The sequence below is a fragment of the Tachypleus tridentatus genome, chromosome 5 (genome assembly GCF_004210375.1).
Source record: "Tachypleus tridentatus isolate NWPU-2018 chromosome 5, ASM421037v1, whole genome shotgun sequence".
Lineage (NCBI taxonomy): Eukaryota > Metazoa > Arthropoda > Merostomata > Xiphosura > Limulidae > Tachypleus > Tachypleus tridentatus.
In genome coordinates this window covers 50,682,018-50,754,106 of record NC_134829.1, presented here as the reverse complement: position 1 = coordinate 50,754,106, position 72,089 = coordinate 50,682,018, and the positions used below count along the sequence as shown (strand labels likewise).

The 72,089-nt window shown below is 33.7% G+C and overlaps 3 protein-coding genes across 9 annotated transcripts in view; 2 read left to right on the top strand and 1 right to left on the bottom strand.

Moving 5' to 3' along the window:
- The window catches only part of LOC143251156 (uncharacterized), a 122,932-nt gene extending 113,576 nt beyond the window's left edge, over positions 1-9,356 (top strand). For both annotated transcript variants that reach the window (XM_076502549.1, XM_076502550.1), the window contains exons 14-15: positions 2,953-3,039; positions 3,778-9,356. In XM_076502549.1, the coding sequence (XP_076358664.1) occupies positions 2,953-3,039; positions 3,778-3,834 (144 nt within the window). In that variant the 3' untranslated portion in view covers positions 3,835-9,356. The remainder of the gene's footprint in view (positions 1-2,952; positions 3,040-3,777) is intronic.
- A 3,460-nt stretch (positions 9,357-12,816) lies between these two features.
- On the top strand, positions 12,817-62,397 carry LOC143251153 (properdin-like). 3 transcript variants are annotated; one of them, XR_013028522.1, is made up of 15 exons: positions 12,817-13,064; positions 30,540-30,704; positions 31,815-31,964; positions 33,801-33,965; positions 35,017-35,166; positions 35,830-35,994; positions 37,624-37,794; positions 41,605-41,778; positions 43,680-43,850; positions 44,956-45,129; positions 47,560-47,745; positions 49,278-49,436; positions 49,617-49,657; positions 61,230-61,374; positions 61,444-62,397. XR_013028522.1 is itself a non-coding variant. In XM_076502543.1 (14 exons), exons 1-14 carry the CDS (start codon positions 13,007-13,009, stop codon positions 61,284-61,286), a joined length of 1,986 nt encoding a protein of 661 aa, XP_076358658.1. In that variant the 5' UTR covers positions 12,817-13,006; the 3' UTR covers positions 61,287-62,397. The 3 variants fall into 3 exon arrangements, 2 of the variants coding, with proteins under 2 accessions (XP_076358658.1, XP_076358659.1); XM_076502543.1 differs by having other exon boundaries at positions 61,230-62,397; XM_076502544.1 differs by lacking the exon at positions 33,801-33,965 and having other exon boundaries at positions 61,230-62,397.
- Positions 62,398-64,451: 2,054 nt separating this feature from the next.
- Positions 64,452-72,089, bottom strand: part of LOC143251154 (uncharacterized) — a 25,729-nt gene continuing 18,091 nt past the window's right edge. For 2 of the 4 annotated variants that reach the window (XM_076502545.1, XM_076502548.1), the window contains one exon: positions 71,480-71,618. In XM_076502545.1, the coding sequence (XP_076358660.1) occupies positions 71,575-71,618 (44 nt within the window). In that variant the 3' untranslated portion in view covers positions 71,480-71,574. Of the gene's footprint in view, positions 64,615-71,479 lie in introns of those variants that run through there. The other 2 variants (XM_076502547.1, XM_076502546.1) reach the window with 2 other exon arrangements.

Below are 72,089 nucleotides of genomic sequence, written 5' to 3'. Positions count from 1 at the left end.
TTTATTTTGAAATATTTTTCTTTGGCTGTTAGCTATTCTTGCTCATATCATCAGTTACTTAAGATCAATTTGGCAGTCTTCTCCATCTGTGACTTGTCTATGTTACCTTTTTATCCTTTTCCTCGGCTTTCTTTGTAAACTGCCTCTACTTGTTCTTGCCACATTTGTGTTGGTTAACATAAAAACAAACAGGGTGTTTCTACTTGAACTACTTAATGAGCCATCCTAGACCTACCCTCAGTCTGGATGGTGAAACCATATTCTTCTATTACATCACCAATCTTGCATGGAACTGAGCATGTTACCACCATGGGAACATCTTCTATTTTAGCATGATATGTCCATTTTCACTTATTTAATACTTCTTTCAGGGCTACCTGTTATTTGTCAAATTTCTTTTTCTAGGTGGCTCAGTTGTTATACAGTTAATGCTGAAATTCATTCGTTGTTGCCTGTCAGTCTTATTTTTTGTAGTTGTTGTACTTGACGTTCCATATGTCATCTCTCCAGAACAAATTGTTTTCTTTAGCATGCATGTTTAATGATTATGGCTATTCACATTCTTCTGTAGAGGCTATACAGTTACATTATCTGTTACCTTTCCATGCCACAGATGTCACCCTTCTCTCTTGTCTCCATTGTTTACGGATCTGTTACAAGCTTTTTTCTGAATTCCTCTAGAGCTTCTAAACATTGGCTGCACTGTGACTTAGATTCAATCGTACATTCCCTAGCTTCTCCTGCTAAACCCTTAGCAGTTTGTTCACTGTATCATCTTTCTCTCAAAACATAATTCTTACTTTTGCTTTGTAAAGAATATTTTTATCTTACGACAAATAAAGAACCTTTGTAATACCATGGAAACAACATTAACAAATTGGCTGTCACAGCTGGTCTGCTTCGTTTCTTTGGATGTACCAAATCACCCTAAGAGTGCATGAGGCTATGTCTTTGTCATCCTAGTCTGACCAGTAAGTGGCCAAGTTTGACAATATTTTGAAACTTGTATCACATGATTGTCTCACCAGCTTTTGGTATTCTTGTTTCCTCCTGTAGTGATACTAGAAGCCAAATCAAATCCTGAAGAAATAAGTTTAATTATACTGAAAAGTTTTAGAAATATTCATGGTCTTTATTTCTTGTAACATGAAACTACTTGTATAAGTGGTTTCTTTCAGCCATTATATTTTCTTTAAAGTTTTAGGTTGCATTATACAATATGTTTTACCCTCTCTGCTGGGGTATACCCTTTCATGAAATGAAGTAAACAAAGATTGTAGCAGAAGATACATCAGCAGGTACCTCTCCCCCACACACACTTGTGTGTGCCCATAATTAACATTTTGAGACATTGAAATTGTGGGATTTTTTCTCCACTTGAAGTCTCACACATCCAACTTGGATGGAGCACACCATAAAGTTCCATTTTCACTTTCCCTTAATTCCTCATATGATGTTCCTCCTGAAATGCCCTGGAGTTGTTTCGTCTATCCTCAGAACCATTGGACTGTGCTAGTTTTGTGAATCTGCAGGCCTGTTCAGTTTCTTGTGATGGAAATTTTAGTCTCAAAAGTGTCTTTTTTTTCTCTCTCTCTCTTTCACTGTGCTTAATTATAGTTCTTCACTGAAGGGATTCTAACAGGAATAAGGAATAATATAATGCCAACCTTTTAAGCTGTGATCCTGAATATATGTATTGTCACACACCAACTAGGATCACGACTTAGTTTGTGTATGACAACTGAAGTATCTCCATATTGCCCAATCCTCCTCCTCTTTATATTTTAATTAAAGGGCATCTTTGGAACAGAAACATTTTGCTGAGAAAGATACTTTTCCTGGTGTTTATTTTACTCCTTTCTGTCATACAGCTCAACATCTTGTAGTTTGGTTTTATTTTTTTTACTATGACTCTTTTGGACTCACTCCTCTCTCCATTACAGTCTTTTATAGCTAGGTCTCTCTGATTTTAATTTTCAATTTTTCATATTTAAAATTAATTGCAAGGAACTTCTTAACTCTAAAATTGATTTCCACAAATCTCTAAACAATTGGTAGAACTATGTTATCAGATAACATCTGCAAACAAACTAATCTTGTTTGCGGTGAGAAAACATAAGTTATGTAGTTTCTCTAACACTTGTGTCACATGGAGGATGAGAGGTTTCTAATAAGGTGATGTGTATGTGGCAGGGATTGAGAACCAAAAGTTGTGATTTTTGACAGTAAGAACAATTGAAGAAAAGATGGTTTTTTACAGTATTTGTTATCTATTTACTTTAAACTTTAAAAGTGTAAATGTTTCTGCTTAACATTACTACTTCTCTGTTATAAAGTAACATAAAACATAATTACTGGTAGGTTTAAAAAAAATCCAGGTATTTTCTCTTATCACAACATTTATTGAATCCATAAGTTACAGATATTTTTTAAATCCACTAAATTAGTTGTGATGCTTGAATTAGCTTATTCATATCAATTAATAAAGATAGTGATGCAAACCAGAGAAAATGATACAACACTCTTTTAAGGTTATGTTACTGAGATATGGGATATGAGTACACATATTACAATATGGTAAAATTAGGTTTTGTTCAGTGAGTTGAAATTGTAAACTTTCTTCCTAATTAATCTAGACCTTCCAGTTTTTTGAAATAGACCATGAATAATGTTAACTTTTGTGATTGAGAAATATATGAAATTGTTTTAATGTTCATTTATTGAAATTGTAAACAAAGTATTTATTTTATTGTACCCTCATCCAACATGAGCAATGATTGGTCTAACCACAATTATGTGTTTATAGTTTTGGACAAGATGAAGTTAAAAAATGTAATTTCTTTTTATTGGACTTTAAGCAATTTTTTAAATAGTAAGTATGAAAAATATTTTATAATTACAATATGTTGAAGTTAGTTGTTTTTTTTTAATTCCATGATGTCTTTGTTTCAGGATCCTCTTGTAAATCCTGAAACTGTTACAGGAAGACCAACCCCTCGTCAAGATCGAATACTTCAACAGCTTTCATCACTGAGACAGGTAGATGTTTAGTTGATAATTTCAGAAAAGTACAATAACTCACCCATTTGTTAAACAGTTGTTGTCCTCATGTTTGGTTTTTGTAGTGATAAGAATATTCATCATATTTAAACAAAGTTGCACAAAAATTAAACCTGTATAGTTCATCCTTAACAATAATTCTAGTATAACTTACAAAGATTACTTTCTTTGCAGAATTGTTTGTTTACGGTTCTCAGACATTTTATTGTTCATTAATTTTATTCAATAGACTTGTGGCTCAACCTAAGATGGAAAGAGACATAGATTTAAGTTGTAACTTTCAAAATCTAAGTTAACTTTTTAAATTGCAGTTGCAATCTGAAAATTAGTATGCTTGGAATTTAAATCTGAGAGGTCATTGTTCTTTGCTTGTTGCTGCAAAACCATGCTCTGCCCCTCGTATTATTGGTTTTGCTGTAAGAGTGATGGTCAAGTGGCAATTTGTGGAGCAGCACAAGAGTTGATAATTGGCACTAGTCTGTCAATTCAAGACTAGAGATAACTTGTAAACGTTAGCCTATTGACTATTTTTGCATCAAACCAATGAAACAAATAACAAGTATAAACATAAAAGAAATATCTATAAGCTTTTCACATTGAAGTTCAGTATCTTAATTCTTTAACATAACTAATGGATAACTGTACAGAATTATGTTATTTATTTATTTTACTGACTCAATAAATTGTATTTTTAATATTTTGCAAATGTTTTTTCAGGGCCTTATTGAAAAGCAGAAAGAACTGGAGATGTTGTTTAGGACTAAAACATCTTGATGGATCCTTCATATTGTATTTGAGAGGAGTTCATACAAGAAGATCACAGCCTCTCAATGTCCTTTAAATAAGTTTTTTTCTTTTCACTTAAAAATCGTTTTATTTCTTTTATTTCTATTAAAATAGAAATGACTGAAATTTATGATCAGAAGTGAACTTTTGTGAAAGTTTGTTGATGGGTGAAGACTTGTGAACACCATGCCAGGAAGTTAATATTATGATTACGTGTATTCTCTGTGTCGTTGAGAACAACACAAGTTATGGATAATCGTCTGATTTCTGTTTTAAAGGAACCAGGATATTTACTGATAGTAAAACCTTGCCTGTTTCAACTGTAGATATATTTCTTTACCAAATGTGGCTTTTTTTTGTATAAAACTTGAAGTACATTCAACTCTTCAGTAATCTTGTACATTGACAGTCTTACAAGCATTGTTGCTTTATTGATACAGAGTAAGTAAGAACATAGCAGTTTACCCAATAACAAACTTGATCTGTTGTCCACTAGTAATTCAGAAATATGATCTCAAATACTTGTTTTCATCACATTTGATGAAAATAAACTTATTACATGGTTAGATAAAAATTATCAGTAATCTGTTTAGTCCTGAAATTTTTGCCTTGAACAAGAAAACAAGATTGATTTGGTAAATTGCCTGAATTCATCTGTGACCTTTTGCCTTTTTTCTGTCCCTGACATGGCAGATCCTTCAATGTCACAAAAATATCAACTGGAAATCACAACATGTTCTTTTGTATTCAGAATGAGAGTGACTGAACTATTTGTTTTCATAATTGTACTAAGTATAGGTATGAAGTACTTGTTACCAATAACCCACAAACAACTGAAAATTATATTCTTTTTTTTATTTATGAATCTTTTGATTCTAGATAAGTTTGTACCTGATTCTGAGAAGACAGAGCAAAGATTGTGAGGTTTAATTCTGTTTAATTCATAACTAACAGAAACAAAAATACAGTTCTAAAAACTGAGTTAATACATAATTAACACAGTGACTAAGGCAGGAAGAAAAAGCATCTGAGTTAAGTTGGTAAGTGAAGATAAACAGTTCAACCTTCTGAATATTGTTGGATCATAGTGCATATGTCAGAATGAATATGGTTGGATCATAGTGCATATGTCAGAATGAATATGGTTGGATCATAGTGCATATGTCAGAATGAATATGGTTGGATCATAGTGCATATGTCAGAATGAATATGGTTGGATCATAGTGCACATGTCAGAATGAACATGGTTGGATATATCAGGACAATTTACTGAGTTACATTCAAATTTAATCAAATAACTTATTGACAATAAAATTTGACATCAGATGTAGTTTATAATTCAAATTAATATTATGTGAGTTTTAATTTTAAACTGAAGTACTTAAATCAATTTTCAACCTCATTTCTCTGTATCTTACGGCATTCTTATGCTTTAAGTTGCCCATTTAAGATTGCTTTATTATCCCTATATGTATAAACTATAACACCATTTTGTAGGGGAAAAAAGAAGCCAAGGGCAAAGTGTAAGTAATAAATTTTCTGTTTTTTTATGTACATAATTTTTACTTATTGTCATAAAAGTTACTAAAGTTAAAAAATTTGAAACTTGTTAGGTTAGAAAAGAAATTAAAAATGTTTTTTTAATTTCTCAACAAGGTATGCATGTAAGCCTGTCATGTGTTATACAATTTGATATTTTATTTATTCTAACTTGAGTTGTGCACTGCCTATATATTTTATTGCTTTGTTACTGCTGAGTTAGTAGTTAGATACAGTTCCTAGAATAATAAAATTGTATGAAAGTGTAATGGGCATGAAGTTTATAGTATTTAACAATTTAATTTTTCTGTTACAGTCTGCTGAAAAATTAGGGGAAAAAATGTACTTTTGGTGTTTTTATTTCATATTTTTCAACTTTTTTTCCAAATGATTTCAACATAGTTAGTGTTAGGAGAGGGAAAATTAATTATACATTTTACCCAAAAAAATCTTTAAATATTCAGTTAGGATGGTTCTTAATGTTCCATGAATGAAATATGAAAACTTTAAAATAAAGTATTTTTATTCTTGACATGAAAAAAATCATCTTTCACTTAGACTAGTTACATTGACTTGTATATTATACTAGTTACATTGACTTGTATGTTCTTTAGGAAAAAACTTTATTAAAAAAATCAAAGTTTTTGTAGCATAGAACAGAAACAGACTTTTTGTATTTACTAAAACCTTGCTAACTTTTATAAAGATACTTAGTTAATTTGGAATTATGTAAAACATTATTATGTATAACCTATCAGATATTGTGGTAGACATAATGCTATAGTGTCATGCACATAGGGTTAAGCAAGTAGCTAAAAGTAAAACTGGCCCAAAATGTATTATTGAACTACGTGAGAGACATTTGAAGAGTCATCACAAAACTTGTGAGCTGACTTTGACCCACTTACAATTGATAATTAATCATGTTCTTTTTAAAACAATGGAAAATAATGTTGACATATTATCATTAATGTTCTAAATAATTGCTGTAGGTGGTATGAAGCTAATTTTCAACTGGTTTTTAAATTTTGATTATTCTGCTCATTTGATATAAAAATCAAATAAAAGAGAAGATAAATTATTTAACTTACAAACATTTGTGGGAAATTTAAAATTAAAAAAAAAGTTCATTGTGATGATATTTATTCTAGTCTAGTAGTTTGAATTGTTAAATGAAAAATATTTTATTCATCAGAAAACCTAACTTTTGTTTGTGCTAGACAAATGTTGACAGAGTAACTATCATAACTGAGGAGAAATTATTCATTTTCCATGATGATGTGTGAGGATGAGATTTCCATTTCTTGATCAGTATAGGAACAAACTGACACTTGTTATAACACAAGCATATTGTCATGGTGTTGAAGTAGAGATTTGGTTCATGTTTCAAAAACAAGTGATAACACACACACACACACAGGCTACTATAAAGATATTGAGGTATAAATAGAATATTCTTGAATCATAACTTATGCAATTATTGTTGGAAATCTCATTAAAAATGTTGATTTTCAGTTAATGTAGTATAATATTTAGGCTTAAAATGATCAACTTTAAGTGGTTGAATCTAAGTTGTATAGGATTCCTAACTTTACACATGTAGTCAAAATGCTGGTTTTCAGGTAATGACACTACAGAGTAAGAGCTTAGAACTCATATCAAATGTTTACTTGCTGCATGTCATTTAGACAAAGAAGTGTTGAACTTGAGAAAAATTTTAGTTTTAATCCCAGTGCAGAAAGTTTTTTTCTTTACTTAGTACATCAGATTGAAAGAATTTGTTCTGGGACAGTGGTTTCCATTCTTTGGTAAATGTACTCCAGAAAATTTGAAGATAAATAACCACTTTCTTGTGGTTGGGATGTGTTCTTTCCTTTGCTCCTACCTCATTGCACTGCCACTCAGACAAATGTTTTCCTTTGTCATTAAGAATTGCCATAAGTGACACAAGTAAGTTGTAAAGAATTTAATATCATTCCACCTAATGATGGTGTACGGTTTCTCTGTGTTTTCCACTCAGTTCTTCAGTAATCAACAAGAAGCCAAACCGAAATGTACAACAACTATTTGTTGACTGTACCTGCTTCACTAGAACATTGAGTAGTAACTTCAATTATGTACTGTCTAAATATGCTTGACTCAGATAGTTTAGAAGATAAAGTCAGGTCGAGCAGTATTCAAAAGAGTGATAATGAAGATGCTATGAGACAAGGATGCTAACTTTTCATCTAGTGATGATAGTCAACATGATGAACCTGGACCCAGCAGAGTAAGATGTAAACAGTGTTGATAGTTGGAAACCTTTGTCCCATTCATGGGGTGACAAGTGGGAGCATTGTGAAATACATGTCCCAGCCTGGAGTTAAATAAAGAAAGCAAGACCCTCAACTCCAAGTTATAAAGACAGTCTTGGAGAGTTACTGTTGTGTCAACATGCAGTGTTCTCTTGAATTATTTTCTTTGGTTTATCCTTTTTGTAACATAAACTAATCTTTAACTTTTTAAACAAATTATATACATCAGAGGTAAGGCATTGATTCAAGGATCTGACTAAAGATGGTACACAGCACAAAAAGTTTGGGAACCTCTGACTTAAATGTGTTAAATTATTGTTGTTTTCACAATAATGTTCTTATTAATAAGAGGAATTAATATTATTTTCCTCTAATGTTTGTAAGTACTGTATTTGATGTACACATTGAAGAGAATGTATAATAGAAAAATAATTTACTACATCCAATAATATTGTGCTCTTAGAAAATTAATATGAACTTCTGATCAAAGAAGGCTACCTGCATAAATCACAATTAAACATTATTCTAATAATTAAAACATTGTAACCAATACTGATAAGTAACTTTGTCTGCATGAAAATGATAGTTTGTTGATTTGATGTAACATTGGAAAACTTGCTGAATATTTAAGTGTGTTTAGTTTTTTGTGAACACCTAATCACCATGTTTCATTTCACTATGTTCTCAGCATTTAATTACCATGTATTATTTTACTGTGTTTTCAGCATCTCATTAACATACATGTGCATATATATATTTAATTTCAGTATGTTCTCAACATCTAGTTATGTTTAATTTCAATATGTTCTCGACGTCTAGTCACCATGTCTAATTGCTGTATGTTCTCAATGTCTAGTCACCACGTTTCATTTCAGTATGTTCTCAATGTCTAGTCATCACATTTCATTTCAGTATGTTCTCAATGTCTAGTCACCACGTTTCATTTCAGTATGTTCTCAATGTCTAGTCACCACGTTTCATTTCACTATGTTCTCAATGTCTAGTCACCACGTTTCATTTCACTATGTTCTCAATGTCTAGTCACCACGTTTCATTTCACTATGTTCTCAATGTCTAGTCACCACGTTTCATTTCACTATGTTCTCAATGTCTAGTCATCACGTTTCATTTCACTATGTTCTCAACGCCTAGTCACCAGTTTCATTTCACTATGTTCTCAACGCCTAGTCACCAGTTTCATTTCACTATGTTCTCAACGCCTAGTCACCACGTTTCATTTCACTATGTTCTCAACGCCTAGTCACCACGTTTCATTTCACTATGTTCTCAACGCCTAGTCACCACGTTTCATTTCACTATGTTCTCAACGCCTAGTCACCACGTTTCATTTCAGTATGTTCTCAACGCCTAGTCACCACGTTTCACTTCAGTATGTTCTCAATGCCTAGTCACTGCTTTCATTATATAAACACTAACTGGTTTGTAAAAAACTATAATATTGGTCTGTTTGATGGATAGTAGTTTGTTTGTACAAAGTGAAAAAGCTTTCTGATAAAATATGTCTCAACTGTATTAGAAAAATCTCCAAATAAGGAACTAAATTTTTGTTAAATAGTGTGTGAAAGTTTGATAATTACTTCAATAGTTAATGAAACTCAGTAGTTTTGTGTTGTATCATGGTTCAGCTGTAAATAACAATAAAGTTTATACAATAATTATCTTAGTTGGTATCAAATTATTACTTCCACCAATGAAGGTGGACAGAGGATATATTTTCACTTGTGTGTGGTGGTGTGTGTATAATTTTCAGCAAGATTTCTTGAAATTGGACAAATATTGGTATATACATTTGGACTAGGGCCAAACTGAGAAGTGATTAGTTTATGAATGGTCAAGGCCATGAATATTCATAAAATACATGTTACATGGAGATTGGTTTTTCACACTATTTTTGTGCTTGGTTAAAAAATTCTCAGATTTGATAACTTAGTGAACATACATACACTAATTTTCCTTCTTGTCCTGCTAAAAATATATTCTTTATTTTTTGAGAGCTCAGTGTATTCAAAGCTGCATGGCAGAGGCATGTGCTATGTTGAGTGTTCCCCCTGTTTTTGTTTTTGTAAGAAACTCCAAAAAATTTAATTGGCAAAAAGAATGACCCATTAGATGGCAACTTTATGTAAAGTTGCACTTGAAAACTAATTGCTTGACTCATTATGTAAATAATTGATGTACTGAAAAAGATGAATGTTTTGTCTTAACTTTCTAACCCATGTAAAATTTTCTTTTCATAAAGAAGGCAACCTTTCATGTAAGGCTTTATAAAATTGGTCATTGTATACCATAACATTAAAAACTGTGTGTAATTAGTGAGAGATAAAAAGATCTGTTTAAGTTGGAATAGTTAATGAACTATTGTCAAAAATGTAATTGTTGTTTTATAGCTACAAACAAAAATAAATATTGTTCTTTACACAGTATCAACTTAAAAAAAATTCAAGTAATACATAAAAGATAACAATGGCTTTATCATCAACAGAATAAGATAAATTCCACTTTTATTTTTCATTATCATGTCCCCCAGTGACTCAGTGTTATGTCTGCAGATTTACAACATGAAAATCCGGGTTTTGATACCTGTAGTGGGCAGAGCACAGATAGCTTATTGTGTAGTTTTGTGCTTAACTCAAAAAAACAACAACTTCATTATCATAATATCATTATTTTTTATAGGTGATAATTTATGGTGAAACATGGAACTTGATTATGATATTTTTTTACACAAATTAACACCAGGTGTTGCTTTAGTGTACATATAATGATGTATGTTTTGTGTATAAAACAACACAGGATGCAGCTTTAGTATACAGGTGATGACCCAGTTTTATCTATAAAACAACACAAAATGTATCTTTAGTAAACAGGATGATGTTGATTTTGTTTTATGTATAAAAACTTCAGTGTGTCATGGCCTCTTGTTTTTTTGTGTATGTTTAAACGACATAAATAGAATCATTGTGTTTTAGTTTCAAACTTTTTGTTCAAATAACAGTAAGTTTATCTTACTTACACAGAAAGCAGGAACAAACCACAATGTTTAAACCATTGTAACCCCAACTTAACTTTCAAACAGAAGTTAGATGACCTGGTGTTAACCTTGCTGTAGTTCTGGACCATTAGTATAAGATCAAGGTTTGATTTTTAGTTAATCTAAATTATTCTAGCCTGAAACAATTATTAATAGCTGTGTGTGTGTGTACATATGCCTACGTATTACTTTTGGAAAAATGACATTTAATGGTCTTATCTTTTTAGCTGAGCTTTTAAGTTTAATCCTGGAACAGTTCAAGTTAAAATTTGTGCTACCAAAACCTGTGGACTGAAATTCCACTGAAGATTGTTTCTTTCATTTTGCCAAAAATGTTTGTTTCTTTTTAACTACATATAGTAGCATAGCATGTCCGAAAAAAAAATGCCTATTCTTCAATTGTGTGAAATTTATTTTAGCATTAAACATTGCATAGTCTAGTATGTAACTCCATTTTTTGTATTATTTAGTTATGTCTTGTATAAATTACACTGTTCAACCTTACACTTGCATGGAATTTAAAACACTGCACAACCTGGGAGTTAGTGAGGAATTGGCATGATTAATGTCACCTCCCATCATATAATCTACTTTTTTGTGAAATACCTCATACATTAAATGTTTGGTGTGACTATGTACACTTTCAAAGTCCTATAAAAATAATTTGTCAACTGAAAATAATTTTAGTTTGAAATTGTGGTATGCAGGCATAGCATGCATTTTCTACCTTTTATTTTATTTTAGTAAGTTGTTATTTGATGTGAGTGTAGGCAGTCTTTTTATAATCTATTGTACAGAAAGTCATGGAGCTGACTTTATTCTAGCTGTCTGTTTTTTTTTACTATTTTCAATGTGTTTACAAGGGTGGAAGGCAGTTGACTCATTCCATGACCACATCACAAGTATAAAATTAGTTGGTTTTAAAGTTAAATTTAATTGTTGGCTTGAGGGTAAGTCCAAACCAGAATGAGAAAGAAAAAAAATGTAGTATGTAAGCATACCCTACATTTTATTCTACTATGTAGTATGTAAGCATACCCATTTTATTCACTATTTATGTAGGCATCTACTATGTAGTATGTAAGCATACCCTACATTTTATTCTACTATGTAGTATGTAAGCATACCCTACATTTTATTCTACTATGTAGTATGTAAGCATACCCTACATTTTATTCTACTATGTAGTATGTAAGCATACCCTACATTTTATTCTACTATGTAGTATGTAAGCATACCCTACATTTTATTCTACTATGTATGTATGTAAGCATACCCTACATTTTATTCTACTATGTAGTGTAGTATGTAAGCATACCCTACATTTTATTCTACTATGTAGTATGTAAGCATACCTATGTAGTATGTAAGCATACCCTACATTTTATTCTACTATGTAGTATGTAAGCATACCCTACATTTTATTCTACTATGTAGTATGTAAGCATACCCTACATTTTATTCTACTATGTAGTATGTAAGCATACCCTACATTTTATTCTACTTTCTTATTTTAATTTGGAAATGTTTCACAACTTTTTTGTTTATTCTGAATCCATGTAGGTTTTGCATAATGTGTTCCAGAAAATCACTCAGTTCTTTCTAGCTGCCTTCCTATTCTTTTAAGATAATACCTGTTCTGATCACAGGAAGTATTGCTGTTTTTGTTGGGTTTTTTAAGTTCTAAAACTACCATAATGCATTAAATTAACATACGAAGAAGTAGCATATTTTGAACATAAAAATATTGATTTTAGAAAAAGCACCAATTTCGTTATTTATCCAGCTTTCTTTTCTTAACTACTTGTTCATAAAATAATTTTTAAAATGTGAAAATGTCTATATTTTGTACTATTGTTATTCATGGTAAGTTGAAAACTGCTTGTATTTAATTTCATTCAGTATCATTACAAACAATTTTAATTTGTAGTTTTAATTATACAGTTTGATATCATTGCTTGATGCATTCTTATGATTTTTGTCTAGTTACTTCCTTCATTCTCTTTTATTTTACAGGTTTATTGTTCTAGGAATTTTCTGCTTTTTTCCGGTGTTATTTCAAATGTGTTTAGTCAGTAAAAAAGATTAGCTCAATGTATCTAGTTTGTGTAATTGATTCAGACTTCCCCTCCATCTTCCACTACTTCCTCTATACATTTCCTGTCAACAACAATTGTACAACTAATCTACATGTACTTCATTAAAAAAAAAAAAAATGTATGTTTAAGATTCTGGTGCACTCATTCATTATGTACTAAACTTTCATGTCAGTAAGATGAGTCTTGTAATCTGGATGTTTATCTTTACTGTCACCCTGCCAACAGCATTGTCAGGTAATAATAATGTTTTATAAAACTTATAAATTTCATTAATTATTTGCTGATCAAAGATTATCAGAGCTTTTCATAACTATAGGTTTTGATATTTGGTAATGAAATCAGAAAAAAAAAGTAAATATTTTAAGAAATTCTAGCATTTCTGTATATTAATATTACAATTGTTTAAACTGAGGTTAAATGAAATACAGTCAGGTGTTTTTTCTTATTAATGTGAGACATTTCTTGTTTTTTGATAAGTTAATTGAAAAAAATTTAACAGATGTGTTATAAAGGTGTTGCTATCAACCTTTGTAAATGTGACTTTATTTAGTAGTATCTTGAAGAAAGTTAATACCAGAAAATGGAATAATATTACTGGAATTTCAAATGGATTATTTTGGATTTGTATATATTTGCTTCAAACTGAATTATTATTTACTGAGCATTTAATTGGATTCACTGATGTTGATCTTACCAGGATTTCAACAGGATTCATTTTGATGTTAATTTGGACCCCAACTGAATTCACATGTATCAGGTTTTTAAATGGATCCTTTAGGAAGAACATGTACAACTAAATTCTCTTTTTAATCTGGCTTTCATGTAGATTCCATTAAAATGATGTATGTTGGTCTGTCTTCTTAGGTTGAAAGAGACTGGATGTTGAATGGATTCCATTTGGTCAATACATGCTAGGCCTTCATCTAGATTTAATTGGACCAATGAGGCACTGGAAATGAACAGTACTTCCAGTGAGATTGTCTTGGATTAATAGATACTGTACTTTGAACTAGATTTTCGGATGATGAAATATACAGGTCTTTCAGTGAAACTGATATGATCTGTGCTTTCAACTGCATATTCTTGGAATGGTATGTAATGGTTTTTCAAGTGGAACAATCTCTTGAGCTAATATGCTCTGAAGTTTGAAATATATTTTTCAAAATATACTGGACTTTCAACTTTTAACTGGATCCCCTTGGATTGGTTTGTACTTGGCTTTCAGCTGATAAATTTTTGTTAATGGTTATCTGTTAGGATTCATAGAAAGCTCTCAGTTAATGGAAATAAAACTTGAGGAATCAGTGGAAGAGTAAAAATAAGTAAATATTAACATTTCATGTTTTCATAATTAGTAAAATAACCAACTGAGGTTCAGGTTCTTCTTGGCTCATTTGCATCAAAACTATCACTATTTCAATTATGTCAGCTATGTAACTCAGTTTTTATACATTACAGAACTGAACATGATTTCTAAGATTTTTCTGCCTACAGTTTCTGGTCCTTTAAATTCCCCTAATTGACTTTACCCATTCATTTAAAATTTAGACTACACAACATTACCAAGACACTGTCATTCTTCTATCAGAGCAACTCACTAGCGTATGCCAGACTTTATCAGTAGTATCAATTTTTGCAGTGTATTAGGCCTAACTTGTTTTTAATCGTGAAAAACAATGTAATAATGACACCTATAAGTCAAACCTCTAACATATAATTATAAGAAATTACCAGAAAGTACGTACGTCTTAAGAGTAACAATATGATGTAATTCTTCATACCATAACAGTTAGTATATGTTAAAATTATGAGTCACTTTTTTGTCCCCATTTAGCTGGTTAAAGAAGGTAATAAATGAAGGCTCGATAAATTCAAATTTGTTAAAAACTGATATTTTATGTTGCTCTTAAACAGGTTTACATGATGCAATATTTTGTTACCTTAATTTCAAATTGGTTATATAGAAATAAGACTAATTTTCTCCTATATTCTAACATAACTATATAGAATTTCCATTAACAGACAGGGGATAGAGTTAGTAGCAAAGTCAGTTGATATGTTGAGTTGTGTGAATTTGGGATACATTTCTGACAACATCAGTGTAATTCACCAGCTGAATATTTTAACTGGCTAAGGAGGTGAACCAGAGATTAAATATTGTTCTTTAAGCCTTGTCCAAGTAATTTGTAGTTAATACCTTTTGGTAAAACATGTATACTGCTCTTTATGTATGTTACATACTAGTTTTATATTTTGATGGTAATAAGTTAAAGTTTGAACTACAGAAATGTGTTAAACTGTTCATGTATATTTAGTATAAAGTACAAACTACCTTTATCTACATTAGTAATCTTTTAATTCATATATGTAGGTCTGAAATAAATCCAAAAGTCCAAATTAATAAAATAAAACATCTTACATCTTCATGAAGAAAGAACAAGATAATTTTAATTCAAACTTCAGTCTAATGATACCAATAACTATAAACCTTTGACTGTTTGGCTAGAACAAAGATCAAAATGATAAATAATAATGGAGTACAGAGCTTGTTTTTACCAAGTGGTTTTGTGTTTGGTAAAAATAAACTTACTATTTGTTGAAAAATAAACTTACTATTTGTTGAAAGATAAATCTTTCATTTTGAGATTCAAAACTGTCAAGTTAAATAACAATCCAATGTGAAATTTCTTGTTGTTAGTGAATGGATTTGAACGTTGTCAAGTAAACATCACATCATTCAGAAACTTCATAACTTAGTTTGGTTGTTAAATATGCATTTCTTGTAGTTAATTATGCATTTCTCGTAGTTAAGTATGCATTTCTCGTAGTTAAGTATGCATTTCTCGTAGTTAAACATCACATTTCTTGATGATGATAATTTTTAAATAACTAACTTCCTAGATTTCACTGAATATGTGTTTGTTTTCTCATATAGCAAAGCCACATCAGGCTGTGTGCTGAGTCTGCTGAGGGGAATTGAACCCCTGATTTTAGAATTGTAAATTTGTAGACTTACCACTGTACTACTGGGGGACTTTACTAAATGACTTTATGGTATTCAAATGTTACCAACTTTCTAATTTAATTTATAAGGGAACTTCACTCCTAACCCTGCTGCAATACCACTGTTTGCTATGTGTTGATTTCTAGAAAAAGATTGACTCAAATATTACATGACATTTCTCCATATTTCTTAGGTTCACATATTTAACAGACCCACACACAACCTATGCATCCATACTTTCTATTACAAACCTTTGCCCAAACATTCATAATCAAGGGTAGCTTGACTCTTAACTAACTCACTCACACACAAAATTTCCCACCTTTATCTGTTTCCTGGCTCTATCTTGCACACGCACAGCTTTAGCTATAAGATAAGCAGCTGAAAGAATGCACTGACTGACCCTTGTTGCTTTTACCAACCTAATGAGGCCAGGTGGTTAAGGCACTCGACTCGTAATCCAAGGGTTGTGGGTTCGAATCCCTGTCACACCAAACATGCTCACCCTTTCTGCCCATGGAAGTGTTATAATGTGATGGCCAATCCCACTATTCTTTGGGAAAAGAGTAGCCCAAGAGTTGGCAGTGGATAGTAATGACTAGCTGCCTTCCCTCTAGTCTTACACTACAAATTTAGGGATGGCTAATGCAGATATCCCTTGAGTAGCTTTGCACAAAATTCAAAACAAAAAACCTACCTAATGGAATGGCACACAACTTATCTGGTACAGAACATGAAGTTACTACAGTTATCACTAGATTACTACAGCTAGGAGAGCTATCTTATCAGAGTACATTACAAATGGACCAGATGTGCAATGTGTTCAATACAGGTTAAAACCTCAAACACATCGTAAACAGCATGTAAACAGAACTTTACAAATGCTTCATGCACAGCATTATGTAAAAAACAAACTCTAAAGAACAAGTCACCAAAGTACTTGAGCAAGTCAGTAGAGTAAAAACAAACAGCAAATTTATGGGCTTCTTTTCATAACTGTTGTAATTGAGTGGCCTTTCTAAAATACCTTAAACACCTCATAAAGAAAAACTGATGTTGCATCTCTGATAATGTTTCACAACTCACTTTTGACACTTTCATCCTTTATACTCACTGGACTTTTGACCACCAATACCATTATGACTGTGAATTAGTTTCCAATCCTATTCATCTCATTCTAAAGATCGGTACTAACACTTATGACCAACCTCTTGATCGGCTGAGCTCTTCTACAGTCAAATTATTTTCCTTTGACTCATCATAGCACTATATATCTTTTGCTGGTCAAGTTGATATTGTCCAAATGTAGCAGCAGACCAATGGCAAGAAAGTGATACTGTTAACTGGACAAAGAAACCATGCTTATCTATTTAATTCAGGCTTTCTTTGTTCACATCTACCTGGAGTTCTTCAAGTAAAGATTTATTTTAAGATAATCATATTTAACTTGACAGAAGTCATTCCAGAATGAAAGAAAACTGTGAAGCTAAGTGCAATCCAACAGAAGCAACTGTGTGGTTCTGTGTACAAGTTTATATCCTTTGTTTTCTTCTTGTTTTAGGATAAAGATTATATTCATTTTTATGTCCAGTCTTGTAATCTGCTGCACACACACACACACAGTGGGAAAACTCAATGAAGATATGAGTTTTAGAATTATCTTTCCATTTCTCCAGTGAATCTGCTGCTATTATTGAGTATAACTATCTTAAACGTGTTGGGAAATCTGTTTTTACCTGAAAATATCACACTGGACATTAGAGAAACATATTTTTCTCCTCATATGAGAAGATAATCCTTTTTGTTAATATGCTGCTGCCTCAGATCAGATGTCCCATGTTTGCAGGGGTAATTCAATTTACTGGAAGTTCATTCCAGTGTCTCAATAATTTTTTTATAGTATATGGGAGGAGATTTGGTATTATGGATCACTTTTTCTCATGGACCATTTTGAAATTGGGGACCAGAGCTGGGCTGTACTGTTTTGTTTGGTTTGGAAATCGTGGTATCCTATGGAAGATATTTAACAAAATATCCTTCAACATTGCACTGTTTTGTATTTGGTCAGTCAACTTCATCCTTATTTTTATACTTCATTTTCACTATCGTAAATCCACATCTTCAGAATTTGTGAATCATATAAGCTATTTCAGTGATGTGTGATCCACATAAGTGGTGAATTTCCTAGAATACAAGTAATGGCAGTAACAGTTGGCAGACACTACAACAAACATTTGTACAGATCCAACATTCATGAGCCACCGATATATGATTGTATATGTAATAACATATTTTATGCCTATAAAACAACACCTTAATTCCATTATATCACTGGCAACAGTATTATCAGTTTTGACTAAGATAAAGCACCACTGGAGCTCGACTTAAACACACTTTATAGACTGATAATCTTACTATTTATTTAGTAAAGTTGACCATAAAAAGTCAGTATTACAATCTATAGTTTGGGGAACTGCAAAAATATCTCCTTATCACAGACTGTGGCTTGCATTTAGCCACTGCAAGCTTCACAAGATTAGTAGATACTCCATCCATAGGGCCAAAAAACTTCCCCTGAACACGTATGACTGCATACTTTTCTAGCATCAGTTTCAAACCTTTATTCCTCACTGAAACACTGTCATGATTGATGACTAATATCGATTTTTTTTTTTATTTTGTGTAGGTGTTCTTGATGTAACTAAACCAAATTTTGAAAGGCTGTAAACATATACTGGTCCTTTTACTCAGCATATGAGACAGCTAAGAAATCATATCACTTTTGTTTTATGTTAGTTCTCACATGGAAAGGAATGAGTCAGCCTCAAGATATGTGTTCTTTTATAGCAGAGCCCCACTGAACTATCCACTGTGTCCACCAAGGGGAACTGAATCCCTAATTGTAGTGGTGTCAGTCCACAAACTTACTGTTTTCTTGTCAGAAGACTCTATTTTAAGGAGTGCTACAGATGCTTTTACAAATTAGTACAAGTTGATGCTTTTTTTTTTTTCCCCCACATAAACTTTGTGTAATAATTGAGAACATATGCAGCATTGGATTCCAGAATAACACATGCTGTTTAGATTTTGTTTTTTACCTTTTAACAGTTTGTTTGAGTCCTGTGAAGAAATCTTAGAAAATTTTTGTTTTCACCTCAGTAACCAGTATAGTAAACCTGTGAATGAGAAACAGATCTCTTTGGTGGTTTCAAAAACTTTAAAGTGTAAAATAGAGATTTGGTTGCTCATGTTTTAATTGTTTTGTAGTTAGAGGTGTTGTATTTCCTATACATGCTGATGTAGTCTACCATTTTTAGGATCTCACTTTTTAAATATAGAGATACAGTTTGACTATTTCAAAAGCTTTGAAAAAAAGCTCTTGCAGCAGGTTTGATTATTGGTCAGGAACCACAACCTTTGTTCTCGAGTGGCTAGAAAAAAACAACAACTTAATCTGATATTCATTTCCTAATTTATTATATGGTTCAGTTGTAATATTTGTATATTATATATTATCATTTAGTTCAGTTTGGGGTATTTTTTTTCTGAGCCAAAGTTTAATTCAAACAAGTAAAGCAACATCAGAATCATACTCAGAGGTACATATTAAACTAACAGAAATGTTTTTTCACTTATGGGTAAGAAATTTTACAACATTGTTTCTTTTACTTACACACTACCCTGTAATTTTAGTATAATTCACATTAACAACTAACTGTACATTGCTGACTCATTGATTTTAACTGTTTAAACAGTTTATGACTTGTGTAACAGTTGTTTTCTTTTAATTATATTCTTTGAAATCATTATCATGAACTAGTAACTTGAAAAGGCTTAAGAACTCCATCTTATTGAGTATTTTTTTAAACATTAACATTTTCTCCATGTAATATAATGCTCTCCTTAACCAAAACAGAAATCTCTTCTCAGCAGGCACATCAACATTAAAATTATGGTGAACTACAGTTGGATTTGAAAGTTGAAATGATGTTGAAGTTACAATACTGAAATGACTGTATAATTTCCTTAAGAAAGTGGGAAAATAATTGTTTAGAACATTATATCCCATTTGAGTTATATATACATCTTTCCCTTTTGCTACAGAATAATCAACCATCCAGGCAATGATTATAAATATTAATTATATATATATATATATATAACCTATCTTTGGTTGAAAATAGGAAAAATATCAATGTTAAAAGAACATTGGTCAGTATCAAAAAATCTACTATATTTCAATGTTGAAACAACACTGTGTGCCTGCTGGGTTTCTAGTTACTTTGGTGAAGTAACAATTATGAGTGTTTATTTGAAACCATGTAAAAGCAGATTGACTCAAAGCTTCCAACTCTACCCTTGTCAATGTGTATGACACCAGCCTTTGATAATTTCACCATTAGACGAATGGTGGGAATTCCCATAAGCACTACCAGTATAACATTAAACTATAGAAGATGAACACATCCTTCATGCATGGTAATTCCCATAAGCACTAGCAGTATAACATTAAACTATAGAAGGTGAACACATCCTTCATGCATGGTAATTCCCATAAGCACTAGCAGTATAACATTAAACTATAGAAGATGAACACATCCTTCATGCATGGTAATTCCCATAAGCACTACCAGTATAACATTAAACTATAGAAGGTGAACACATCCTTCATGCATGGTAATTCCCATAAGCACTACCAGTATAACATTAAACTATAGAAGATGAACACATCCTTCATGCATGGTAATTCCCATAAGCACTACCAGTATAACATTAAACTATAGAAGGTGAACACATCCTTCATGCATGGTAATTCCCATAAGCACTACCAGTATAACATTAAACTATAGAAGATGAACACATCCTTCATGCATGGTAATTCCCATAAGCACTACCAGTATAACATTAAACTATAGAAGGTGAACACATCCTTCATGCATGGTAATTCCCATAAGCACTAGCAGTATAACATTAAACTATAGAAGATGAACACATCCTTCATGCATGGTAATTCCCATAAGCACTAGCAGTATAACATTAAACTATAGAAGATGAACACATCCTTCATGCATGGTAATTCCCATAAGCACTACCAGTATAACATTAAACTATAGAAGGTGAACACATCCTTCATGCATGGTAATTCCCATAAGCACTACCAGTATAACATTAAACTATAGAAGATGAACACATCCTTCATGCATGGTAATTCCCATAAGCACTACCAGTATAACATTAAACTATAGAAGATGAACACATCCTTCATGCATGGTAATTCCATAAGCACTAGCAGTATAACATTAAACTATAGAAGATGAACACATCCTTCATGCATGGTAATTCCCATAAGCACTAGCAGTATAACATTAAACTATAGAAGATGAACACATCCTTCATGCATGGTAATTCCCATAAGCACTAGTAGTATAACATTAAACTATAGAAGGTGAACACATCCTTCATGCATGGTAATTCCCATAAGCACTACCAGTATAACATTAAACTATAGAAGATGAACACATCCTTCATGCATGGTAATTCCCATAAGCACTACCAGTATAACATTAAACTATAGAACGTGAACTTCATGCATGGTAATTCCCATAAGCACTAGCAGTATGACATTAAACTATAGAAGGTGAACACATCCTTCATGCATGGTAATTCCCATAAGCACTAGCAGTATAACATTAAACTATAAAATGTGAACTTCATGCATGGTAATTCCCATAAGCACTAGCAGTATAACATTAAACTATAGAAGGTGAACACATCCTTCATGCATGGTAATTCCCATAAGCACTAGCAGTATAACATTAAACTATAGAACGTGAACTTCATGCATGGTAATTCCCATAAGCACTAGCAGTATAACATTAAACTATAGAAGGTGAACACATCCTTCATGCATGGTAATTCCCATAAGCACTAGCAGTATAACATTAAACTATAGAAGATGAACACATCCTTCATGCATGGTAATTCCATAAGCACTAGCAGTATAACATTAAACTATAGAAGATGAACACATCCTTCATGCATGGTAATTCCATAAGGACTAGCAGTATAACATTAAACTATAGAAGATGAACACATCCTTCATGCATGGTAATTCCCATAAGCACTAGCAGTATAACATTAAACTATAGAACGTGAACTTCATGTATGGTAATTCCCATAAGCACTAGCAGTATAACATTAAACTATAGAAGGTGAACACATCCTTCATGCATGGTAATTCCCATAAGCACTAGCAGTATAACATTAAACTATAGAAGATGAACACATCCTTCATGCATGGTAATTCCCATAAGCACTACCAGTATAACATTAAACTATAGAAGATGAACACATCCTTCATGCATGGTAATTCCCATAAGCACTACCAGTATAACATTAAACTATAGAAGATGAACACATCCTTCATGCATGGTAATTCCCATAAGCACTACCAGTATAACATTAAACTATAGAAAATGAACACATCCTTCATGCATGGTAATTCCCATAAGCACTACCAGTATAACATTAAACTATAGAAGATGAACACATCCTTCATGCATGGTAATTCCCATAAGCACTACCAGTATAACATTAAACTATAGAAGATGAACACATCCTTCATGCATGGTAATTCCCATAAGCACTACCAGTATAACATTAAACTATAGAAGATTAACACATCCTTCATGCATGGTAATTCTCATAAGCACTACCAGTATAACATTAAACTATAGAAGGTGAACACATCCTTCATGCATGGTAATTCCCATAAGCACTAGCAGTATAACATTAAACTATAGAAGGTGAACACATCCTTCATGCATGGTAATTCCCATAAGCACTAGCAGTATAACATTAAACTATAGAAGGTGAACACATCCTTCATGCATGGTAATTCCCATAAGGACTAGCAGTATAACATTAAACTATAGAAGATGAACACATCCTTCATGCATGGTAATTCCCATAAGCACTACCAGTATAACATTAAACTATAGAAGATGAACACATCCTTCCTGCATGGTAATTCCCATAAGGACTAGCAGTATAACATTAAACTATAGAAGATGAACACATCCTTCATGCATGGTAATTCCCATAAGCACTAGCAGTATAACATTAAACTATAGAAGATGAACACATCCTTCCTGCATGGTAATTCCCACAAGTACTAGCAGTATAACATTGGCTCATTCTTTCCCTGGTTCTGCTTATTTTCAGACGTTTTTGTTTTCTTATAAGATTTATCAGAATTTTTGTGTTTATTGTTTCAATTTTTCTTACTATTAGGTGTCTAATTTTCTTTCTAATTAATAACAAAATAAAAAAATCATTCATGTGTTTTTAAAAAAATGAACCACTTCAACATCAATTTCGTGAATTAACTGGATTATGTTTACACATTTCCATGTTTTTGATGGCTCCTTAAGCCTTTTAACAACTCTTTCATAAGAGTTGTCCAATACTGTAATGGTGACAAGGACATTGACAGTCAGTGAAATGACTTATTGGTTCCATTCTGATATCATATCCAGGATCCCCAATGTTCTCTTTCTGTTATGTTAACCAAATCTGCCCCATCTTGAGTTTCACCATTGTTGTTTCCTTGTCTACTTTTACTACTTGTTCCTATTTCCTGACATGAATCATGTTGTCTTGTTTGAATCCTTTGTTGTTTGGATTCTAGAGGTTCGTGTTCTCTTTCTCCAGTAATTTGTTCACAGAAAAATATATTCACCTGAAACTTTTCTTACAGTTTAAAAATCTCTTTTCCTTCCTTTCTATTTCTCTTCATCTGGTCATCATTATCTTTTACTCAACCATTTTGTTTCTTGTAATACTTCACCTTCATTTACAGACTTCATATCACAACCATATTAGCTTTGCTTAAACAACTTGTATGCACCTATTCGTGAGTTTGTCTACTTTATCTTTGTTTCTAAGGTGTGCTTTGTCAGGTTGCCTGACTTTTGAGTCCTTCAGTTATCTCTCAGGACCTCTCTCTGGTACCTTTTTTTGTTATGTTTTTTTTTATATATTTCTTATACATTGGCACTTGAACTAATGAAAATATTGGTCATCTCTCCTTACTCTGGTTTCTTGCCCTTGGCCCCTCAGTGTGGATTCCTGTACGTGGTGAGGGGACCATCCAGAGAATGTTCTGTTCTTTCATTTTACCTCCTCTGTGATCCAAACATCCACCCACGTGTTTGCCGTGCATGGCGACCCGTGAAGGGGAGGAGAGGATCCTGGTGGTTGAGGGGTCCAACCCTAACACACCACTTTGGCCTTGAATTCCTGTAGACGGGTGGCCTTTGGGTCAATCGGCTGGTCCACTTGAGCTAGAGTCAACCAAGTACCAGTGTTGGAAGTTCTCAACGGGTGTTGTGGACATTTTGTCTGATGCTGGTGTTTGGGTATAGTGCTCACGAAACCCTGGCATTGCTGCAATGTCCTTGAATGACATTATAGTGCGTCCCCTCCTAGGGCTCCATGGTGGGTGGGGTCAGTGGGTATCGAAATTTTCCTTTTTTCTTATGGATCCTCCAATAAAAAATTTAAATAAAATAGTGAAAAAACAGTCAATAGGTAAACGACCACATCTTGAAGACTCTGAGCAGCAATCTTCAACATCTGTAACACCTATACCACATTTTCTTATATTACATTCTCTTTCAGAAAAACCTTTAGGGCAAATGTCCCCCTTTTTTATTCAGAAGGGACTAGAGGGACTTGCTGGCTCTCCAAAGTCAGTAAAGAAGCTTCGATCTGGGGACATATTGGTTGAAACATCCACATCCCAACACATTGAACTCCTCTTGAATTCAAAAGCAATTGGGGATGTACCTATTGAGGTTACCCCTTATGCTACCTTGAATTCATCACAAGGAGTTATTGTTGAGAGGGATTTGAAGAACATCCCCGAGTCAGAGATTCTCGCTGGTCTCTCCATTCAAGGAGTTTCTGCAGTGAGGCGCATCTCCACTCGCAAAGACGAAGTTACATTGCTGACAAATATCCTTGTTTTTACATTTACATCACCATGTGCACCTGCCACCATCAAGGCAGGATATCTAATTTGCAGGGTACGGCCATAAATTCCAAAACCCTCTCTGATGTTTCCAATGTCAGAGGTTCAGCCACTTGAAGACATCATGTTGTGGTTCCTTGACATGTGCTTGTTGTGATGGCAAGGGCCACGATGCCTATGAGTGTCACACAGACCCACATTGTATCAACTGCAATGGTTCCCACTCTTCCTACTTTCGTTCTTGCCCAAAATGGTTGGAGGAAAAAGAGGTGCAGCGTTTGAAAATGACCCATAACATCAGTTATACTGAGGCTTGAAAATTGCTGTCTGCCACTCCATCTCAGACATATGCTGCTGCACTTTGTTCCACAACTACAGTGGGTGTGCAGACAGATCTCTCTGTACCTCCAAGAGAATCATTTTCAAAACAAATGGAAAGCCTTTTGACCTCCCTGGTTAAATAGGTTGATGAATTGACTTCTACCCATCTCTGTTCCTCCCATACAGTCCAACAAATATAAAGATCCACATCCTTTTGTTTCCATTACAGGCATTTCTTCTGATACATCTTTTTCTCCAACCCCATGATGCAAAACAATCATTTGTTCACATCCTCAGTCACTGGAATCCCCTTCCAACAACAAAGACCTGTCCAATTGACCCAGGGCAGGATCCATGGAGGTCAATAGACCTCCTCCGAATAAGGACTCCAACCCCACGATGCGAAACAATCATTCGTTCACATCCTCAGTAAGGACAGTAAGGACCCAGGGCAGGATCCATGGAGATCAATAGACCTCCTCGTAAGGACAGTAAGGAAAAAAGACGTGGACGTAAACAGAAGGGTTCTCCAGCCACTTCGCCTACCCATCATTAAAATTGATACAATGGAACTGTTGAGGTTTACGTTCTAATCTGGATGATATCAAAACACTGATTGCTTCCGACCATCCTGTATGTCTTTCCTTACAGGAAACATATCTGAAATCTGCTGATACAGTCACATTTAGCAGTTTTCTTTGTACAGAAATGACAAGCTGTGTGATGGACAAGTGCATGGAGGGGTGATACTGTTGATTGATCATCATGTGCCCACCCTGTCTTTGCCACTCAACACACTCTTGGAGGCTGTATCCATCCATGTTTCCTTGGGTCATGCCATCACTGTTTGTTCACTCTACCTGTCCCTGGAGAGACATATGATCAATCAGACCTTGATGCTCTCGTTGAACAGTTGCCATCTCCATTTCTAATCCTGGGGAACTTTAATGGACATCATCCCCTCTGGGGAAGTGCTGATATTAATAGGAGAGGTCACTCTGTAGAATATATGCTCTCTGATTACAACCTTTCTCTTCTCAGTACTGGTTCTTCTACATATTTTCAGGCACTGAGTCAGTCCTTTACTGCCATTGATCTCTCAATTTGCTCCTCTTTACTATTATCCTATTTTTCATAGAGGGTTGACAATAATCCACTAGGCAGTGATCATTTTCCTATACTTTTGAGAGAGACTGGCCATGGTCGATGCCACCCTACCCATGTGCCCCAGTGGAAGCTGCATCAAGCAGACTGGTCCACTTTCACTGCTCTCGCAGAACTTGATCCTGCCATCCAGCCATCAATAGAATCAGCAGTAACTGACTGTATTATACAAGCAGGTATTCCTAAAATCTGGACATGCTATTGGAGAAGGTCAAAACGGGCCTGGGGCGCTTCCAAGGTGCTAGGAGGGTAAGGCGAAGCAATCTTGGATTAAGTTCACAACTAGAATATCTTCTACCACCAGTTCCAAGATCATATGGGACAGGATTTGAAAGGTCAATGGGCACTACAATTCTGTCCCCCTCTCTATCTCACTCTCTGATGGCCAAGAGGTAGCTGATGTCCAGAGCATCGCTGATACTTCAGGTGAAAGCTTTTGCCAGGTATCTAGCACTTCTGCTTGTTTCTCCACCTTCTTGGCCATCAAGACTCGGGCAGAGCATTCACCTCCTTCCTTTTGTAGTGACTGTCTTTTTTACTATAATCGTCCCTTTACACTGGTGGAACTGAAAATGGCCCTTCATCAGTCTGGCAGTACATCTGTTGGACCTGATGATATACACTATGACATGCTGCGCTATCTCTCTCCTGCTTCTCTTGATATTCTTCTAATTGTCTTTAACCAGATCTGGCAGGAGAATGTTTTTCTTGATGCCTGGCACCAGGCTATTATCATACCTTTCTCTAAACCTGGGAAAGATCCCAAGATTCCTTCACACTACTGTCCAATTGCTTTGATGAGCTGTCTCTGTAAGACCTTTGAGAGGATGGTTAATGCTCGTCTTGTTTGGTTCCTCCAATCAAACAACCTCCTCTCACCCACCCAATGTTGGTTCCAACAACAGCATTCCACCATAGACCACCTGATTCGACTTGAAACGTCAATCAGAGAAGCCTTTCTCAAATGCCAACATCTTGTTTCAATATTATTTGACATTGAAAAGACTTATGACACAACATGGAGGTATGGCATTTTGCGAAACCTCCATATGTATGGGTTACGTGGCATTTACCCATGTTTATTAAAATTTTTTTAATGGACAGGAGATTCCAAGTTCCTGTGGGTTCGACACTTTCCCGTTCTTTTGTACAGGAACTTGGGGTCTCTCAGGGCTGTGTGTTGAGTGTCACACTTTTCAGTATAAAGATAAATGCCATCACTGAACAACTCCCTCTTATTGTTGCAAACGGGCTCTATGTTGATGACTTTCACATCTCTTGTCAGTCGTCGAACATGAGATATGTTGAGCGGCAACTACAAACTGCCCAAAATCGTGTACTGAAGTGGACTATGGGGAACGGCTGTAATTTTCTCTCTCTAAAACTGTTTGCATGGACTTTTGCCACCAATGGGGTATCCACTCTGATCCTGAACTCGGTATTGGTGAAGTTTCACTGCCAGTGGTCCCTGAGACCAAGTTCTTAGGGCTTTTACCATAAGCTGATCTTTATACCACACTTAAAGCAATTACGGGTCAAATGTGCAAGAGCGCTGAACATCCTCCGTGTTCTCACTACTGCCAGTTGGGTAGCGAATCGATATAAAGATATATTGTGCTCTTATTTGTTCAAAACTCGACTATGGATCAATGGTGGACCCTCAGCCTTAAAGATGCTGGACCCCATTCATCATAAGGATTTCAACTCTGCACTGGGGCTTTCTGCACCTCCCCAGTTCAGAGCTGAAATGTGGAATCTCACAAACCTTCTCTGCACCTTCGCAGTTTGCAACTGTCTTTACTGTATTCTTTGAAACTTCACTCCTTACCAAAGCATTTGGGCCTTACTTTTTAAAAAGAGATGATCTGCCATTGCTCCTTTTGGCCTTTGCATCCAGATGCAATTGGATGAATTGGGTCTGTCCTTGGAAAACATTGCAGAATCCACTGGTCAGCCCATCCCCCCATGGCTTATTACAGACCCCAAATGTGACCTTTCTTTAAGTCATCTGAAAAAGGCAGATACTCCCGATTGGAAGTACCGTCTTTTATTTACTGAACATTTTTCGAACAACCTTTCTATTCCAATTTATACGGATGGTTCAAAATCAGGTGACTCTTTGGGCTCTGTCATGGTTTGTTGCTGTTTGGTGGTTGCACGCAGAATTCCCTCTACAGTTTCTGTGTTCACTGCTGAACTGTATGCCATATCTCTTGACCTGGATCATATTGAAGCTGATTAGTACTTTGACTGCACTATTTATACTGACTCCCTTAGTTCTCTGCTGGCCTTGGACTCACTTCATGTTGGTTCACACCCTGTTCTCGCTGATATTCAAAACCGACTGGCTCATTTCTCATTAACATCTACTTCTATCCAGTTTTTCTGGATACCAGGCCACGTTGATATTCGTGGGAAAGTGCTTGCAGACATGGCAATTAAACCTATCTGCTCTGGCGCTATCATCATTGTGCCTATTCCATACATGGACTATGGTCCTGTATTCAGGGCTTGGCTCTGTGCCAGCTGGCAGACCACTTGGAGTGAGCAATGTGACAACAAGCTTTTTCAAAGAAAACCCTATATTGGGCTTTGGCCATCTAGCTTCCGTAAGGTTTGGAAGGAGGAAGTTGTTTTGACTAGACTATGAACTGGTCACAGTTTTTTAACTCATCATTTTGTTTTATCTGGAACTGATGCACCAGTGTGTAGCTTGTGTAACACTCAGGTCACAATAAGTCACATTTTACTTTCCTGCCATCGTTACAACTCTCAACGATGGCACTATTTTAAACATGTTCTGTCCCAGGGTTTGTCTGTAACATTGGACAGTGTTATTGGTGATGATGACACTGTCCACCTTGATAAAGTTTTTAGTTTTTAATGGCCATTAATCTTTTTAACCTCATTTAAGTGTTTGATATTTATTCATTACACCTTTTTAATTGTGGTTCCCTTTTAGACTCTCAATCTCTCTAGTGCAATTTGACATTGGAAAATGGTCAGAACATTAAATAACTTGACACCAGGACTGGAAAGGCCAACTTTAGGTGACTAACGCTGCTGTTTGAACTATCCGTTCGTTGTCCTGGCAAGTTGTTATTACACTTTTGCTGCATGTTATTTAACACTTTTATTACTTTACCCTTTAGTACTGGCCATTATGACACAAAACCCAGAACCAGGACTGGAAAGACCAACTTCAAGTGATTGAAGGTGGTTCTAGAACTTACCTGTTATTCTTCCTGGAGGGTTATGATCATTACCATTTTGCTAGAGAAAGTCCTTTACAACTTCATTTATTCTGCTTTCTCTCTTAACATTGTAAACTAGGTGTCAACATTGGTTTTATGCTTTTTCTGTCTTTCAATGATGTTTTGTTTTACCTTCATTTCCTTTTCTGTATTTTATTACATTTAATTTATTTTTACCTTTTTACTGGACGTTTGGCACAGATAGCCTAGCTGCTTTGTGCCATAAAACACTAAATCAATTCTTGCCCTTGGAACCAGGAGCCCTATCAGCTTTCTTATCATATGCAGAGTCATGGTCACTCCTTTTCTCTTCTTTGTCACTTCTTACTGTTTATGGTCATCCCTCTTCAGGTGCACAGCTACCAAAGTAGCCCTTCACTTCATGACTTTCTCTATAAGTGACACTAAGCACTTGGTGCCAATTTCATTTGTGTTTGTTCATCATGAACACTATGCACTAATCCTTTATCAAAGGAGGAGGTTCTTCCTTTCTATAATTCAAGAATTTTTATTATAATGGGTCATAAGTTTAAATTTAACTTACATAACCTTCAGGACCCAGTCTTATTCTAGTTTTGCTCTTTTATGTTTGTGTGTGTGTAAAAAAATTTGTGATACACATAAATATATATAATATATACTTAGGTTCTGTATTGAAGTTTCTCTTTACATTTTATAACACTGTTCAATGTAAATCTGATATAGCATGTTTAAACTAGGTCACATGTCACAGTAGTTAGTACAACTTACTTATCCTACTAGGATCTAACATTTTCGTTTCTTCCACTGTATTTATAATATCATTGATCCACAGTTTTTACAAATCATGATATTGATAATGTTAATTTTAAACGTTATCATGTGATTAACCACAAAATATTTGCTAAACATTTAGTATCCAAGTTGTTTAGACCTTTGTATTGTTATTTCAGGGTGGGGTAAATGGGAGGAGTGGTCAGGATGTTTTGGATTTTCTGAAACTCTTATACGTGTGCGAACCAGAAAATGTCTTATTACAGATCCAGATAAGGTGGTAAAATATTGTCCAGAGAGTGATGATACACAGACGGAAGCATGCAGTGTTGAGGTCACTCCAGGTAACTATATACAGCTGAACAACATTGTAAATTATTGGATTCTATTTTAAATAACATAGAACCAAAATAGCCAATGTGGGACATCAACCTTAATAGTAATCTGTGATAAATGTATAACATATTATAAAAAACTATATACTTCTGCTATTTTCTTATTATATTTTCAGCCAATTTCATAGAAACTCTAATCAGAAAAGGTCACAATGTGGATAATGAGTTACTGGTGTTGCCACTGTGTATATTATCAATATTGCAGCATTATTGTGACACATTTAGTTAACAAACCAAATTCCATGAATAACAATGGCAAACAGAAATTTTTGTGGTTCTCTTAACCACTTTTTTATTTCAAAAATATCTGCTCAGTGCATATAAAAATTCTGAATTGATTTTATATCATTTACAAGGTTTATAAATACATAGTATGACTGATAAAACTTATCTTACATCTAAACTTTGAATTATCAAACAAATATTTAATATAATAAGAACAGGTTTTACAATTTTCCTGGTGAAATAAAATGTCCATACATTTTTAATAAAGAATTTATACAGGGTGTTCAGAAAGTCACTGTGCAGTTTTGTAGTCATATGTCTGTTCAGTTTATTTCAAGCCAGCAACTGATAGTGGTGTTTAGAAACAAAATAAGAAGGATCCAAGCCTGTATTGATGCTAACGGGGGTCACTTTCAATATTGTTTATAATTGTCATTCATATTTACCTCCTGTATTCTATATTGAAACATGTCTGTTATTAAATATATAAGTGCACAGTGACTTTCCGAACACCCTGTACTATAGCTTCCAACTTAAATAATCTTTCATTTATCTAATGTTGCATCTTAAGTAAAGATAATATTAATTTAAGGAACATAACAATAGGGAAAATGGTGTAACAATATGTAAACTACCAATTTATTTGTATGAGCTAATTTAATGTATTATCATTGCTTGGCTAGTTTTTACATAAAAATCATTACACCATAAATAACAAATCTTCAGCATAAGAACAGAAGGGTTAACTATTCAAAACAAATTGCATTTACTGTTTCCATTTCTCTTATATTTATATTTACAATGTTACTTATGCCTTTTCAATTATTAATGAAGAATGGAGAGAGTGGAGAGAATGGTCTGCATGCACGGTTTCATGTGGTTTCGGAACACGTGTTCGATATCGATCTTGCATTATTCCTGGAAAAGATTGTAAAGAAGAAGATAGTTCAGATGTCGAAAAGTGTTTTATTAAGCCTTGTTCAGGTATTTGATGATTTAAATGTAAAATAGACTTCTGTTTGAAACTTTAGTGTGGTTAGATATCTGATATAAATCATTTATCTTTCTAGAAAAAAACACATCATTAATTAGATATGTGTTAACCATCTTTCTGGTAGGAGCTTTGTGCTAATAATTAATCATTTAGAGGTAAATCACACTTTTAATAGAAATTTGAGAAACCTTAGGTATTTCATGTTACCATTTCAAGTGTGATCTTCTTTGTAATTTAAAGTGAAAATAAAATAAACCAAATAAAATAACTTGAAGTGGCAATTTAAGTTAGAGGTAAATCACACTTTTAATAGAAATTTGAGAAACCTTAGGTATTTCATGTTACCATTTCAAGTGTGATCTTCTTTGTAATTTAAAGTGAAAATAAAATAAACCAAATAAAATAACTTGAAGTGGCAATTTAAGTTAAACCACTCTTACTTTCTCAAGTGTTAGTTTCTTATTTAATCCTAAGTGAAAATTAAATACATACTTGGTTAAACAAACATTAAATCTAAAACTGTGAGAACTGTGCTGTGTTATCCATCTTTCTAGTAGAAGCTTTGTGCAAATCATTAAACATTTGTGTATAAACCACACTTCTAGTAGAAAATTTATTCAGGTAAGTAATTCAGTAGACCAGAAAATCCTATTCATATTAGCAATCACTTAAATGAAACATACTTTTAGTGGACATAAAGTGATGTTTTGGGAAGTAAATCGATTTTTGGCACTAGTATCTTCAGTGGCTTGATATTTATAATTTTCAGTTACATACTCTACATTAATGTATGATTTTATATTTTAACTTTAAAACTAGCACTTTTCTGTTATGTTATTCTACATGGTAGTGGTTAATCACAATGATATAATGTGGTATCTGTCACCATAAGTTTATGAAAAAAGGTAAGATGGGAGGTAGTTGCATTACTGTCTTGAACTTAAAATGTTTTCAAAATTTAATTTTTTCTTCTTAAAAATCCTGTTTAGAGCTATTTTCTCATATATTTCTTTACACTGAATGTAATAACAGCTATATTTTTTAATTTTCATTTGAGATTGAGGTCATATATCTCAATGTGGTCAATAAAACTTCTATCAAGCTACAAGAACTTATTCTGATTTTTCTTTTCACTGTAGTAAAACTGTAATTAGCAATGTTGATTTAGCCAAACAAAGAATATACACTCATTTCACTTATTTAATGTTAATATTCTAATGTTTTTTTCTTTTAATTTGGTAGATGCTTTTAAATTATTTGTTGAAAATAATGCAAATTTCAGTCCACGTTGGAATGATGAAGTAATTTAGTTCTTTAATAATGTCTTCTGCCAACCAAATTTACTTTGATGCAAGTTTTAGGCATCATTTGACAAACAAACTTTGTAACTTGAATTATAAAAATTACTTGATTGATGATAAACCTAACATGTTGATTAACTGTATTTGAAAACAGTTTTTTCTCAGTCAACAGCGACTCTACCTTTCACACAATGAATTTTCAATTGCTACTCAATAGCCTTTTAATAAATGCTTCACTAATTTCACTGTAATGATCACTCATACTTACACTGGTGTATCACATTTAGATATTAGTTGAAGTTACTAGATGCTTGACACCATCATCATTGTGAACTAGACATTCTGCACTGCTTTTATGAACTCAACTTTAATGTCGTGTCCCTCTAGCTAATGTCTAAATTAAAATATTGAAAGTATAGCTTAAAACAGTAACTTAAAGTAAATACATTCACAAACAGTTAACTCAAAAGTATTCAGTAAACATTTAGTGACCAGTTTGGTCAGACCTTTATATTTTTATTTCAGGATGGGGTCAATGGGAGGAGTGGTCAGAATGTTTTGGATTTTCTGAAAATCTTGTACGTGTGCGAACCAGAAAATGTCTTAATGTAGATCCAGATGAGGAAATAAAATATTGTCCAGAGAGTGATGATACACAGACGGAAGCATGCAGTGTTGAAGTCACTCCAGGTAACTAGATGCACTTGAACAATGTCATGTCAAAGTAGTGGGGACATTGAGGTTTACAGGAAATATCAGAGGATCAAAATAAGCTGTCCAGGACATTGATCTTAGCCTTAACCTTTGGTAATATTAGATGCAGCAAATGTTAAATGAACAAGGCTAAATTCCAACTTTGACATCAGCAGTTAATTTAATATACTCCAGGTAGGCATACTGAAGCTTTATTGTTACTGAAATACTATTGTATAAAAAAACTGTTCACTTTTGCAACTTTCTCATTATGTATGGAAACAGTAATCAGGAAAGATCAGTATATGAATAACATGCCACACAAATATAGTGTAATAACTAGATGAATTGCAATGTTGAGAACCAATTGTTATTGTTTAATTCATTGAAACACGTGCATTAAAATGAATCTATGCTAAATAATATGCATCAGAGTTTTCTTTTTGCTTAGAAAATGTTTTCACATGTGTTTGAAGGAATACAGATCTGTATACAACTGAGTCACAGAAAAAGTTTTAACCATGATATGAGTAGATTTTATTGAATTCAAAATATCACATAATGTTACCTATATTGGTAGCAATGATATGCTGCAATTACCTAAATGCTTTACAGGTGTTTAAAAAATTAAGAAAAATATCTATGGTATCACACTAGTTTATCAAATGAGTGTTTTTGATAATAATAATAATAGCTTTTATGCTTGTGCTGATTAAATAAAATTTCCATACATTTTTTGTAAGGAATTCATACTAGGATTACATTTATTTTGCTATGCATCTTGGATAAAAATAACAACGTACATATGATGATAATGGGGAAAATGGTGTAACCATGTGTAAACCATCAGTTCATCAAAATAAGTTAACTTTATGTATCATCTTGTTGCTTAGCTAGTTTTTGCATAAAAATCGTTACACCATGAATAACAAAGCTTCAGCATAAGAACAGAAGGGTTAACTATTCAAAACAAATTACACTTACTGTTTCTATTTCTCTTATATTTATATTTACAATGTTACTTATGTCTTTTCAATTATTAATGAAGAATGGAGAGAGTGGAGAGAATGGTCTGCGTGCACGGTTTCATGTGGTTTCGGAACACGTGTTCGATATCGATCTTGCATTATTCCTGGAAAAGATTGTAAAGAAGAAGATAGTTCAGATGTCGAAAAGTGTTTTATTAAGCCTTGTTCAGGTATTTGATGATTTAAATGTAAAATAGACTTCTGTTTGAAACTTTAGTGTGGTTAGATATCTGATATAAATCAATAATCTTTCTAGAAAAAACACATCATTAATTAGATATGTGTTAACCATCTTTCTGGTAGGAGCTTTGTGCTAATAATTAATCATTTAGAGGTAAATCACACTTTTAATAGAAATTTGAGAAACCTTAGGTATTTCATGTTACCATTTCAAGTGTGATCTTCTTTGTAATTTAAAGTGAAAATAAAATAAACCAAATAAAATAACTTGAAGTGGCAATTTAAGTTAAACCACTCTTACTCTCTCAAGTGTTAGTTTCTTATTTAATCCAAAGTGAAAATTAAATACATACTTGGTTAAACAAACATTAAGTTATAAAACTGTGAGAACTCTTAATGCTCTTGATGCCTTAAAGATAAAAGTATGAAACTTAAGTGAGCATAGACTTATTCTAAAGGTCAATGGAACACTAAAAATCTGCATAAATTCTTCCTCTGGGAGAATATGGACCTTCTATAAAAGAAAGCAAATAAGAAAGTTAAATTTCCTTTTAACCCCATGTTTAGTAAGTAGTCCATGTTTTCATAGTATCTCAAGTGCAAAGTGACCATTTAGTGATCAGTTTGGTCAGACCTTTATATTTTTATTTCAGGATGGGGTCAATGGGACGAGTGGTCAGGATGTTTTGGATTTTCTGAAAATTTTATACGTGTGCGAACCAGAAAATGTCTTAATACAGATCCAGATGAGGTGATAAAATATTGTCCAGAGAGTGATGATACACAGACGGAAGCATGCAGTGTTGAGGTCACTCCAGGTAACTATATACAGCTGAACAACAATAAAAACTTTGAGATTTTGTCAGAAATGACAAACTATCAAGTTCGTTAGTCTGGGACAATGGCCTTAATTTTAATCTTTGATAAATATAAATTATTTAATGAAATAAATGTTAAAATAAATTGACATTGAAAAATTCTGACTTTGAGACCAAAAGTATGTGTTCGAGATATCTTGGTTACTGAAATAGTGTGGTATAAAAATTGGATACTTCTGCCATTTTAACATGATGTTTCGGGACAACAACGAACCAGTTGGTCAATTTTGGCTGACCCTCCCAATAAGCAAAATTGAAACTATTAAATACAGAAATTAAAAACAAAATTAATGTCAGCCCTAATCATTTATATATCAATTGAGCTTTCTCTTAAACTTAATTCACTGTCTCCAAAACATCTGAAGACAACTTACTTCAAAGGTGAACAACCTTGTTAAGAAAATAAAACTATTTTACCTGAAGATGACTTCCACCCTTCCAAAATTTATACTTATGTCCTCTAGTTCTGTAATTCTCACTGTTAAATATGAAAAATGTTGACACACCAACATTATCTTGCATTTATTATAATTAAAACCCATCTGCCTTTTGCTTGTCAAACTCACTAAATGTTCTAATTTATTTTGTAAATCAGCATCAAATCCAACACTATAAAGCTATATCAATAATTACTGAAACTGATAAATCTCACACTCTAAGGCTACAGGAACAATTACTGAAAGTGATAATCCTACACTATAAGGCTACATCAACAACTACTGAAACTCATAAATCCTACACTTTAAAGTCACGTCAACAATTACTGAAAGTGATAAATCCTACACTATAAAGCTTGGTCAACTATTACTGAAAGTGATAAATCCTACACTATAAGGCTACATCAACAATTACTGAAAGTAATAAATCTTACACTATAAAGCTAAGTCAACTATTACTGAAAGTGATAAATCCTACACTATAAGGCTACATCAACAATTACTGAAAGTAATAAATCTTACACTATAAAGCTACTTCAACAATTACTGAAAGTAACAAATCCTACACTATAAAGCTACTTCAACAATTACTGAAAGTAACAAATCCTACACTATAAAGCTACTTCAACAATTACTGAAAGTAATAAATCCTACACTATAAAGCTACTTCAACAATTACTGAAAGTAATAAATCCTACACTATAAAGCTACTTCAACAATTACTGAAAGTAATAAATCCTACACTATAAAGCTACATCAACTATTACTGAAAGTGATAAATCCTATACTATAAGGCTACGTCAACAACTACTGAAACTCATAAATCCTACACGATAAGGCCACATCAACAACTACTGAAACTCATAAATCCTACACGATAAGGCCATGCTGACAATTACTGAAAGTGATAAATTCTACACTATAAGACTATGCCAACAATTACTGAAAGTGATATATCTCACATTATAAGGCTACATGAACAACTACTAAAAGTGATAAATCCTACAACTATAAGGCCACGTCAACAATTACTGAAAGTCATAAATCTCGCACTATAGATTAAGACTACATATTAGATAATTACTGAATTTATGTAAAATAAAATATCCATTATTTTAAACTTTGTTTGCAGTTCATGGAGCTTGGGGGACTTGGAGTAAATTTGGGTCATGTTCAGTCACCTGTGGCGAGGGAGTGAGGCTTCGTACTCGAGAATGCAACAATCCCCCGGCAACCTTTGGAGGACATCAATGTCTTGGTAATTCAGTAGAAAAACTAGTGTGTAAACAAGGAGAATGCCCGAGTAAGTGTTTAATTCATTATATGATTCTGTGAAAGAATGATATCAACAGGGTTTACCCATTTGTATTAATGTTTTGAAATCAAAGGTAACACCAGTTGAATGCATCTTTGGTCAGTACAAAATTCTATAAACAAATATGTTTAGTGAACATACATTTTACTTGCTGTACTTTTTGATTTAATAATAATGTCGAAAAACAGTGAGTAACTGTTTGGAAAAATACCTTAAGAAAATAAAAATAATAATAATAAAATTACATATGAAACTGTGTATTACAGCAGTTCCAGTTTATGAATAAACTTAACCCATTTCAGCTATATATTTGCATAATTTCCTGTATTAAACTTTGTGTCAACTGAAGAATCTCTAAATGCTATTGATCTGTTTTTGCAGTGTATCCCAAACATTTTCAGTTCACAGCACTCTTATTGTCCCAGCAATTTTATCATGCTGTCCCTAAGCAAAAAGAGCAACTTAACAGTTCCATTTATGAAGTAGTTAGGTCCAAACAATTTAATATTTAAGTATTTATGTACTAACAACTTAATAGCCACTTGAAAGAATAATACATGTAAAGGGAAAGTAAAAACAAGATTTTTATTTCATTTAAAAAAACAACAACACAATTACTAATGGGATGTGTGCACTTGTTGGGCACTGCATAGCTTCTCAAACCTTGAATCAGATTGAACACTACTATCCTCATTTTCTGTTCCACGTCAGTTTTCACATGGTACTTGTATTTTATCACAGCAATCGCTGAAAACCCAACTTTGCAGACATATGGTAATGCAAGTGGAATTAGGATCACTGAGCTTTAACACTAAGCAACAGATATTCATCTTTTACTGATATCTACACTGCCAAATTTTGTTTTTAAAGTCATAAGACAACTCAATAAGATTTTTTTCTTCTGCAGAGGTAGATTCAGATGGGCCCTTAGCCTTGAATTGGTCTTGGATCCATTCCAACTTCTCCATATCTTCTGGAAAGTAATTTTCAAACCAGTCACTGAGCTGTGTTAGGTGCTTCTCAAAAACAGACTTTAGTTCACAGGTCAAATCAACTTCATTGGATGTAACAAGCTGCTGCAACAGGGGGAAACAGTCTTTGCCATCATCTTCATTCATTTTTCTTTTCCATAGTGGTAACCTTTTTCTGAAGGCTGAAACCTTCTCTGTGAGTTTTAGAATGTGTGTGTTGTTTTCCTGCAGAGAGAGAGAGATTCAGTGCATTCAGTTTTTCGAAGAGAATCCCATAGGTATGCTAATTTTGACAAAAAATCAGTATCCAAGTAGTTTTTAGGATGTTCGTCTTCGAGATAAGAGTAGAGATCCTGTTGTAATTTGAACACATGGGACAGTACGTTCCTACAGGAGAGCCATCATGAGCTACAATAATACAACAAAAATGTGTGTTCAGAGCTCATATTCTCACACATTTGTTTAAAAACCTCGCCTTCTGTGGGTGTGTTTTTATGAAGTTCACCATTCTTAACACACTTTCCAGGACTAGGATCGGTGGAGGACTCAGGTGCTTTGATGCAAGGGCTTCCCTGTGGATTATGCAGTGGGTCCACAGTGCATCAAGAGCTTTACTTTGTATGTGTGTCTGCAATCCTCCATAACAGTCAGACATAGAGTGACCACCATCTGTACAGATGCCAGTGCACTTAATCCAGTCTAAGTTGTTTTCACACATAAAATGTGTCAAGGATCTCAAACAAGTCTTGAGCCTTTGTACCTGCAGTGATATTTTTACAAAAGAAAAAGTCTTCCACAATTTTGTCACCATCCATGAACCTTGTGTAGTAAATCAAATGAGCATCCTTGTTACTATCCGTAGCCTCATCTAGCTGGTGTAACAAATCAAATAAACATCCTTGTTACTATCCGTCGCCTCATCTAGCTGGTGTAACAAATCAAATGAGCATCCTTGTTACTATCCGTCTCCTCATCTAGCTGGTGTAACAAATCAAATGAGCATCCTTGTTACTATCCGTCGCCTCATCTAGCTGGTGTAACAAATCAAATGAACATCCTTGTTACTATCTATCGCCTCATCTAGCTATAACCCAAAATCCTTCCCTTTCATTTTTTCAATTAGCTTGATCATTGAGGTCTCCGGCTACATGTTGGATTCTACGACTGATGGTATTATTGGATAAAGGCATCTGTGAAAGCAGTTTTCCTGCAGATTTACCAACCATGATGTTTGCCATATCCTTTGCAGCCTGTAAACTGAGTTCTTCTGTGATGGTGTGAGGATTTTTACATTTTGCAACACTATACGCCACCTTGTAGGATGCTAGCAAAGCATTGCTTAATATTGATGCTTCTTTCAAAAATGTACCTTTTTGTTCTCTCAATTCTTTTACGTTTCTGGTAAAATAATTACGGTATTTACTAGCCATGTTAAAATGATTGATCTTTTAAGTGGGATTTTAGTTTCCTTGGAAGCATGCACTCTGGATACAAAACTTTTAAACATAATACACACTGTGGACACTCTTCATGATTAACATCTACCAAAGTCAAACCAAAATCTAGATAACTATCATCATATTTCCGATATTTCCTTTTCTTCACAACTTTGCCACTGGTCTGTGGTTTTTCATCCTTTTCTTCACTACCACACTTCTTATTAATGTTAAGAAAATCTTTCCATTTTTATGTACAAAGACTAAAAATCAACAGGATAATTTCCTGAACTTTGCTAGACCTCCCAGACACTTGATCACAACACCTTTGAGTTATTTTGATTACTAACAGACCCAAAGAATCAACAGGTATTTATATACAAAATCTAAGAAACAGGAAAATTTGAGAAATTACTGGCATAACCAAAGGTACAAGTAAACAAAAACATATCTCAACATTTGAGAACATCATCAAAAGGAATGTAGCATGATCTAATGTCAAAACTGTGAACTACCTCGAGGTAGTAGTTTCCACAGTGTCTAACAGATGTCGATATTGCTGTGTTTCCCTTGGGAAACACTGTATTTTTGCTTCAACAATCGAGCTGTAAAGTGTTGTCAAGGGTATTGGAGGATTTTGTCCAAGTGTTTCATAGTTATTATTGGTGTAACTGTAGGGTGGTGACACATTATTTAGAGTCCTTTCTAGAATTCTCGATAAGTCATTGTTTTTTTAATGTGTTAAAAAAGTATGTTTTTAATTTTTGTATATGACACAATAATTGTATTCTCAATTCCAATACTTTTTCTCAAAACTTGTTTGAAGAACTGACTGTGACATATGGGATAAGAAAAGGCTACCCTCTCATAACACTTTGAAACTATATCAAATGATATCCTCAAATATTAGTGTTAGTCCATAATCTGATGTAAACACTTGTGTGATGTATTAAAATTACAAACATAAGTGATATTTGTGCACAGACATTGCAATGAGGATTTAAGGTGTAAATTATCTTCCTTTTTAAACTTTAGCTCCACTTTAGTGGTCTGGGAAAGTTAAATCTAGTGCTGTAAAAACATGGCATTATAATTTTATGTTCCAAACTTCATTGTTTGGTAATGTGTTTTTCCAGTCACTTTGCTGTGGATCATGTATGGGACTGCTATTGAGTCACAGTTTACACCCTTATGAAAATTTCCTGGTGGTACATGTGTCTATTTATTCTAGTTTTAGTTCATGCATAAAATCAGCTTGTGAAAATTTTGTTACTTGACTATCTGTGTGTTTTTTAAGATAGATGGAAGAAGGAATAATTAAATAAATAAATCATATGCATTTTGTATTTTTGTAATTGAACATCATCTTATGAAAACAAGCTTTTCTCTAGTTCATGGAGGTTGGGGTCAGTGGCAGGAGTGGTCAGAGTGTCCAGTGACTTGTGGAACAGGTGTTCACTTCCGTAAAAGACTGTGTGACAATCCAAAACCTGCCTTGGGTGGAAGAATCTGTCCAGTGGAAGATTATTATGAGAGAGAAGAATGTCACCGTAAACCTTGTCCAGGTAAGTCAACAGAAGGAAATAATCTCTTCAGACATTCTTCAGATAAGTTAAGATGATATGGTTACTAACCACAATATCTCCTCAGATATTTTCCAGATAATTCACAATGATATGGTTACTAACCAGAATATCTCCTCAGGCATTCTTCAGATAATTCAAGATGATATGGTTATTAACCAACAAATCTCCTCAGAGACGATAAGGTTACTAAAGAGAAAGTCTTCTTAAATTTCTAGAGCTAAATCAAGGAATTTGATGTATAAGAGAGGAGTATCTCTAGATATTGTCCATTTAAGTCTGGATGGTGTATAAAAGAAAAAAAATGTCTCCTCAGGTCTTGTCCAAGTAAGTTGAGAAGGTGGACATTTGAGAGTAGATTGTTGCCCCAGACTTTATGCAGACACATCAAGAAAAGGCGTCTATGGAGAATAAAAAAATGCTTACACAAACTTCGTACAAATAAATCAAGAAAAAGTGGCTACAGAAGAGAATATCTTCTCAGACATTTATAAGTAATCCAAGAAGTGTGTGCTTATGTTACTCCATAAATAAACTAAATATTATTCCAATCTATATCAGTAAGTAACTGGATAAAGCATTTGTAAATGAAAAAAAATGTCGACTTTCAGTATCTTCCTAAATTATCAGGTAAACAATAATACTTACCATACAAAAATCAGAATGCCCTGGTTAAACCATATTTATAGTTAAAAATACTTTTAACTGTTTCTTTGGACATTATCTGTAGTACAGAATATAAAAATTACTTGTCCAGTTAAATTGAGCAATGACACATTTAGCATAAATTTCTGACTGTCTTTGTTCATCTAAACGTTGATTTATGCTATGTATGAAGTAGATATTACTGTGTGTAACTAAATAGAGTATTCAGGTAGACATTGTGAATCAGTACTTTCACGTTAACTAAAGTTTAATAACTACAACATTTCCTTCTTACATGTTACAACTGCTGTCTTAACATTTGTAACTGAACATTTTTACCTATAACAGATATTAAGATATTAGTACTACAAGCCATGCAAACAGTACATAAATAATAAATACAACTTCTTAAGTCACATGTTAAGGGCAAAGGGTAGGCTTTATTATTATTGTTTAAGCATCCTATTAAACTATACATTGTCTTTATAAAACTAGATAATCAATTGGGCCATATATCAAGATGAAACTCACCTGCCTTGTATATATTGTGATTTATTCGTTAAGGTCACTTGTCTGACAACCTGCAGGGTCTTGGGTTCAAATCCTGTCATTGACCATGTTTCCTCATTCAGCCACAGAAGTGTTATAATGTGAGATTCAAATTTACTTGGTAAAAAAATACCTCATGAGGTAACTGTGGCTAGTGTTGACTGTTTTGATTCCTTCCAGTTTGTTACTTCAAAATTTAGGACAATTAGTGCAGATAGCCCTCATGTATCTTTGTGTCAACTCCAATAAACAATTTTTCATTTATTGTTTCATAGCTTGTGTTAAAGTAAAATACTTTTGTAGAAGAATTGTTAATATGGATACTGTTTTTGTTAAATTTTAGTTTTGTCAATGTAACAATTTCATTTATTAATATTAAATATTAAAATATTGGAAAGGATTTCATAACAATGTTTGCCCAATATTTTGTTCATTTAAAAAACATTAATACCATATAGAGGTGTCACTAGATGCTTAAAAGATTTGACACCTGGATCCTCAGGCATGGGAATTTTTAACATTTCAGTATGATATCAATCATGGTGTTCTATTCTGATTTTTAAACACACTAACTGGTGATTCAGGTCACTGTAAAGTAGAAATATACACTAACCCATTGTGTCATTACCTAGCGATACCTCTGGTACCAAACGATTCCGACTATACATTTTATTTCATAAATTATCTAGTTGATGGGGCTTGGAGTTCATGGAGTCATTATGAGCAGTGCTCTGTTACTTGTGGTATTGGTGTAATGCGCCGTACCCGAAAATGCAACAACCCACCCCCAGCTCATGGAGGAAATAATTGCCATGGTGCTTCTCAAAACCAAGCCACATGTCAGCTAGGTCCATGTCCAAGTATGTAATATGTTTATTCATTTGTATTTTTTAAAATCATCATTGTACTGCAACTGTGTGTAAAATTAGTTAGATTTTTGGTCTAAAAGTAATGTTTGAAAACAGATTCTCAGCACAGATAAATATATACTTATCACCAATTAAATTAAATTAATGTGAAATCATTTGAGACATTAAATTGCACATTGTGTTTTACAACAAAAGTAAGTTATATAAGTTTCAAGTAAATCCTTTCTGAGTAAGTAGCAGTGATATTATTATTACTTCACATTATTACCACAGTAAAAATACAAAGTTACATTTAAGTTTTTTAACACAAACTTCGTTTTATAGAAAACAAACCTTCATTGAAGCTGTATGAAAGCAGTCTAAAAGTGACATATAAAAACTAAATCTGTACATCTGGAAAAAACATTATTCCACCCCATGGAAAAGAGTATGTAAATGTCACAGAATAGTAACAAGAGCTTTTATTGTGTAGGATTTATTTTATTTTTAAACTGCTTTCAGAAGCTTGTGATTGCTGTTTAACCCCACTTTTACCAAGTCAGTTTCCATCTTGTGTATACTATTAGTTTAAGGTATAAAATTGAATAGAAGCAACCAACCATTCCATGTTTAATAGTAGTAAGTGCACACACTTTCTTTTTGATTCAATAAAGACTGTTCATCTTGTGCATTATTTTGCATCCAGTATCTTATTTTCCCCGGATTTGGTTATTTAAAGATTCAATACAACTTCATGATGAATAACTTGTGGACATCCTGTTCAGTGAACCTACTGCATTGTGTGGCTTTGGGCCTATCAACAAAAAAAAAACGTTTTTGTTCTCTTAATGGTAAATATCAGGTTTTGATACAGATGACCCATTGTACAACTTTGTCATCATCAACAAATGAACAAAATGTATGTAGTCAATAATTATGTTTCTAGGTAGATTTTTCTGTGAAAAACTACGGCTTATTTGAAAGATTTAAAGGTATATTGCAGATTATTTCCAGTAGTCTTGTGATTATTTGATTTCTAATGGTTTTGTTTCTTATAGCTCCCATAGATTTTCTGATATGCAAAAAAAAAGTATATTAACTGGTTTATTTTTTAAAGTTCATGGTCAATGGTCAGCTTGGTCAAGGTGGAGTGACTGCTCTGTGACTTGTGATAATGGAATTCGTCAACGTTTCCGAGAGTGTAATAATCCACCCCCTAGTCGCAGAGGGAGGCCTTGTAAAGGGAATGTGCAGGAGATCATCAAATGCGAAGCACCCATTCACTGTCCAAGTAAGGCTTAACATTAGCATAGATTTACATTACTGCTATATGTTTTTAAAAAAAATCACTTAGCAACCTGAAAGATGTTTGCTTATGTTTGATATTTTTATATTTTGGTATGTGATCTACAGGATAAGTATAACTATCATATAACTATGCTTCTCTCCTTACTTAAGGGGATTTTAACGTAATGACTACCTTTTACTTCTCTTTCTTCAAAATTGTCCATACTAAAATTATGATACTCCACCTATGTTAACTCTAAATGATTTTGAAAAAAAAATATGATGTAGAATAACAAGGAAAGACTTATCTTTGTAATGAATTTTTCAATATACTTTTTTGGTCTAGTAATCTACTTGGGGTTTGATGTTAATTTTTGTACCTGTAGTTCTCAGTATTTGTGAGGCTCAAGAAGAGATAATCTTCACATTTTACTTGGTCCCTCGTGAATAGAATTTAACAAAAAAATTTTTTTTTTGTAACAGTTTGATAATTAAGCCTTATAGTCTTCACAGTTGTTGTGTACCTTAGGTAAAGTTATTTGATGTTTTAAGACATGAAAGAAACAATTGAGGCAGCAGTTAGTTCCTGTATGATTGAGAAAGTGCTACAATTAACAAAATAATATCAAAAATATGCTTATTGAGAGAGCTTCACATTAATAACATATGTGCAACCATAATTTAATTGCTCAAAAACTTTCTCTGAAACAATTCTGTAGGAAGGTTGTATTATGTTTAAGTAAAAATCTTATATTTAATCAATATTTTCTATCTGCAGTAAACGTAACAGATTAGTAGCACTAATTTTGTGTGTGTTACATTAAGATTAGAAGGTGAGAAACAGAGGAAACTATAATTACAGACCCAGCATGGCCAGGTGGCTAAGGCACTTGACTCATAATCCAAAGGTTGCGGGTTTGAATCCCTGTCACTCCAAGCATGCTCGCCTTTTCGGCTGGGGGGCATTATAATGTGACAGCCACTCTCACTATTTGTTGGTAAAAAGAGTGGCCCAAGAGTTGGCAATGGGCAGTGATGATCAACTGCCTTCCCTCTAGTCTTATACTGTTAAACTAGGGACAGTTAGCACAGCTTTGCACAAAATTCAAAACAAACAAGCTATAATTATATTAAAAGAATTTCTTTTTTAAGTATCTACATTGTGTAATTCAGAAAAGGAATCTGCACGTGAATGATAAAGACAACTTTTCTTTTTGAAACAATAACCAACTAACTGTATTTGTACCAAAAGGTACCATAAATGTTGTTTTCTTGTCACTCAACCAGTTGTTACTTTTGAAAAGTTGAGTATCATGTTCAAATAGAACTAATTTGTTTATTTCATCTCTTTAGAGACTGAATTTAATTGTCTTGGCCATTTAACTTGTCCTTTTTGTGGTCTAAGATCATAAGATACGTTTTGTTATATACTGTGATTGGACCATATTCTTTGTGTCTTTGTTGGTGAGATTTATTGTATACTGTGTTTAGAAACGTGATAAAGCATTCTCTGGATCTTATTTACCAAAAATAAAAATAGTTTATGCATAGAATCAGTAACTAATCTTTTATAAAACTCTCTGAAGTAATTTTCTTTGCTGGTAACTCTATGGACCACATTCTCTGAAAACCAGTAAAGTGTATTCATGGGATTACTGTTTTTACTAGTAAATCTTTTGATCTTAGTTCCTGAAATTGAAGAATTGTATTCACCATTCTTGAGTGACATTTGCTGTTTCTCCTTTTTCTTATTTTTAACAATTTAACATCATATACACTTCATCAGTTTTAGTTTTACTTGAGTTATTATATTGTAATAATAGTACAGTCTCTTAGGCCACTCAAAAGTGAATGACGTGAATCATTTATTTAAAGTTTTAATTATGTTCTTTCTTTAATCTATCAGAGAAACATAATGAACAATTGTCTTACTTTATCATAATTTATATATGTAATTGTTCAACTCAATTAAAAAACTATCATTATAATAATTACTTTAACCTGAAAATGACCCAAGAAGGTCAACACGTTTTTCTGTAGTTTATTTTAATTGAAGTTTTAGTACCTATACCAGCTGTCTTGAGAATACAATAATTAATTTCATGAACTACTTTTGTTATCTTCCCCTTCACTTTTACAAAAGAATTATTAATTTGGCTAATTTTCTTTGCAGGTATCTAATACACCAGATTCTAACATGAATTTACATAAAGATGCTGTTTATTACTAATCATTAGCTTCAGTTTATATTTTCCTGATCCAAAGATTCTGGTCTTTCACCACCAATCAGCTTAATACAAACATTGTGGCTAATGTGACCAGCACTACTTGTAACTGTGAAGTTTTAGTGCCTTTTAGTATATTAACTACCAGTCTTTACTGACTAAACAGCAAATCTAACCAGTACTTTTTTGTTGTTGTTTAATCATCTTAGGAGATGGCATGTGGTCTCAATGGACAGACTGGCATCAATGTACTGCTTCTAATTGCAAGCAGAAGATGGGTAATGAATTTCGATACAGGAGTTGTAATAATCCCTCTCCACAATATGGAGGAAAGATGTGTAAGGGACAGTTTGTACAAAGGAGTGGAGCATGTTTGGAACCAGAAAACTGCTCAAGTAGGTTAAGGTTTTTATATAGTTTGAGAATTAGATAAAATGTTTATCTCAGTGTACACAATTTGTGAAAAAGGACTTTCAGCTAGTTGGCAGCTCATGTATTATACAACTAATTACCTAATACTGACTGTTCTATAAACCTCTGTGAACTTATAAACATGATTGATTCTGTAAAACATTTAAATAATGTCTGGAAAACATGGTGTTGGGTTTTAAAGACTGTTTTATTTAGTGATCTAATATTTACTGATTATTCAGTTTTCAAAATTATGTTACAAATGATTTTAAAAGCTACAGTTATGATGAAATTTGTTATGTAACTGTAACAGTCGTACATTGTGTACATCATCTAATTGTTTTACTAGACATTTGTAATGTCTTTGAAATTATCTTATTTGCAGCCTTTCGATTATATTTAATATTATTAGAGGGCTAAACATTTCTAGATTTTTGATTCCCATCTTACTTATGTGTCAACAAAAGTAAGTTAATTGAAACAAAAGTAAGGTTATACTGTGAGATTGTCAGTTTATCTGTAATGGGTGATTTCTAAAGTGAAATAGAGGAGAATAATTTGTCTTGTCAAAGGGTGTTCAAAAATAATTAAACCTGCCTGTGTGGACTTTGACAAAAAAACAAACAATTATCTGTTTTCAGCTGTGATAATCAGTAGTGAAACATATTCTTGTACATATGTTTCATATAAATATATTATTTTAAGAAGAGTTGATTGTGTACTTTTCACTTATTGTTTAAATTTATCACAAACAAGTCGCAGACACCTACTGTAAAGAATCTGCCCATATAAATGCATGACTCACAAGATAAAAAGTTACAATTGAAAAATAAAACTGATAATGTTGGAATGTGATCTTTTTGCTTCACAGAAAAGTCTCTCATATTCTCATGCTTAGACTTTTGGGTTTCTTTAATTGCCAGTTAAATGTGTTATATTACATATTCTTAGGTCCTATAAGGATACTATAAATGTAATACTGGAGATGTGCTTAGAATCAAAGAGGATACTGCAGATGTAGTATAGATTATGCTTAGAATATACTATATCATGTGAATGTAATATTATGATATTTAAAATGCATGACAGTGTTGTAAACTAAAATATTAGATTTTTCAGGATAGCTATTTTGTTCACGTGTAATTTAGTTTGATATAGCAAAAATATATTTGACTAATATCTTAATTTAAAAAGTAATCAGTGTTAACCACTTTCTATTTTACTGTTTTACAGTGTATAAATATCTACAATATTTAACTACTAATGATTTATTTTGCATGAACATGGACAGTATTCATGAACATTGAATGTTATTCTACAAAAACTTAATTGTATATATACCAGTAATAACTTCAATTTAGTATCTTATGTTTTTTCACTGTTAGAAAACAAATGACAAAAATGTTCAAAACTTGGATGTGGTTGAGACACCAAGACATGATTTAGTGTAAATATTTTATGAAGAACATGTAAAATTTACATTTTCTGAAACTAATACAATATTATATACACATAGCTGATGGTGGTTGGGCAAACTGGTCTCCCTGGAAATGTACCGAGAATGTAGCCAAAAGACATCGTGTTTGTGATAATCCAACTCCAAAAAGACATGGAAAAAAATGCACAGGCAAAGAACTTGAAGTATACCTGAGACACATAAATGCTAAAATGTTTTGTAAGTATTTTAAAATTAAATTTGTTATTTTTCAAATTTATATATTTAGTTACCTTAAAATTTCAAGATAATTTTTTTTTTCTCAGCAGTTTAAACTTTGTAATATATTTATAAACTAATAACCCACCTAGTTACAGTGTTGAACATGTTACTTAACAAAATAATATTTTAATTTTACAGATAATGTGTGTCCTGATGCTAGGCCCAAAACAGAATTACCGGTATGGCAGCTTTGAACTTTCTTTTAGTATATTTGTGTAAACTATATCACACAGTTTTCAAAAATATAGCAAAGATATTTGGAGACTACAGTTATTGAGTTACTTAAATTTAACTTTCTAGAACCTTACATGATGCATTTTGTTATAATACTTGGATAAAATCTCACATTACAAATGAAGAGCTGAAAATTTTCACTTTTTTGAAAGTTTAAGAGATTCACATGTTGTAACATACTTGTAACATCATGTCCTCTTGTTTTGTAGCAGCTTCCGAACAGTATTTTACACATTATGTTACTTAATAATTTAAGTTAGTTGTTTTTAAATATTTTTGCATTCAAAAAATCAAAAATTAAAACACAATTTTTATTGCATACCACAACTCTAGACTTTGTAAAATGAAAAAGAAACCGAAACACAGTTTTATTAAACTTTAACATATTGGCAGCTTACTTCCCATGCAACTAGTAACTAAACTCTGGAACTAGAGAATGTTTTTTTTTTAGAAGAATAAAAACTACATATACAACCTGGACTGGATTGCATTTATATAAATAAATTAATTGCAACTATACATCTCTTCTTTCTCTAAAAAACAATCAAAAACAATTTCAAACCTGCTGTTCTCTTGTTTCAACCATCACTTCAATTTATATCTTGAAGTAAACTGAGATTTGACACTTCAACTTTTTCCAGTAATTTGAAGACAATTTGTTTTATGTTAAAGGTTAATTCCTTGGATGTAGGGATTGTTGATCAGTTGATATCCCAAACAGTCCAGTGTCCTTTCTTGGCAGGATGCTCTTTGTCCTCCTTGTTCATGGTCAGTGTGAGTGGCCATGATATGTTCCTGTTGCACTTCTTGTTATTAAAGTGCTACCAACTTTTCTCTACAGCTCTGGTAGTGAATTACACTGCTCTAGCTCTGTATCAGAGGGCTGTGTGATAGTCTGCATATTTACTTTATGCATACCTTGACTTTATAGTTAATTTTATTAAATGGTGCATCATTCTAATGGGGGCATACACTTAAAAGCATTATAATCTATATGTTGAAAGACGTGTATCACTGGTGGTGGAATTGGCATTAACTCTGCAGTTTCCAAAATTTCGAAAATGCTGTGGTTTGCCTTATGAATGGATAACTGTAATGGTTTTCTTAAAAATGTGCATATTTGTAAGACCTATGGAAATCGTGGATGTTTTGATATTTCACCCCTACCAGTTTTGAGAAGCACATTAAAATTGTAAGGCTGCAATTGTAATGTACAGTGCTTTCACTTGTACTTTTTCTAAGTATGAATTCTAGTGGTTTGTGACAATAGTAAAAGCATATCAGTTTACTTTCAGACAGACAGAAAATTTCTGATATGACATTCTGCCTCCTACCACAAAAAGTTTTCTCCATTAGTATTGCCCTCCATCGGCACAAATGTTTTGCTCTTGACTAGGCCATGTAACTCCCACTTCTTTCTGCATATTTTCATGTAAACTATCATGCAGTAACTCTCCTCCAGTAGGAGTGCAACACTAATACTATTGTAACTAGCACCCTCTTTAATAATGCACCTGTTAATCATTTCTCAATTAGCAGTCTTACTGTTAAAATGTGATTGATTTTCCTCATTAATTTTGAAAATTTTGATTTTGTTTCTTTTACTTTGTCGTCTTTCATGCTCTTACACACCTTCCATTTGAGCCTTTATTGTCTTACTTGTTATATCACCTTTTGTGTAAGTCCTTCTTTTTGTGGTTTGTTGCATGTGGTCACCATTGTTTTTATGTTCTTACAATATACATTTGTTGTATATTGTTCCTTAAGTCTGATGTTTAACTCTTTCCTGACCTTTTCTTTCTGTCCAAAACATCAACTGTCTGAGAGGGTAATTCCTCTTTCACTCCCTTCCCTCTTTATCACAGTTCATATCCTTATTTACCTACTATGCCTGGTCAGGGTATTCCTATGGTACATGACATACACTTTTCCCTTTCTTGGTTACTGTATTCATTTGTTTATTGATTGAAATTCTGCCAGTTTATGTTAGTTTTCTTCCATTACCCATATGGATTGCATTCATCTGGCATATTATTCCCTTTTTCTAGATTACTGTTGCCTTTTTCATGTTTTTTTTTCATCAGATCAATCATCTAACCATGTCCTTGCCTGCCTTTTGAGGTCATCATCAGCATGGATATGTAGACTACACTGTATACCTTTACATCTTGTCATCTATAACCTGTGGCCATTTAATGTTCTGTTCACACCTTCAGTTGCCATTTTACACACTTCTGTTTCTCTGTGACTGGTGAGTACTCAGTGTCTTTTTTTTTCTCCTATACAGGAGGCTCCTGCTCATACTTTATGGTTTCTGCTCTGCAGCAAGTACTGCCTGACCAAGTATACCCAGCATCAAATCTGCATGGTAGATCCTTTGACCATGCTAGACAACCATAACATTGGGACATTTCATACCATAAACCTGATGAACAAATCCAGATGCTACCAGGTGTTGGTTAATTGACTCCATTTGATAATCATCTATTGATTATTGTACTTGAAACAATATAACACATCACAGGATCATGCTATGCACACTGCTGAGATGGGGTGCTCTGAAGGATCAATCGTAGATGTATCTTCTGATCTTTTGCTTCATTCCAGACTGTACACTCATAGACTTACATAGTAAAGAAGTTCTGTATTACTCCATGGCATTCAGGTTCTTCCTATCATGGATCTCATGTATGATTCCATACACCACTAATTGTTGGTTGATTGACTCCATTAATATAGTAGCTCTGTTTTGCAAAATATGATATTAAAATCACTTACTCCATTGTCTCAGATTCTGTAGTATGAGAGTCCTTGCTACCTCTCAATTTCTAGTCACTGTGGTGTTGGACCATGGAGGCTAGTCCTCGTGAGTGAAGCACAGTATCACTCAGTTGAAAGTAGGGTGGTGGCAGTTTGCTGATGTTGATGGCATGACACCCTTTTTACTAGATGCCACCAGATGTTGATTGTAGCATTCTGCTGTATATTGCAGTTTGTCCCTCCAGCTGCAATATTACCCCTTTTTACCATCCTCCTTATATTGGTTTCAAGTTAGGTCAGGATTTGGTTGGACACAGCCATGCCATGTAAGTCCTCATGTGTTTGGTTGGCTTCATCCTCCTACTTTATACTGGATGATAAATTTGCAATGCTGCATTGTTTTGAACTGGAGATGTTTCTCAGTTTGATGCCTCTCTTCATCTTCCTACTTCTGCTGAATGTCATTTCCTAGTGGATCTGTTTTTATTTCAAGTTTGACAAAATATCCAATTACCTGTATGTCTAAAGATGGCTTTCCTGTTCCTAATGCAGACTGGAAATAACTGCCATTACTGCTAAGTTTTAGGCCAGAGATGATTGCCTTCTGAGCTCTCCTTACTACCTACCATCTGATGGATGTTGGTTGCTGGTGGATTCGATGTCAGTAATGTTAAAGGTTTATACGTATGGAGATGGGATCTTAGTGCTAATGCACGTATTTCTGTCCATGACCTGTTTTAGAGGTGAAAGGTAGAAGATCCTCTTTCCACTGTGGACCTGACATACAATTCCAGATGCTGCCAGGTGTTAGTTTAGGTCAACCTCTCATTTATGGTCCCCCTCTGGTGGATTCCTGTTTGTGGTGATGGAACCTCCCAGGGAAGGTTCTGTTCTTTCAGTTTACCTCCTCTGGGATCTAAACATCTACCCATGTGTTTGTCGTGTATGGCAACCCTTGAAATGGAGGAGAGGATCCTGGTGGTTGAGGAGTCCAACCCTAACACACCATTTTGACCTTGAATTCCTGTGCATGGGTCGCCTTGGGGTGGCCCCCTTGGGTCATTCGGCTGGTCCACTTGGGGTAGGGTCAACCAAACGCCAGTGTTGGATGTTCTCAACAGGTGTCGTGGGCATTGTATCTGAGGCTGGTGTTTGGGTATAGTGCTCACGAAACCCTGGCCTTGCTGCAGTGTCCTTGTTTGACATTGTAGTGCATCCTCTCATAGGGCTCCATGGTGGGTGGGGACAGTGAGCAGCAAAATTTCCTTTTTTTATTATGGATCTTCCAAATAAAAACTTAAATTAAATAGTGAAAAACAGTCCATAGGTAAATGACTGCATCTTTAAGATTCTGAGTAGCAATCTTCAACATCTGTAACACCTGTTGTACCTCATTTTCTTATCCTACATTCTCTTTCAGACAAACGTTTAGGGCAGATGTCTCCCTTTTTCATTCAAAAGGGACTAGAGGGACTTGCTGGCTCTCCAAAATCAGTAAAGAAGCTTCGAGCTGGTGACATATTGGTGGAAACATCCACATCTTGACATAGTGAACTCCTCTTGCATTCAAAGGCAATTGGAGATATACCTATTGAGCTTCTTCCTCATGCTACTTAGAATTCATCATGAGGAGTTATTGTTGAGAATGATTTGAAGAACATCCCTGAGTCAGAGGTTCTTGCTGGTTTCTCCACTGAAGGAGTTTGTGCAGAGAGACATGTCTCCACTCACAAAGATGGAATTATGATGCAAACCCATATTCTCCTTTTAACATTTGCATCATTGCATCCACCTGCCACCATCAAATCTGGTTATCTTAATTGCAGGGTACAGCCATATATTCCAAACCCCCTTCGATCTTTCCAGCATCAGTGGTTCGGTCACTCAGAGTTGTTGTGGTTCCTTGACATGTGCTCATTGCAGTAGCAAGGACCACGATTCCTATGAGTGTGAAACAGACCTTCATTGCAACAATTGCAATGGCTCTCACCCATCCTACTTTTGTTCTTGCCCTAAATGGTTGGAAGAAAAAGAGGTGCAGTGTTTGAAAACAATTCATAACATTACTTATTCTGAGACTCCAAAGTTGCTGTCTACCTCTTCATTTTGGACATATTCTGCTGCACTTCCTCCCACGACTACAGTGGGAGTGCAGACAGATCTCTCTGTGCCTCCAAAAGAATCATTTTTAAAACAAATGAAAAGTCTTTTGACTTCCATGGTTAAAAAAGTGGATGAATTAACTTCAACACCCATCTCAGTCCCTTACATATATTCCAACAAATCCCAAGATCCACTTCCTTTAGTTCCAGGTACAGGCATTTCCTCAGATACATCTTCTTCTCCCACCCCAAGATGCAAAACAATCATTTGTTGACATCCTCAGTCACTGGAATCCTCTTCCAACAGCAAAGACCCAGGGCAGGATCCATGGAGGTCGATAGACCTCCCTCAAATAAAGGCAGTAAAGTAAAAATGGCCACCTTGATACAATGGAACTGTCCAGGTTTATGTTCTAATCTGAATGACATCGAAACACTGATTGCTTCCTACCATCCTGTATGTCTTTCCTTACAGGAAACATATCTGAAATCTGCTGATACAGTCACATTTTGGCAGTTTTCTTTGTACAGAAATGATAAGCTGTGTGATGGACAAGTGCATAGAGGGGTGATACTGTTGATTGATCATCATGTGCCTACCCTGTCTTTGCCACTCAACACACTCTTGGAGGCCGTATCCATCCGTGTTTCCTTGGGTCATACCATCACTGTTTGTTCACTCTACCTGTCCCTTGGAGAGACATATGGTCAATCAGACCTTGATGCTCTCGTTGAACAGTTGCCGTCTCCATTTCTAATCCTGGGGAACTTTAATGGACATCATCCCCTCTGGGGAAGTGCTGATATTAATAGGAGAGGTCACTCTGTAGAATATATGCTCTCTGATTACAACCTTTCTCTTCTCAACACTGGTTCTTCTATATATTTTCAGGCACCGAGTCAGTCCTTTACTGCCATTGATCTCTCAATTTGCTCCCCTTTACTATTATCCTATTTTTCATAGAGGGTTGACAATAATCCACAAGGCAGTAATTATTTTCCTATCATTCTGGGAGAGACTGGCTGTGATCAATGCCAACCTGACCTAGGTGCCCCGATGGAAGCTGGATCATGGAAACTGGCCCTTTTTCACTGCTCTCACAGAACTTGATCCTGCCATTGTCTGTAAGCCATCAATAGATGACTGTATGGCAGCAGTAACTGACTGTATTTTACAAGCAAGCAACTGTTCAATATATTCCTAAAACCTTTGCACATTTTCCACGATATCCTCATCCGTGGTGGAATCCTGCCTGCCACATCATATGGAAGGTTCATAAACGGGCCTGGTATACTTTCTGTAGCTATCCAACACTCTCGAACTGCATTGCTTTCCAGCAGGCACATGCTTGGTGGGTAAGATGACAAAGCCAGAAAGAATCTTGGACTAAGTTCACAACTATCATATCTTCTACCACCAGTTCCAAAGTCATATTGGACAAGATTTGAAAGGTCAGTGAGCAATATAATTCTGCCCCTTTCTCAATCTTCCCAAGATTCCTTCAAACTACTGTCCAATTTTTTTGATGATCTGTCTCTGTAAGACCTAAGAGAAGATGGTTAATGCTCGTTTCGTTTGGTTCCTCAAATCAAACGACCTCCTCTCACTCACTCAGTGTGAGTTCTGATGACAGCGCTGTACCATGGACATCCTGATTCGACTTAACATCAATCAAAGAGCCTTTCTCAAATGACATCTTGTATCAATATTCTTTGACAATGAGAAGACTTATGATACAACATGGAGGTATGGCATTTTGCAAGACCTCCATATGTATGGGTTACATGGACATTTGCCCATTTTTATTAAAAATTTTTTTAATGGACAAGAGATTCCAAGTTCAATTGGGTTTGACACTTTACCTCAGGGCTATGTTTTGAGTATCACACTTTTCAGTATAAAGATTAATGCCATTACCAAACAACTCCCTCTCACTGTTGCAAACAGACCCTATGTCGATGACTTTCACAGCTCATGTCAGTCGTCAAACATGAGGTATGTTGAGTAGCAGCTACAGACTGCCCTCAGTCATTTACTGAAGTGGATTATAGCAAACAACTTTAACTTCTGTCTCTCTAAAACTTTTTGCATGCGCTTTTGCCACCAACAGGTTATTCACCCTGATCTTGAACTCCGTTTCAGTGAAGTTGTGTTGCCTGTGGTCCCTGAAACAGAGTTCTTGGGGCTTATCTTTGACTGTAAGCTGATCTTTATACCACACATCAAGCAGCTACAGGTCAAATTTACAAGAGCACTTAACATCCTTCATGTCCTCTCTTCCACCTCTTGGGAGCAGATCGATGAGCTGTGTTAAAGATATATCATTCTCTTATTTGATCAAAACTCAACTATGGATCACTGGTCTATGGCTCTGCCAGGACCTCAGCCTTAAAGATGCTGGACCCCATTTATCATCAAGGACTTTGGCTCTGCATTGGGGAAGTGCAGAAGGTGCCAGTTCAAAGCTTATACATAGAGTCTCATGATGAACCTTCTTTGCACCTCTGCTGTTTGCAACTATCTTTACTATATGCTTCAAAACTTCATTCATTACCAAAGGATCCCACCTGGGGTTGTGTTTTCCTTCCTCGGTGGGTCATACTTTTTCAGAACAGATGATCTGCCATTGATCCTTTTGGTCTTCGTATCCAGTCAGAGTTGGATGAATTGGGTTTGTCCTTGGATAACATTGCTGTATCCACTGGTCAGCCCATCCCACCATGGCTTCTTATGGTCCACAAATGTGACCTATCTTTAAGTCATCTGAGAGAAGCAGACACTCCCAATTAGAAATACTGTATGCTATTTGCTGAACATCTTTCTAACCATCCTTCCATTCCTATTTATACAGATGGTTCAAAATCATGTAACTCTGTGGGCTCAGCCATGGTTTGTTGCAGTTCGGTGGTTGTGCACAGGATCCCCTCTACAGCTTCTGTGTTCTCGCTGATATTCAAAACTGACTGGCCCATTTCTCTTTAACATCTACTTCTATCAAGTTTTTCTGTATACCAAGCCACGTTGGTATTTGCAGGAATGAGCTCACTGACACTGTAGTTAAACCTATTTGCTCTGACACTATCACTGCTGTGCCTGTTTCATACATGGACTATGGTCCTGTATTCAAGCCTCAGCCCTGTGCCTATTGGCAATCGACTTGGAGTGAGCAATGTGAAAACTAACTTTTCCAAATAAAACCCTACATTGGACTGTCTTGCTTTCATAAGGATCAGAAAGAGGAAGTTGTTCTAACTAAACTATGCATTGGTCACAGTTTTTTCTTTTATTTGGAATTGATGCACCAATGTGTAGTCTGTGTATCACTCAGGTCACAATAAGACACATTTTACTTTCTTGCTTTCATTATGACTCTCAATGACGGCACGATTTTTGACATTTTCTGTTGAAATTAGAAAATGGCCATAATATCAAATAACTTGAAACCAGGACTGGAAAGGTCAACTTTAGGTGACTATTGCTGCCTTTTGAACTGCTTGATAATCATCTTGGTGAATTATAATTAAAATTTTGCTACAAGTCCTTTAAAACTTTTATTACTTTACTTTCTGAAAATGGCCATAACGTCAAATATCTCGGAACCAGGACTGAAAGGCCAATTTCAGGTGACTGACAGTGGTTTTTGTACTTACCTGTCAGTCTTCCTGGTGAGTTATGATAATTACAGTTATGCTACAAAAGTCCTTTACAACATGTATTACTGTAGTTTTTCTATTACTGCTGTAGACTGGATGTAAACATTGGTTTTATGCTTTTTTTTTCAACTTTGTTTTGTTTTACCTTAATTTCCTTTTTTTGAATTTTACTAAATATACTTTAATTTTAACTTTTACTGGATGTTTGGAGCAGATAGCCTGGTTGTTTTGTATAAAACACCAAATCAAACAACCAATTATTTATGGTCTGTAATATTTTAGTGACCCTCCGTGTTTCTGCCCTTTAAGTTTTAGTGAAAAATTCCTATAGGGCAAGAAGTATACCTGACTCAGAAGTGGTGTGGTCTCCCACTGGTTTGATTTTTTTCACTCTTCCACAACTCATGGTCTTCCTTTGGATGTTTTCTCAAAGATTATCATATTCTCATATTCAATGTGGGATTTTAGCTTTTTTATAAGCAGAGGTAAGATATTGTATTGGAAGTTAATATTTTCCTGAACAGAAAATGTATTTTCAAATAGACAGTTACCTCAAGGTCAATAGCTTACCTTGCAGCTTAATAAGGAACCACAACTTCTTTTTGCTGTAACGAAAGTCGGAAAGTTTCTCCTTCAAAGCTGACTGTGGTGTTAAATATTCTTATCAGCAGAAGAACCATGCAGACCAAATTTGATTTTTTAAAGTATGTAGTTTTAATTTGTTGTAGGCAATAATATCAGTTTCCATTTGCTTCAAAGTCAGTCCACTGTTTTCTGAAGTGAGGTGTTTTGGATATGTAATTTAATGAATGGTTGCTAGGGTTGATCAATGGAAACAGTGTAAAAATGTCTTTAAAACTAGATGAATTGCAGATTCTATTTTTATAATGTGATTACTGGCATGCACTTTATGTATGTTGTGTTTTGGTTTTGTGGTAGATATTTTCTTGTATTCTAGAATAGCAGTACTCTTCAAAATGGTTCATTTTACCACACTGTGATTGCTTTTAGTTTTGTGGTTAGATTTTTTAAGAAGAAGATTCAGTGGACTTAACGTGTGTTATCTTTCAAAGAGCAGTTTAAATATTTGCCAACTGGACTAAAAAGTTTGAGGAAAAACAACAATAATGCAAACTTTTAACAAGTTTAAACTTGCATTCTGATTTAAATCTACATTGTGAAAAAACTAATAATTGAAAGCTAGAACAGAAATATGCTCTGAAAATGGATACATACAAAATCTACACTAGACTTGCATAACTATATTACCAATATTGATTAGCTCTTAAACAAAGAAATATGTATAATTTATTGCATTGATGAATGTATAAGCTTCTAATGTTGTCTATTTTTACTCCAAAACTATTAAAAACTGTGTGAACTTATTTCTTTGAATCCAAAATATGTAACCTTGAAATAGCATAATAGCCTCTAAGCCTATATATTTCATCAGTCTTAAAATACATAAAAGTTAGAATAGTATTTTAGTTTATGAAGGTACTTGTTTCTTCAGTCCTGTAGTCAGTAACCTTGAATTAGTGTTTTGTTTTCCTGTTTACTAAATATAGCATCCCTAAAATAATGTAGTAGCTTCAATACTCAGCTCTTTTGTTTTTACTACATTGAGTCCAGTAACTAAACATCAGTAAAATAATAGTGGTCTTACAGTCGTTCCCATCCTGTGTTTAGAGACTTTTTAAATAGAATGAAATAGTTTCTATATGCATATGTTATTAATATTTATGTAATCCTGAATTTTTATAGTCAAAACACATCTTTTTTTTTAATAAATTAATAGTATAATTAATAATAAATTACAACATGATTCATCAAATATTCTAATACAATTATATAATTACTGCAAGCCCATCATTCAAAAACAGATATACACAACAAAAAAGATTAGTTTAGTTATGAAGCATCACTATAGGATCCTAGCTAAAATAGTAAACAAATAAATGACTGTGCTATTACTTCAGAATTTTCAGTAAATAATATTTTTGCAATTATTTGAATACGTTTCAGGATCATTGATGGATACAGATCTAATTCACATGTTCAACTCCATTTCACAGCTCAGTATAAAATCAACCACGCACTCACACGAAAGAGAGTGAGAGAAGTTATTTTCAGTTATTTTCTATATGCTGTAATGTTGTTATGCCCAAACTATACCACATCTCCCTGCTTCTTTTCATAATCTGTCTAATGTATGAGAATATAACTTGCATATACAAACTTGTTTTAACATAACATACTCGTGTTAAGGCGTTTGACTCGTAATCTGAGGGTCACAGGTTCGAATCCCGGTCACACCAAACATGCTCACCCTTTCAGCTGTGGGGGCATTATAATGTGACAGTCAATCCCACTATTCGTTGGTAAAAGAGTAGCCCAAGAGTTGGCAGTGGGTAGTGATGACTAGCTGCCTTCCCTCTAGTCTTATACTGCTAAATTAGGGACGGCTAGCGCAGATAGTCCTTAAGTAGCTTTGCGTGAAATTCACAAAACAAAAAACATAACATACTCAACTTTTGTTTATTTGAATCGTAGTATGGATTTTCTGCTCTTTAAGATACTATGGTCGTTTCACTTTCTCTTCAAAATATAGTTATAAAAGCAAAATCATTCATAAAGATGTGAGGCATATGGTCTGCTGTGATTGACAGTATCTTCCATGACCACAATGAATTACAAAATTCCATCCATTCTTTCTGAAGAGAAAAACACTAGTCACAGCACAAACAATTGTATTTTCTAAAAATTACTTTTAAATTGCATACTTAGAAATAAATTAACATGTTATAGCATTATGTTTATACATTCTGCATAAAAATATCATGATAAAAACAGCAAATATTTAACATTATTTCAACATGAAATATGCAGAAAAATCTGAAATAATTCTTCATCTTTCTTTTTTTTAATATATTGAATATTAACAGGTGTATTCCACTCTGATAAATTGTGAAAAGAAACTGAAGTTTTTTTTTAATTTTAGGACCTGGGCTCAGGGAGTGGAAGTGGAGACAATGATAATCAAGAAGGAAGGAACTGACATGACAAGTACATAAACATTAAACACATTTATACATAAACATTAAACACATTTATACATAAACATTAAACACATTTATACATAAACATTAAACACATTTATACATAAACATTAAACACATTTATACATAAACATTAAACACATTTATACATAAACAGTTAAACACATTTATACATAAACAGTTAAACACATTTATACATAAACATTAAACACATTTATACATAAACAGTTAAACACATTTATACATAAACATTAAACACATTTATACATCAACATTAAACACATTTATACATAAACAGTTAAACACATTTATACATAAACATTAAACACATTTATAGATAAACATTAAACACATTTATAAACTATATTCTTCATCCAGTGTAACAGTTTAATTGTTACATGCTTTGTTGTTTATTGTTTGTGACAAACCAAAGATCGAATATTGTTTGTAAGAATAAACATTTTCCAACTTGAGTGTCATTAGTGACTCAGTCAAGCTATTAGATTGTTTAATCTAGTGGTTCTCTACCTTTATAGGCTTAGGACCAAGTTGTAAACATTGATATTAATTCGGTAAACAGCTTTCATATAGAAAGTCTTCTTTTCCAGTTTAAATATTTATTTTTATTTGTGACTTTCTATCCTATCTACTGTTTCTCTTCAGCTGTTTTAGTAAGAAGTCACAAATGAAAACATATTAAAACTGGAATAGAAGACTTCTCAATGAATTCATTTTTTAACTGATCGACAAGAAAATGTAATTTTGTTAATAATATCAAAAAAGTAACTGATTGAAAAAATAAGTTTTTCATTGTTAAATCAAACCAAATTGTTCACTCATTTTCAGTTATCCAACTATTGTCAATTGTTCACTAATTAATATATATTTTTGTTTTATCTTCTTTGTTTATCCATCAGTGATAATCTTCAGTTGATGAAATTGTTTTCTTATGAAAAATTATATTTTTGTTATATCAATATACAATGTCCACTGGTCATTGAAATACAGTTATTTATTATCACTACAGATCAAAGATTGGGTTGTTTACTTGAAATTAATTATAATTTTTTTCTGTGCTGAGAATAAAGATACTGTTGTCAATAAAATAATACCACTGCTGTGTGTTTCTTCTGTCTTGGAAAAGAATGTTGTTGTATGTATTCAAAACACTTACTAAAATGTTGGCAAGATTAAAGTAAGTTTTGGACTTGTATTCATGAATAATGTTTCATTGTTTAAGTTCAACATCACCTTGTAAGAACACCTGCCAAACAAATTTATTATGTTACTTTATAAAGGAAAACATTTATCAGCCATAATGTTACATGGACCCTAGGATACCAACCAAAAAGTTAAATTTATAACACTTACTAAAATAGTAATTGAATGTTTACAAGTTACCTTTCTGTTGTCTGAAACAGTTGCCAAATATTAAGGTGTTACATTACCATATTTGAATAACAACTACGCATGTGTTATTCAAATGCCACGTATCTTGCTCTCCTGTGTTAAATATATTTCATGTCATATAAAATGTTTTTCTTAAGGTCTTATTTGCAAAATCCTTATTTTTCTCAAGTTCATGTGCCAGTTGTACCCATGATGTTAATTTCTCTCGAAGTATTTAGTTATGGAAGCCATTTACTGTCTGATGGAAGAGTTTTATTAGGGTTTAACTAATCTTGTATATCTAGGACTTTATAACAAATGTAATATATGGAAGCAATACTGCAGATTAACTTACCTTATATATGTTTGACTTTTCAACAACTGTAACATGGTGCAGCAATACTGCAGATTAACTTACCTTACATATGCTGGACTTTTCAACAACTGTAACATGGTGCAGCAATACTTCAGGTTAACTAACCTTACATATGCTGGACTTTTCAACAATTGTAATATGGAGCAGCAATACTTCAGGTTAACTTACCTTGTATATAATCAGTGATAATGAATTAGACAAAATAGAACAATACTTCATCAACATCAATAAGTTTCCTCCACAAACCATAGAAAACATTATACGCACACACCTAGACAGAAAGCAAAATCAACCAACAAAATTAAATATATCTCACGAATCAAAAAATCACGAAACCATATACTGCTGCATACCATATATTCCCGACATCAGCAGAAAAATAACCAACATTTGGCAAAAACTAGTAACAAAATATGACATTCCAGTTAATACCAAATTTATTCAAAAACCAGGCACAAAATTGAGGTTTATATTTTGTAAAACCTACACTGACAAACACTATACCAAAATTATTTATAAAATACAATAACTGCCACGACTTCTATATTGGGCAAACAAGTAGAAAAATGGAAACCAGATTCAAAAAACACAAAATGTCACCTTCAGACATTTTAAACACTGCAGACCAAATAAACACAACATAACCATAGAAAACACCCAGCAGCCTTACTTATACGACAACTCGAGCCCAAAATAAACCAATACAAAGGAGCACCTTCATACCTATATTAATAAATATATCCAAACTCTAAGCACGCCCTCTACATTCCTACACTCAGTAACACAACCCCCTTCAAACATGTAGTCAGCTATTGGTCAGTTACATCTTTGTGAACTTAATGACAACCGAAGGTCTAAATGTTGTTCGCTCCTCTACATACATATTTTCTCAACCCAAACCACCCATTTTAACAAATATATTTTACCTTGTATATGTTGGACTTTTCAACAACTGTAACATGGACAGCAATACTTCAGGTTATTGTGATCTGTTTTCCTGATTGATCAGTTTAAATTTTTTAAACAGATTTGATTTGAAAGAGTTAAGACCTGCTGTAGAAGTCTTACCATTATTTTCCAGATGGTCCAACTGGTGATTACATGCACTTCTATATTTACCACTTTTCTAATCTAGTATGGTGTCTAATTTATCCATCTGTTTTACTTAATTTCATACCAGAACACTACTACTCAAGCTGTGTTTCTTTCTTTTGTTATTCAGAAAATAAAGTATGTTTTTCATTTTAACTTCATTATTGTAAGCTATCTGTTTTGTTCCACCTGAAACAAATCATTCAACTTGTCTTTTCACACATGCTTCACCCCAAAATATCTGATCATTGCAGAGGTTGTGCAACTGTGTACCTAATTTATTCTTGAATTACCACAACATTAAACATTCTCATACATGTGCTTTATTTGACTAACATTTACAAGTTCTTAATTCAACACTGACTAATACACTTGGATCTGGTATCTCAGTATGCTTATTACACTGTTAGTTACAATATCAGGTGTTATTGTGTAAATATATTTCTTAACTTCAGACTTCAAAGTTATTTCTGTTAAATAAAAAAAAATATGAATGAAACTAACGATAATTTCATTTTCCTAACTGGGTCATTAACACTCAAACTTTTTAACACCTTTCTACAACAAAGCAAATATAATGTTTCTTAGTCCATCATTTTAACAGTCCAACAGTAATACTCAGTAATATGGTAACCATGTGGAGTTTTTATTTTCTTAAGTCTTAAATTGTTTGCAGAAACATTTTCGCAATTAAATCAAATTCAGTTTTTCTTGAAAATGTTTTTAATATTTCACTTTATAAATATGCCTTTCTTAGCAGCATCATATTACTCAAACTATGGTATTACAATGTTAACGCTATACATTTATTCCATGAACAGTTAAAGTTATTTAGTAGTATAACATAAGGCTCTAGTCCAGATTATGCTTATCTTCTTATGATGCAAAATGTTACATTGGTTTTACTGTAACAAATAAATTTCACTTATAGTATGAAATACAAAACTGTTTCTTTCTTTAGAAAAAAATATGTGAAATGTTTCAGAACAACTTACAAGATATTCTGGTGCGTGTATATAAATATATATACTCCCACACACTCAGCAATTAATAATATTACAAAAACACTTGTGAATATGAAGTAGTAGTTTTAAATTCCGCACTTTTATTTTAATCCAAACATACTGTGAGAGAGACAAAACTGTAAAAATCACATATCTAGTTTCAAATAAACAATCTTTATTTTGTGTGACAAATTTTAATTACCAGCTAACCAAAGAAACTGCAAATAAAAATAAGTTATTGAACAAAGTTTCTCCAGAGAAACTTGTTAATCACACATTTCTTTAAACCGTAACTATTATATAGTTCCACATTCATATTCACATTTAGTACTGTAGGTAGACAATAAACATTTAATAAACTTGCAAAGTATAAATGTTTTTGACTTGCTAATAATAACATATAAGCACATGAAATGCTTTCAGCTGTAAGTGACATTTTAATGTATTCAAACGTCATTTTCAAATTCAAAGAAAGTTTTATGTAAAGCAGTTTATATTTTTCAGTGTATAAGATGCACTTCCCCAAAAAAAAGGGGTCTTAGAACCCCTCTGCATCCTATACACTGAAGGTAAAAAAAGTTTATACCTCCCTGTGGCAAGTAAGCAGGTTTTTTTTTGTTTCCTCAATGTTTAAAAACAACCAAACCTTTTTGTTTCTTCCTCAAAGTGCGGAAACTGTAATAAAGGTATTAACAATGTGACATGAGCAGTTGCCTCAGTAGCACCACAGATGATATTGTTTGAGGACAAGTGAGAGTGAACTTTCAGAACTTGCTTGTGATATTGTTTGAGGACAAGTGAGAGTGAGCTTTCAGAACTTCTTTGTGATATTGTTTGAGGACAAGTGAGAGTGAGCTTTCAGAACTTGTTTTGTGATATTGTTTGAGGACAAGTGAGAGTGAGCTTTCAAAACTTGCTTGTGATATTGTTTGAGGACAAGTGAGAGTGAGCTTTCAGAACTTGCTTGTGATATTGTTTGAGGACAAGTGAGAGTGAACTTTCAGAACTTGCTTGTGATATTGTTTGAAGACAAGTGAGAGTGAACTTTCAGAACTTGCTTGTGATATTGTTTGAGGACAAGTGAGAGTGAACTTTCAGAACTTGTTTGTGATATTGTTTGAGGACAAGTGAGAGTGAGCTTTCAAAACTTGTTTGTGATATTGTTTGAGGACAAGTGAGAGTGAACTTTCAAAACTTGTTTGTGATATTGTTTGAGGACAAGTGAAAGTGAGCTTTCTAAACTTGTTTGTGATATTGTTTGAGGACAAGTGAGAGTGAACTTTCAAAACTTGTTTGTGATATTGTTTGAGGACAAGTGAGAGTGAGCTTTCAGAACTTGCTTGTGATATTGTTCGAGGACAAGTGAGAGTGAGCTTTCAAAACTTGTTTGTGATATTGTTGGAGGACAAGTGAGAGTGAACTTTCAAAACTTGTTTGTGATATTCTTTGAGGACAAGTGAGAGTGAGCTTTCAAAACATGTTTGTGATATTGTTTGAGGACAAGTGAGAGTGAGCTTTCAGAACTTGTTTGTGATATTGTTTGAGGACAAGTGAGAGTGAGCTTTCAGAACTTGCTTGTGATATTGTTTGAGGACAAGTGAGAGTGAGCTTTCAGAACTTCTTTGTGATATTGTTTGAGGACAAGTGAGAGTGAGCTTTCAGAACTTGCTTGTGATATTGTTTGAGGACAAGTGAGAGTGAGCTTTCAGAACTTGCTTGTGATATTGTTTGAGGACAAGTGAGAGTGAGGTTTCAGAACTTGTTTGTGATATTGTTTGAGGACAAGTGAGAGTGAGCTTTCAGAACTTCTTTGTGATATTGTTTGAGGACAAGTGAGAGTGAGCTTTCAGAACTTGCTTGTGATATTGTTTGAGGACAAGTGAGAGTGAGCTTTCAGAACTTGCTTGTGATATTGTTTGAGGACAAGTGAGAGTGAACTTTCAGAACTTGCTTGTGATATTGTTTGAGGACAAGTGAGAGTGAACTTTCAGAACTTGCTTGTGATATTGTTTGAGGACAAGTGAGAGTGAACTTTCAGAACTTGCTTGTGATATTGTTTGAGGACAAGTGAGAGTGAACTTTCAGAACTTGTTTGTGATATTGTTTGAGGACAAGTGAGAGTGAGCTTTCAGAACTTGCTTGTGATATTGTTTGAGGACAAGTGAGAGTGAACTTTCAGAACTTGCTTGTGATATTGTTTGAGGACAAGTGAGAGTGAGCTTTCAAAACTTGTTTGTGATATTGTTTGAGGACAAGTGAGAGTGAACTTTCAAAACTTGTTTGTGATATTGTTTGAGGACAAGTGAGAGTGAGCTTTCAAAACTTGTTTGTGATATTGTTTGAGGACAAGTGATAGTGAGCTTTCAAAACTTGTTTGTGATATTGTTTGAGGACAAGTGAGAGTGAACTTTCAAAACTTGTTTGTGATATTGTTTGAGGACAAGTGAGAGTGAGCTTTCAAAACTTGTTTGTGATATTGTTTGAGGACAAGTGAGAGTGAACTTTCAAAACTTGTTTGTGATATTGTTTGAGGACAAGTGAGAGTGAGCTTTCAGAACTTGTTTGTGATATTGTTTGAGGACAAGTGAGAGTGAGCTTTCAGAACTTGCTTGTGATATTGTTCGAGGACAAGTGAGAGTGAACTTTCAGAACTTGCTTGTGATATTGTTCGAGGACAAGTGAGAGTGAGCTTTCAAAACTTGTTTGTGATATTGTTTGAGGACAAGTGAGAGTGAACTTTCAAAACTTGTTTGTGATATTGTTTGAGGACAAGTGAGAGTGAGCTTTCAGAACTTGCTTGTGATATTGTTTGAGGACAAGTGAGAGTGAGCTTTCAGAACTTGCTTGTGATATTGTTTGAGGACAAGTGAGAGTGAGCTTTCAGAACTTGCTTGTGATATTGTTTGAGGACAAGTGAGAGTGAGCTTTCAGAACTTCTTTGTGATATTGTTTGAGGACAAGTGAGAGTGAGCTTTCAGAACTTGCTTGTGATATTGTTTGAGGACAAGTGAGAGTGAGCTTTCAGAACTTGCTTGTGATATTGTTTGAGGACAAGTGAGAGTGAGGTTTCAGAACTTGTTTGTGATATTGTTTGAGGACAAGTGAGAGTGAGCTTTCAGAACTTCTTTGTGATATTGTTTGAGGACAAGTGAGAGTGAGCTTTCAGAACTTGTTTGTGATATTGTTTGAGGACAAGTGAGAGTGAGCTTTCAGAACTTGCTTGTGATATTGTTTGAGGACAAGTGAGAGTGAACTTTCAGAACTTGCTTGTGATATTGTTTGAGGACAAGTGAGAGTGAACTTTCAGAACTTGCTTGTGATATTGTTTGAGGACAAGTGAGAGTGAACTTTCAGAACTTGCTTGTGATATTGTTTGAGGACAAGTGAGAGTGAACTTTCAGAACTTGCTTGTGATATTGTTTGAGGACAAGTGAGAGTGAACTTTCAGAACTTGTTTGTGATATTGTTTGAGGACAAGTGAGAGTGAGCTTTCAGAACTTGCTTGTGATATTGTTTGAGGACAAGTGAGAGTGAACTTTCAGAACTTGCTTGTGATATTGTTTGAGGACAAGTGAGAGTGAGCTTTCAAAACTTGTTTGTGATATTGTTTAAGGACAAGTGAGAGTGAACTTTCAAAACTTGTTTGTGATATTGTTTGAGGACAAGTGAGAGTGAGCTTTCAAAACTTGTTTGTGATATTGTTTGAGGACAAGTGATAGTGAGCTTTCAAAACTTGTTTGTGATATTGTTTGAGGACAAGTGAGAGTGAACTTTCAAAACTTGTTTGTGATATTGTTTGAGGACAAGTGAGAGTGAGCTTTCAAAACTTGTTTGTGATATTGTTTGAGGACAAGTGAGAGTGAACTTTCAAAACTTGTTTGTGATATTGTTTGAGGACAAGTGAGAGTGAACTTTCAAAACTTGTTTGTGATATTGTTTGAGGACAAGTGAGAGTGAGCTTTCAGAACTTGTTTGTGATATTGTTTGAGGACAAGTGAGAGTGAGCTTTCAGAACTTGTTTGTGATATTGTTTGAGGACAAGTGAGAGTGAGCTTTCAGAACTTGCTTGTGATATTGTTTGAGGACAAGTGAGAGTGAACTTTCAGAACTTGCTTGTGATATTGTTTGAGGACAAGTGAGAGTGAGCTTTCAAAACTTGTTTGTGATATTGTTTGAGGACAAGTGAGAGTGAACTTTCAAAACTTGTTTGTGATATTGTTTGAGGACAAGTGAGAGTGAGCTTTCAAAACATGTTTGTGATATTGTTTGAGGACAAGTGAGAGTGAGCTTTCAGAACTTGTTTGTGATATTGTTTGAGGACAAGTGAGAGTGAGCTTTCAAAACTTGTTTGTGATATTGTTTGAGGACAAGTGAGAGTGAGCTTTCAGAACTTGTTTGTGATATTGTTTGAGGACAAGTGAGAGTGAGCTTTCAGAACTTGTTTGTGATATTGTTTGAGGACAAGTGAGAGTGAACTTTCAGAACTTGTTTGTGATATTGTTTGAGGACAAGTGAGAGTGAGCTTTCAGAACTTGTTTGTGATATTGTTTGAGGACAAGTGAGAGTGAGCTTTCAAAACTTGTTTGTGATATTGTTTGAGGACAAGTGAGAGTGAACTTTCAGAACTTGTTTGTGATATTGTTTGGGGACAAGTGAGAGTGAGCTTTCAGAACTTGTTTGTGATATTGTTTGAGGACAAGTGACAGTGAGCTTTCAGAACTTGTTTGTGATATTGTTTGAGGACAAGTGACAGTGAGCTTTCAGAACTTGTTTGTGATATTGTTTGAGGACAAGTGAGAGTGAGCTTTCAGAACTTGTTTGTGATATTGTTTGAGGACAAGTGAGAGTGAGCTTTCAAAACTTGTTTGTGATATTGTTTGAGGACAAGTGAGAGTGAGCTTTCAGAACTTGTTTGTGATATTTTGAGGACAAGTGAGAGTGAGCTTTCAGAACTTGTTTGTGATATTGTTTGAGGACAAGTGAGAGTGAGCTTTCAAAACTTGTTTGTGATATTGTTTGAGGACAAGTGAGAGTGAGCTTTCAAAACTTGTTTGTGATATTGTTTGAGGACAAGTGAGAGTGAGCTTTCAAAACTTGTTTGTGATATTGTTTGAGGACAAGTGAGAGTGAGCTTTCAGAACTTGTTTGTGATATTGTTTGAGGACAAGTGAGAGTGAACTTTTAGAACTTGTTTGTGATATTGTTTGAGGACAAGTGAGAGTGAGCTTTCAGAACTTGTTTGTGATATTGTTTGAGGACAAGTGAGAGTGAACTTTCAGAACTTGTTTGTGATATTGTTTGAGGACAAGTGAGAGTGAACTTTCAGAACTTGTTTGTGATATTGTTTGAGGACAAGTGAGAGTGAACTTTCAGAACTTGTTTTCAGTGATGCAAAAGAAGATTTTGAAAGTTTTCATGATGAATGGAAAATGTTCTTATGTAAATGTACGAAACAACCATATTTCATTATGGACACTACTTTTGAAGTATTCTAAAGAATAATAACAGATTATGCTGATGTTGAACAAATAAATCAATGATAACTGTAAAAAATATTTTTCCCTGAAAATAGGGATGCATCTTATACACTGAAAGTACAGTACTTGAAGCGCTCAAACATTGTTTAAACAAAGCTGAAGAAATGTAGCATTTATTTCAAAGATTTTGTGGGTTGTAGGCTTATACTATGCCTTTTTATTTTAAAGTATGAATTTTCAAAATATTTTGTTTATTCTAGGTCAGTGGAGTTTTTACATATGTTCAAGTAATTCATTAACTTGATTTCATTTTAGCTTCCTTGTTCTTTGTCATTCCTTTAGAGATAACATATGGGTCTGCCCAAGGGTTGTAGAGCTGCATGAAGTTGGACAGTATCCTCCTTGAATGCTAATTTGGGTTGTATCTCAAGACTACAACTTCTCTCATGTTTGAATGGGAATGAATAGTCTGTGGGTAGTGTTAGTTGTTCTGTGTAAACCTCATATTATGAACAGGACAAAGTAATATTAGATTTAAAAGGTATGAAATGTCATTTTGGTAGTTGTATTGGAAATGTCATAAAGGATTACAGCCAGCTTGATCAGTTCATAAATGCAATGAAGGCAACTGTTCAACATCCAATGCAAGTACACACATTGTGTTTCTGAAGTTAATAAAGACTGTTTTCATTCTGTATAACACTCAGTATCCAGTTTGTTATATTACTGCACAGACCCAGTTAGTTTTAATGGAACTCAGTATTACTATCAATTTATCTTGCCAATCTCCCGTACCTACTTAACATAATTGTTGGGAAATAATTTTATCTACAAATACAACAATTCAAACAGTATTTAAACAATATTTTTTACTTCACATTTTTTAAATTTGACTCAAAAGTGAAACAAAACAGTGCTTGGGAACATTTCCTCAGTGTCATCTTTCTCTCTACATTCTACGACTAAGCAAGGATCCAATTTTCAATGAAGTATCTATAAAATTTATATACTTGTCCATCATCACTTTAAAACTTTTGTTTTAAATCATATCAGCACCTATTTTACTTGGTTGCAAAAAATATTATACACAATAGTCAATGTGAAAAGTGTGATGCCAAGGTGTAAATTTACAAGTCGTAAACAAGTTTGAATTCTGTCTATAGCTTTCCACATATTAGTAACTAATGATTATCTCAAACTTTGACACTTGTATTACAATGTCGAGCACATTCAAGAAAGTAATACATATATAAACAGAGAAAAATAATTGTAAACATTACCAATTATTTGTATACATGTTGTATGATCATGATTAGATGCTTTTCGTTATGTGAGAAGCAGTTCGCATGGTGAAAAGTACAGTAAAACTATTTCACATTTTTAATAAAGCATTATGTAACTAGTTAATAAAGTACACAGTTATAATATTTAACAATGACATAACAATGGGAAAATGTTATAAAG

What these genes read in the sequence shown, in the direction of transcription:
- LOC143251153 (XM_076502543.1), top strand. Translation starts at nt 13,007, where the DNA reads ATGAGTCTTGTAATCTGGATGTTTATCTTTACTGTCACCCTGCCAACA. An exon ending in TTTTATTAAGCCTTGTTCAG is followed by an intron (nt 31,965 to 33,800) that starts GTATTTGATGAT and finishes TTTTTATTTCAG; the next exon opens with GATGGGGTCAATGGGAGGAG. An exon ending in GGAACCAGAAAACTGCTCAA is followed by an intron (nt 47,746 to 49,277) that starts GTAGGTTAAGGT and finishes ATATACACATAG; the next exon opens with CTGATGGTGGTTGGGCAAAC.